At 38.6% G+C, this 72,089-nt stretch overlaps 1 long non-coding RNA gene across 1 annotated transcript; it reads right to left on the reverse strand.

Annotated features, from left to right (window-relative positions):
* Window positions 1-7,490: 7,490 nt before the first annotated feature.
* On the reverse strand, window positions 7,491-44,110 carry LOC147913330 (uncharacterized). The gene is made up of 3 exons (XR_015548872.1): window positions 44,030-44,110; window positions 35,372-35,482; window positions 7,491-8,069 (listed from the first exon to the last, which is right to left on the reverse strand). It is a non-coding gene; the product is annotated as an uncharacterized LOC147913330 (long non-coding RNA).
* Between the last annotated feature and the right edge of the window lie 27,979 nt (window positions 44,111-72,089).

Below are 72,089 nucleotides of genomic sequence, written 5' to 3' on the forward strand. Positions count from 1 at the left end.
ATATCTTATAGTTTTCATTGTATAGGTCTTTCACCTCCTTGGTTAGATTTATTCCTAGATATTTTATTCTTTTTGTTGCAATTGTAAATGGGATTATCTTTTTGAGTTCTCTTTCTGTTAGTTCATTATTAGCATCCAGAAATGCACCTGATTTTTGTAAGTTGATTTTGTACTCTGCAACTGCTGTAGTTGATTATTTCTAATAGTTTTCCAATGGATTCTTTAGGGTTTTCTACATATAAAATCATGTCATCTGCAAATAGTGAGAGTTTCACTTCTTCGTTGCCTATTTGGATTCCTTTTTTTCCTTTTTCTTGCCTATTGCTCTGGGCAAAACCTCCAGTACTATGTTGAATAAGAGTGGCAAGAGTGGGCACCTTGTCTTGTTCCTGTTCTCAGAGGAGTGGCTTTCAGTCTTTCCCTGTTGAGTATGATGTTGGCTGTGGGTTTGTCATATACGACCTTTATTATGATGAGGTACTTTCCTTCTATACCCATTTTGTTGGGAGTTTTTATCATAAATCGATGTTGGATCTTGTCAAATGCCTTCTCTGCATCTATTGAGATGATCATGTGCTATTTATCCCTTGTTTTGTTAATGTGGTGTATCACGTTGATTGATTTGCGGATGTTGAACCATCCCTGCATCCCTGGTATAAATCCCACTTGGTATGATCTTTTTAACATATTGCTGTATTTGGTTTGCCAATATTTTGTTGAGGATTTTTGCATCTATGTTCATTAGCAATATTGGCCTGTAGTTTCCCTTCTTTGCGTTGTCCTTGTCTGGCTTTGGTATCAGGGTGATGGTGGCGTCATAGAATGTGTTAGGAAGTATTCCATATTCCTCTATTTTTTGGAATAGTTTGAGAAGGACAGGTATTAAATCTTCTTATAATGTTTGGTAAAGTTCTCCGGAGAAACCATCTGGTCCTAGACTTTTATTTTTTGGGAGGTTTTTGTCTTTGCCCATTTTTAAATTGGATTGTTTGTTTTTTTGTTGTTGAGCTGTAGAAGTACTTTATATATTCTGGATATTAACCTTTTATCAGATATATGACTTGCAAATATTTTCTTCCATTCCTTGGGTTAGTCTTTTCACTCTGTTGATAGTGTCTTTTCAGGCACAAAAGTTTTAAATTTTGATGAAACCCAATTTATCTATTTTTTTCTTTTGTTGTCTATGTTTTTGGTATCATACCCAACAAATCTCAATGTTTCATTTTATAAATGCCTACCCTAATAGACTATGTTACATAAGACAGAAAGCTCTATTTTGCTCACCGTCCTTTCCCTGCATCTACACTGGGCCTAGTGACTTGTAGGTGTTCCAATATATATATTTGTAATCTGATGAACACATATCTTCTGATGTTTCTAATTTGTGACATAGTATGGTACCCTATTAAGTTATACAATTATGAAAAATACTGATTAATAAATGTGATTTCTGTGTGATATTTAATTACCTTCAGCATGAAAATTCACACTAAATTAAGGTGCATAAATTTAAATCAAAACCACATGTAAAGTTTCAAGAAGTATTGGGGAAAAAATTAAATACAACAGAAACTATATCAGTGGCTAATTTTTAAAGCATATTATATTTTCCCAACCTTTACGGATCAAAAATGAAATGACTAAAAACCCATCTTCCAGGTTTTAGTCAGTCCATTTCAGATCTGATGTAACTTTATATTTCTTCATTCTTCATTGGCAGTTTTTCAAAAGTGGTATAGACCATCTTCTTAGGTCAAATGAGTGGTACAGCCCCCTTGTGCAAGTTTAAGTGACAGCCAAGATAAAATGCTAAAGAGAGCTTCCTTTCCTTTCTGATTTTTTAAACTTCAGGGAGAAAATTAACAAGTATTAATCTGCCTCTTAGATCAAGCAAACTTACAAGGGATTCACTTTTTTACTAGTGTGCTTCTGGGAATTAAAAGTGAATGCGGCTTGTATTGTCAGCTTCAGAACAGCAGGGGGAGCTCATGAGGTTTTTAAGGCAGCTATTCCCAGCCGCCCTCCCCCTCCAAAAGACAAGGTTGCGTTAAGTATAAAACAAACAGCACCAATGAGAAACTCAAACAATGAGGAAAAGAATCAAAAAAATAATAAAATGTCTTCTAATGAGAGATGAAAATGGCCAAATCATAATAAAGAACCGATAGAAACTAACACTTAATCCAGACCTACAAGCCCAACTCGCAGACTGTTATTACCCTCACAACCCAATGTGTCCCTGGGTGCCCAAGACCCCATCACTGCTCTGGACCCTTAACCACCTTTCTCATGTGTCAAAATGAAGCCACTAGGCAGCTGGCTTATAAACTATTGTGCTTAAATTTTCTAAACATGTTTTTAAAATATTCAGTGAAATTCTCTTTGGGGAACAGCTTAAATAGTGTAAAAAAATGGGTTGTAAACGACAGAATAGTGAAAGAATATATAAAATATAGCCCTTATTCATTGGAAAGAGTGAGGGGAACCACGAACTATGTAGTGAGTTTTAGGGTAGATAAGAAGTCATTCCCTGTGAGGACAGGAGTGGTGTGACAAATATGAACAGAAGAGTATTTCCTATTCGGGAGAAATCACAACAAGTGACAATGGTACTACTTGCCACATTGTCCTTTGAGCCTTAGCCTGGGAGACCGGAATCAATGTTTAGCATTAACAAGCCATCAACAGCTCTCATTCTGAGGCCTGACAGCAAACTAAGCTGTGAAGCCCTAGATAAGTCCACAGAGGCCTAGACAGGCCATCACACGGCTCGCCAGGCCAGGGTGGGATGTGATGTCTTACCTTTGCTCGTATTCTATCGACAAATATGTCTGAATCACAGCTGCGCATCTTAGAACACATCTTGAAGTAGTTGTCACCTCTTACAGAGGCCTAATTTTGGCATTGGGAAAATGGGCAGATTTTAGTGAGTGGCCCAAATGTCTTAAAACTCCATGAAGTTCAGAGTCTTGTCTTGGTTTTTGATCAGTGTTTCCCAAAGAGTGCGGATCTCTCCTCGTGTTGTTTTGGTATGAATATCAAATCTTTTAAGTAAAATATTCTGAGTTGTAATTGTATTAGAAGGATGAAAGATCCAATTTTGAAAGGAACTAGGATAAATAAATGTTAGAAATATACTGCTAGCTCAGTTTTATGCCACTGGGTTTTCTATGACTTGACACCATTTCAAGGGCTTACAGAAAAGCAAATTGCTTATAATAAAGTGGATGTTTTCTATACGGTCAACTAATATTTGGCAAGGGAGCCAAGAATACTCAATGGAGAAAAGACAGTCTCTTCAACAAATGGTGCTGGGAAAATTGGATATTCACATGTAAAAGAACAAAACTGGACCCCTATCTTATATCACTCACAAAAATTAACTCTAAATGGAGTAAGACCTGAAACCATGAAATTCCTAGAAGAAAACATAGGAATAAAGCTCCTTGACATGGGTCTTCGTAATGATTTTTTGGATCTGACACCTAAAGTACAAGCAAAAAAGTTAAAAATAAACAAGTGGGACTACATGAAACTAAAAAGCTTCTGCACAGCAAAAGAAACAATCAACAAAGTGAAAAAACAATCTACGGAATGGGAAAAAATATTTGCAAACCATATATCTGATATGGGGTTAATATCCAAAATATATAAAGAACTCATACAACTCAATTGCAAAAAAACAAATAATTCAATTAAAAAATGGGCAAAAGACCTGAATAGACATTTTTCTAAAGAAGATATACAAACGGTCAACAGGTACAGGAAAAGATGCTGAACATCACTAGTGATTAGGGAAATGCAAATCAAAACCATGATGAGATATCACCTCTTGCTTGTTAGGATGGCCATCATCAAAAAGACAAGAGATAAATGCTAGCAAGGACATGGAGATAAGAGAACCCTTGTGCACTGTTGGTGGAATTGTAAATTGGTGCAGCCACTATGGAAAACAGTACGGAGGTTCCTCAAAAAATTAAAAATTGAACTCCATATGATCCATCATTCCACTTCTGGGAATATAGCTAAAGGAAACAAAAACACTAACTTGAAAAGATATCTGCACCCCCATGTTCACTGAAGCATTATTTACAATAGCCAAGACATGGAAACAACCTAAGTGTCCGTTGATGGAGGAATGGATAAAGAAGTTGTGGTATAGACAGATAGATAGATAGATAGATAGATAGATAGATAGATAGACAGACAGACAGATAGATGTATATATACAAATACAATGGAATGTTATTGGCGTGCGTGTGTGTGTGTATATACACACACACACAACGGAATATTATTCAGCCATAAAAAATGAGGAAATCCTGCCGTTTGTGACAACATGGATGGACCTTGAGGGCATTATGCTAAGTGAAATAAGTTAGATAGAGAAAGACAAATACTGCATGATCTCACTTATATTTGAAATCTAAAAAAAACACCAAACTTATAAAAAAAGAGATTAGATTTGTGGTTACCAGAGGCAGAGGGTGGGGGAGGGGGGATTGGAGGAAGGAGGTCAAAAGCTACAAACTTCCAGTTGTAAGATAAATAAGTAGTAGGGATGTAGTGTACAGCATGATGACTAGAGTTCACACTGCTCTAAGATAGACAGGAAAGTTGTTAAGAGAGTAAATCCTAAGAATTCTCACCACCAGGAAAAAGAATTTTTTTCTTTTTCTGCTTTTTCTTTCTACTTCATCTATGTGAGATGACAGATGCTAACTAAACTTACTGCGGTGATCACTTCACAATACATGTAAGCAAACCATCATGCTGTACACCTTAAACTTACACAGTCATGTATGTCAATTAAATCTCAAGAAAACTGGAAAAAATAAAGTGGATGCTTTCAATAAACGCCATCAAATGAATGCATGCATGAATTATGCTTAATTACGAATTATGACAATTTCACTTTCTTTAAAAGATTATCAACTTTTCTCCAAAACTAGATCATAATTTATTCTTGGATAATAGTGCACATTTAGAAAGGAAGTGAAACTAGAGGAAAGAAGGTCAGTGCAACAGCAGGACCTTAAAAACCTCTGTAGACAATAAGGCTTCTTACCTCTTTAAAGGATGTACATATTTTCCGCCATGAGGCGTCTGAAGTTCATTTCATCTAAATCTTCTAATTCTTTTTCTACTGTCTGATAGTGTTTAGAAATTAAGATTTTTAATTATATTAAATAACTTTTGGATGAAAAAAGAAAAGAATAGAGGATGCTTTGGTTGTTTTCTAAATACTAACTTAATTCAACTGTAATAAGAGGAAACTCAGAACTAGATTCCAATTTTTATTTACATATAATATTAAAATTCACCAGAAACCTCAAATTATAGTTATCTTGAGGAGTCATAGAACAACAACACAAAAAGTCCCTTGGTGATAGAAATTCACTTAATAGCAACATATACAAGGACGTAATAAAACAAGTAGAAAATTCACAAGAAGAAACAGCAGCCCTTACACTTACAAGTTTAATAAGTCCCACACTTACCAGGTAGAGAGTTCTCTCCTCCGATCATATAGCTCAGTAACTGATAAAATACTGATAAAGATGGCCTCTGCCAGGCTCTTCTCATGTGCTAAAAGTTCTTACGACCCACTATACCAACCAGCAGTTGAATAACAAACCCAATGGTTATCCCAGTCATTCATTCCCTCACTGTTGATTACCCTATACATAGGTAAGAAGCCCACACAGTCATGTGCCGCTTAACAACGTTTCAGTCAATGGTCAATGACGGACCACATAGACGACGGTGGTCCCATAAGATTAGTACCATAGAGCCTAGGTGTGTAGAGGCTATACCATCTAGGTTTGTGTAAGTACACTCTATGATGTTCGCACAACTACGAAATTGCCTGTCGCATTTCTCAGAGCAAATCCCCATTGTTAAGTGATGCATGACTATACAGAGTGATCCTCTACTAGTCAGGCACGATTTTCGCTGAAGGACACGCTTACCCTTCCCTTGGCACTATGGAAATGAGATTCAGAAAAGGACCTGTAAGTTCAAATGAAGTCACTGGCCTCTAGAAGGAGCTCAGATCTTTCCTCATCACGCTCCCCTTGGTCTACCACAGGGATGAGTCAGGACATTGCCTTTTACTCTTCCGCACAAGGCCAGGGACATTTTATTGTTTACTATACAAGTGGATGAGATATTCCTTCTGTTGATTTAAAAGGTCTTGATGTAAGTTTTGTCTAAATGGGTGTTCACTGACTATGACAAATGTTGAGGTGTTGGGGTATGACTAAGGAATGATATGAGAAATAAGAGTACCCTAATCCTGCTTTAGACCACCCGTTTTCAAGGGATTCTGAGGGAGATATAGACAAAGATGATGCAACACAGTGAATAAATACTTATGACAAGCAGACGATTCCACCCTCACCACTAAAGCAGAGTTTGAGTGAGCCAGACTGAACTTGAAGAATTTCCTTTCACCAAGTGTGATCAGTGTAAACAGTAGACCCAAAGCTATGTTGTGAGAAAAGTCCAATCTGCTTTCCCCAGAGCTCATACCCAAGTCTCAGATCTGTATTCCAATGTAAGAAGCCAGGGCACCTGGGGCCATTTCCAAAGAACCAGAGAAAAGAGGGAATGATACTGAAGGAGCGTATAAGAGGCTGGACTTCAGGATAGCTGTACACAGTTGTACACATTGGCACTGCAAAAAAGGCACCAGGAAAAAGGGTTGTGTGGTGGCTGAACACCAGCCTGCACCCTAAGTGCTGTGTCCTGACTTGGGGCTGCATCCACCCAGGAGGTGGGGGTGCCCTTTCTAACTCCACACACAGGTGACATCAGGCCAGCAGCTCTGTTGGACAGGCCTCCTCCGCAGCTTCAATGAAACAGCCATCCACTTTATCAAGTGTATTTACATTCATCAAAGACTGCCCTCTCCATGCGCTTACAACAGACTTCAGTGATAAACTGTCATTGAAGATACAAGATCTTGGCATTTCTCTTATCTGTATCTTCCAGTTCTAGTTCCTTAACATTTTTCCGAGAATTTCTCATCTGCTCCCAGCCCTACACTTAAATATGTCTGGATGGTGCTCTTTATCATCAGACGCAGGTTTAGCTACTCATCCTATTTGCCAATATAACAGGTTTATAGAATCTCAAGCTAATAATGCTCATCTCCTAGGAACTCGTTTGATATCCATTTGTTGGTTTATATCTATGCCTGATTGTTTTCTCTCCGATTTATGCCTTCTGGTTGAGGAAGCGACCATGAAGTTAAGAGTAGCTACAGGAAGGCTTCCCACAGTCTTAGGAGTTAGGAAGAGACTTGGCATACTTTTCCATACAATGTAATGCTCTTATTTTTGCAAATAGTAAAAGATGTTATTATTTCATAACATTTTAATCATTACATATTTATTACCTAATTATTACTTTATCCTTACTTAAATGTATGATCAATGAGAACATGTGAAAATACATAAAAGTATAAAAAAGAAAAATCCCAAATTTTATAAAAATCAACTGTTAACCTTTTCATGTACAGTCTTCACTCTCCGCTCTGCGTGTGTATGCGTGTGTGTGTAGAATATATTTACAAAATCGGGATTATACTTTCATTCTAGCAGGTAAATTATGGAGACAAAGAGAATGGAAGTAAAAGTTTCCGAAAACCTACAGTTATCTTGAGTTATCTTGGGAAGGCTCAGAAGGGAATGTGATCAGGGAGGGAGACTAAGAGGGCTTCGGTTGCATCTGCAAATTTTTTTTGACGAAAAGAGCTAAAGCAAATATGGCAAAATACTAACATCTGTTGAATCTGGGTAGTAGGTAAACAAATGTTTGCTGAATCACTCTCTACATTTTTCTGTAAATTTGAAATATTTTATAACTTCCAAAATATGGAAAAGCTAGAATGCAGTTATGACTTAGCGTGTGACGTGTTGGTAGCAGTTTTACCATTTCTGGGGGTCTCTGTTTGCTGTAGTCGTCTGGGAGTGTAGACTCTTCCGGTTTTTCATAAATGGCTCTTCACAAGTTCAGAAACATCCAATAAAGATTTCTCATCAAAAAGACTGGGTAACTCTCTCCTGAAAAGAAAGGCACAATCATTTCAAAAACCCTTTCTCCTTCTTTAGTAACATAAAATTTTGACGGTCCCAGTGTCCCCAATGTGTCATAGAGTGCCCAGCATAACTGTGAGAGAACAATAATTATTAGACACAAACTGGTAATACAAGCATTTGAAGTTATAGTTTCTCTTTGCCATTAACATCCCAAACTGATGGATCTTTTGGAGGATGAAGGTTTTTAAAAAATGGTTCAGAGATGACACAGTCTGATGTAAATTCATGACTTTTGGTGCCTGCTGCCTGAAGGTTTGCTTGAGCTGGAATGTTGACACACGTAATATCGCTGTGGTCAGAGATTTCACCTTCCTGTGCATTACACACATCAGCATGATCTTCCAGAGCTTTCTGAGCTAAGGGGTTTCATTGACAAGGTGTCTTGACTTCATTTGGGGCCAAGACTATTTGCCTTTTTAGGATTCATATGATGGAACCAAATACTTGGAGGGCTTTGATAGTTGAGCCTAGGTAATTTGTCCTTCTGGAAAACTGATGAAATGCACCAAAATATATGAAAATCCACTCCTAAAATTTTATCACATAAAAGGAAATACATAATGAGATTTTAAAACTTAATTGTGTAGTAGATTTCCATGTTGGTAGCAGAGCCTACTTTTTCAAACTTTCATATGGTACTACAATTTTCATTAACATCTCCCTTAAGTACTCACTGTTACTAAAAAGTAACAATTGTAAGACTTCCCATAATATAGCAACGTTTTATTTGATGGTCCAGAAGAAGGAAGGAGAAAACAAATACAATCTTCTTGAAAATCCAAAAGACTTGACAGTCAGAAATCAGGGAAAACTGTTGACGGATACCGAACAATCAATCTAAACAAAGTCTCTGTATTTTCAATAAAAACAAGAGCAAGCAATTTGGTTCCCATTAAATAAAGGCTATTATATTCAGCCAACACAGGGTCTTACTCCCCTCCACCCCTCCATTCCAAGAGTTGACGCCTGGGCAGGGGAGGGAATGACCAGTGAGGGGGCAGTGGTGATACAGTGTGAGGAGGCCTCGGCAGCACCAGGTTAAGACCCAGCCCAGATGTGCGGAGCACAGAGACATGAGACTTAGAGGGGACTCTTGGCGCTGGGCCCACAGCCTAAACTGAATGTGCAGCCTGAAAATGAGGACCTGGCAGCAACCTCCTAGCCAGCTTAGAAAGAAAAGAAAAGAAAAAAGCAACGCAACCCAACACCCCCGCCTTGAAAGCCAGCGTCTCTTCTGAAAGGCCGTGGAACAAACAGCCTGAGGCCACGGTGTGGGTGGGCAGTCGCCAGGGCCTAGTGCTGTCCCTGACGGCCACCTAGCAGGGTTAAAGGGGAGGTGGCCCAGCTCCTCTAGGATCGGGGAGACTTGACACAGGCACACCCAAGTGCACTGGATAAAGAGGCCACGAAAACATAGTACCCCTGGTACCCCTTAATGAGGTATTTTTGCGCTTGAGTGAACGAAGGGCTGTTTCAGGAGGTTAGTGATGAAAACCCTTCCAGACTTTTGTATGGAGAAACGGCAGGCACTTTCCATCCTTTTTTAGAGGGAATGCTAAAAAGAAGGGCTTTCGGAGTCTTCCTGAGAGATGTGGATTTTAAGGGCCACCTCAGGTCATACAGAACTAACCACGCAAAAACAATAAGAAAATGAGCCTGACAGCAAGTATCTGAGGACTTTATCAAAAAGAATTAGAAATCGACAAATTCACTGGGAGCAGCAAAAGATCAAATCTGTAAGGTGGCATTGTGTGGCCGGGATTAAATTATTTATTCATTGTTAATTTATTTATTTATGTATGTGCAAATGACCTTGCTGCTGCAGGTGCTAAGGGGCCTCTGAAAAGGCCGGGTTTTTAGATCAGGCCTAGAATATTGGTCCATTTAACTCATTCTTTCCTTAAGGCGATCAGCACTGACTTTTATCCAAGGAGCTAGAGGAGGAAAACCATATGTGTGCAGGGAAGGATGCGAGACTTGAGCAGTCCTACAGACCCAAGTAGCTCAGCTTCATTCAAGATTCTGGGGAAGGCTCCATGCAGTTTAATGTCCAAGAAATTAGCAAATGAATGCTTATGTCAATATGTGAAAAATCCCTGGTTAAACAGATAAAAAGCCTCTGGGGAAACCCGGGAAAATGCAGGCTCTTTTTCTTTCCCTTTTTAGTTAATTTAATTTTTAAAAGAGGGCACAACACTTCTGGAGTTCTATGGAAACCCACAAAAGTTACAGAAAACAAAAAAGGTCTAATGGATGCTTGATCTTGTACATGTTTGAAATAGTCTCAGTGTGACTACCGGGAGCAATAAGGAGATTTTATCAGCCACTCTCTGTGTCACGCTCATTATTCAATAGTGTCCTGCCCAAATTGAAAAGCAGGGAATCCATTTTTACCTCTCACACATGCCCAAGGCGTGAAAACAATTACTCCGGACGTACAACAGCATAGTTTGTAGGAGACACCCGAGGGTGAAATCAACAGTGATATTATTTTCTCTACATTTAGACAAATAATGATTAAGGAAAATGGTCATCCTGTGTTCCCGCTGACCCAGCACAGTGGGGACACTGTGTCGGACGTGACCTTTGGAGGAAAAGAACACAAGAACTCAGTGTGGGGGATTCAGACCAGAAGCCGCACATATTGAAGCCAGCAACCTCATGCCAGTGAGTTCTCCTTAAGGAGAAAGACCCACTTACTTTGGAAAAGAGATATATGACAGCCAGAGGGTCCCCGGAGGGGAATCTTTCTACTAAACTGGTAAGGGCTAGCTTGCTACGCCAATGATTTGACTTGGGAAACACTGCATTTCATAATATATAGCTGCCTGTCAAGGTGAATTAGAAACCTCTCTTGAACTACAAAGAGGTAGGCTTTCCCAAAAAAGGACGGAAGGAAAAAAAGATAAACCAAAGGAAATGTCTTCAAATATAATAGCAAGATTTTATTTTACATATTCAGTTGTTCTTGGTCTCTAAAATATAATAGATTAACACCAAAGTACTAAATAAACTAATGAGTTCTAAAGGAAAAATATAGAGGACTTTTCCATATTGCTGAACATCATTAATTTATTCTCCACTATTCTGAAAGTTGTAGGTGTTCTGACACTAAATACCAAACTGCCTAAAGAATATAAACTTCAAAATAATTTCTGCCCTCATAAATTTTCTTGAACTTACCTAAGAGGAAAGGGGCAGCCAGTATAAAACAGTAACAGTTATAAGCCAAAGCCTCATAAAATTATGAATTCTTAGATGTGTTTTCAACTTCTGAATCTGGAATTCATTTTCCTATGTTCAAGTTGTGTTTTGTTCGTGGTACACTACAATGTAATACATGGCTGCCTCGAATAGGAATTTTTAAAGCATTTTATACCTAGTTAGGTTTTCATTTGTAATATAGAGAGCGATGCATTTGAAGTGATAAAGCTGCACATTTAAATTTTTCCCCATAATGAATAGGTGAGCCTTCTTTCCATGATTTCAAATTAATGAGTATTTTATTTTAATAACACAGAGAGAATAAAAGGAGTAAAAGTAAAGATCTATTCCAATGTATTTTATAAAAACAACTACCTAGGAAAAGAATACACTATTATTCCAGTACAAGAAGATAGAACATGTCATTAAAAAAAAATTGACATTCATGCCTTAATTTGTGCTCTGTAAGCAATTTACCAACAAGCGGCAACTCTGCAAAGTCAGAGTTGAAGTACTTCAATCTCAAAATGTTTTTTGGAGGGGATAAGAGGAAAATCTCCATCAATTTCTTATTCTCTTTTAATCCATGAAGTTTGATTTATTGGAAACTACCAGGGTAGAAATTAGCAGGTATCATCGAAATAGACTTTTTAGAATCGGCACCATAGGACTGTTCCGGGAATAGATTGTGCTCAGAAAGGAGTTCGCTAAAAAAAAAAAAAAAAAAAAATCACAAAATTTTTAAGTACCAATTTTCCAATTAATTTTCACTAGCAATACCCATTTCACTAATGCTGTTTTGCAAGCTCGAAATGTCAAAATAATCATTTAAAAATAAATATAGCTCAAGCACTGAATTTCATCATTAAAATATTTTGCCTTTTCATTGAGTGTTGGGAGATCTTTTTGTTGATAACTCCTCATGTAGAACACCAGCAGATGCTCTGGTTTGGTGAGTGCATCATAGGATACTGCTCCTTAGCATCGGATGATTCAGAGTTGGCAAAGAAATCCAAAAGTTGTCCTTTATAAACCCTGATATCATACAGAACAACTAAAGCAAAAATGTGTCAATATTTTACTGTGTTCACCCTTTCCAAGTCAAGCACAGGTATACATTCTCTCTTTTTATAATAACAGCAGTAAGCAACAGCAACAACATGCACCTGTGCCCTATAATGTTCCAGGCATTGTACTAAGCAGTTACCATAGGTGATTTCATTTCAGACTCAAAAAAACCCATAAGGTAGGTATTATTATTTCCATTTTCCAAAACAGGAAACTGGTCATCAACAAGGTTAAGTAACTTTGTCCCAGGTCAGATAATAGTAAATGGCAGGGCTGGATTTGATCTTGTGCCCGTCTGATTCTAGAGCCTGAGCTCTTGGATACTATGTTTCTGCCTCTTTTGCTTTTGCCTTTCGCCTTTAAATGATTAAAAATTATTAGAATCCAAATCGCAAAATAGATTCTCATGTTCTCAGCCCTGTGTTCATCATTAAACAGGCCATGAGGGTGTACTTTCTGTAGTGTCACTTGATTTTTCCCGGAAGACTGACAGCCTTCTGAGGGTGCAGGTGGTTGCTGTCTTCCCTTTCCCCAGAACCTCTGGCTCTTCTCTGATGTCACCAGCCCTCCTGTGCCTTATCTCACTCCTGCCATCATGCTCATCAGCACCATTCTCTTTTCTCTGCATTTTCCGCTTTATTATCTCCTCTGTCATCTAGTACTTAATAGTGCCTGATAATAATAACACTTACATACAGCACTTCTATGTGCTAGGCACTGATCTAAACACTTTACCTATATTAACTACTTATATCCTCATAACAACAGTGCTGGGCAGGTAGAACCATTAATCCCCATTTACAGATGTGGAACTAAGACACAGAGAGGTCAAGTAACTTACCGAAGATCCATACAACTAGGAAATGGTGCAGTTTACGATCTAGCCAATTCACTATATTGTGTAATAGCACCTTGAACTATTTACTTATGTCTTTATTGTCTCACTCCTACTTCTATCAAGTAAGAGGAGAGGAATTTCTGCCTTACTCACCATTGGATCTGCAGCACTTAAAACAGCGCCTAGCATACAGCAGGTGCTTAATAAATGTATGCTGACTGACTGATGCCTTCTTTCTCATCTTTCAGCTTTCAAGGGCATTTGTCTGACCCTATGGATACTGCCAGATAACCCAAGCACCTCTTTACTTTCACATGATGTACTGGTCATTCACAGAGTATCAGCCATAATCTTTGGGTCTTTTGCTCTTTTCAAGTTTTGGGGGTGTGTGTAGGCAGAGAATTGGGCTGTCTGCTATGAAAATCAAGTGCATCATAGCCTCAAAGCCTACAGATCCCTGAGATGGAAGAACCCTCAGAGACACACTTCTCTGCAGTGCTCAGTGCCCTAGGAAGTTGATCTCCCCCTACAAACTGCATTCCTTCAGCTCCTGTGACCTCTGGCTTCCAGCTGGGTTTGCCAGTGAAAGACAACAGCAGGAGGGGAAGGCTGGGAGGAAGTTCTACCCCTGCTGTTTCTCTGCCTGGGTGCCACGATTTTGCCAGTGGCTGCTGCCTCTATGATGACCAGCTCCTACTGGGTGGTCCCCCTTCCAGCTGTTGATGATTCCTCTTCCACTGTTCCAGTGGGTTCCTCAAACAGCACTGCCTGCCTTTGCTACTTCAGGCCTGATGGTAAGGCCTTCCCGCTATTGCTTAGTTCTTGAGTGCCTCAACATCCCTTATAGGTTCCCTCAACCTTGCTCACATCTCTGAAAATAGTGCCTTCATTAAATACTCTTCAAAATCCCAGCTGACAGTTCCTTCTTCTTCTTCCGGCTGGGATGGTAATTCAGAGACCACCTGGTCCACCATCCCATCTAATGCAGCATCCCCAGACTCTATTTGCCCAATTCCAGCATTCCAAGGAGTCTTCTCCATTTATAGGTTGCTCTGTTTATTAAAATGTTATTCCTTTTTCAGAGCAGGAAAGATCTGCCTCCCATGAAATCCTATCTCTGTTTTCTGAGGCACACAGAATAAGCCTCCTCTTTCCTCTACCTGACAGCCCTGTAAATACTTCAACACAGCTGTCATGGCCTCCCCCAAATCTTCTCCTCCCCAGGCTAAATGCATTCAATTTATTTTCCACTCTATATCTCTCCATGCCCCCATCTAAGTGCCTGAAAACAAGGGAGTCAAGAAATCGGAGAACAAATTTATAATAATTGAAAGGTGGAGTGGTAGATAAAGGAACCAGGGAGGAATCAGAATCTGCCTACTTCTGACCTTCTCCCTAGAGCTGATTTGTCAACTTCTCATCATACATTTTTTATTTTTATTACCACTTAAACTTATATATCACTTCATCCATTCTTTTTCTTGTTAATTTTATTATTGTGGTAAAATATTCATAAATTTGAAATTTACCATCTTAACCACTGTTAAATGTGAAATTCAGTGTCATTAAGTACATTCACATTGTTGTGCAACCATCACCACTATCCACTTCCAGAATTTTTTACATCAACCCAAAGAGAAACTCTGTACCCATTAAATAACAATTCCCCATTCCTTCTTCCTCCAGCCCCCAGTAATCTCTATTCTATTTTCTATCTCTATGACTTGCCTATTCTAGGTATCTCATATAAGTGAAATAATATAATATTTGTCCTTTTGTATCTAGCTTATTTCACCCAGAATAATGTTTTCAAGGTTCATCTACGTTACAGCATGTATCAGAATTTCTTTTTATGGCTGAATAATATTGTACTGTATATATACGCCACATTCTGTTTATTCATTCATCTGTTGACGGATACTTGGGTTGTTTCTACCTTTTGGCTATTCGGAAGAATGCTGCTATGAACACTGGTGTATAAATATCTGTTTGAGTCCCTGCTTTTAATTCTTTTGGATATATACCCAGGAGTGGAATTTCTGGATATGTTAACTCTATGTTTAACTTTTTGAGGACCTACCAAATTGTTTTCCACAATGGCTGCACCATTTTACATTCCCTCCAGCAATGCGTGAGGGTTGCAATTTGTCCATGTCCCTACCAACACTTGTTATTTTTTGGTTTTTTGACAATAGGCTATTGGAAACAGCTTTTTTAAAAAAACAGCTTTATTGAGGTAGGTGATATACAATAAACACCACATATTTAAAGTGTATAATTTGATAAGTTTTAACTTATGTATACACCCGTGAAGCTATCATCACAATCAAGATTATTACCATATCTATTACCCCCAAAGTTTCCTCAGGCCCCTTCATAAGCCCTCCCTCCTACCCCTACCCTTCCCAGGCCACTGCATCCATTCTTTAACCCCCCATGTATTTTGGTTCCCTTTACCTATCCTGCCTATTTGCTTTCATCTGTGAGGCTGAGCTCTTGGATCAGAAGATGGGAGCCAAACTGATTAGCAGATATATTCAACAGCTTTTACACATACCAAGTCCCCCCCACCCAGCAAGCCAGCCATAAGTACCAAGAACAGAATTGCTTTGAACTTGCAGTCTCTGCTTACACCACCCTCTTTTCTGAACAGATACAGAGAAATCAGATTTAAATTGTAGTTACCTTTGAGGTGAGAATTATTATTCCAATTTTATAGACAAAGAAACTGAGGCTTGAAGAGGTTAGACAACATGCTCGTAATCCCTCAACTCAACACTAAAAGCACAAGCCATAAAAGAATAAGTGAGAAGTTGAATCACTGATAAATTTATATCAAAATTTAAAACTTTTGCATTTTAAAAGACATCATTAAGAAAATAAAAACACAACTCACAGACTGGGAGAAAATACGTACAAGTCATATATCCGATAAACGACTTGTATAAGCATATATAGAAAGCATTTACAACGACCAGCATACAAAGAGCACCTGACAATTGACTAAATTTTTTAAATGGGCAAAAGATTTGAATGGACATTGCTCCAAAGAAGATATACCCACGTCTAATAAGCACATGAAAATATGGTCAAAATCATTAGTCATTAGAGAAATGCAAATTAAAACCACAATGAGATACCAGTAGGCACCTACTAAGATGACTAAAATCAAAAAGATAGAGGGTCTGGCCCAGTGGCCTAGTGGTTAAGTTCAAGCACTCCAGTTCAGCGGCCTGGGGTTCGTGGGTTCGGATCCCGGGAGTAGACCTAATGCACCGCTTATCAAGCCATGCTGTGGTGGTGTCCCATATAAAGTGCAAGAAGAGGGGCACGGATGTTAGTCTTCCTCAGCAAGAGGAGGATTGGCAACAGACGTTGCCTCAGGGCTAATCTTCCTCACACACACACACACACAAAAGATAGACAGTAACAAGTGTTAGTGAGGAAATGGAGAAAGTGAAACCCTCATGCTTTGTTAGCGGGAATGTAAAATAGTACAACCACTTTGGAATACAGTTTGTCAGTTTCTTAAAAAGTTAAACAAAACTTGCAATACAATCCAGCCAGCCCACTCCTAGGAATCTATCAGAGAAATTAAAATGCAGGTCCACACAAAGACATGTTTACAAACGTTCATAGCACCATTATTCACCATAGTCAAAAACTGGAAACATTCTAAACGTCCACCAACTGATGAAGGAATAAACAAAATGTGGTATATCCATACAATGGAATACTACTTGGCAATTAAAAGGAATGAATTCCTGATACTTGCTACAACATAGATGAATCTTGAAAACACTATGCTAAGTGAAAGAAGCTAAACACAAACTACATGATGCCATTTATAGAAAATGTCTAGAAAGAAAGAAGATGGAAATGTTCTAAAACTGGATAGTGGTGATGGTTCTATGACTATAAATTTACTAAAATCATTGAGTCGTATACTTACAATGGGTGAATTTTATAGTATGTAAATTATACCACAATAAACCTGTTTTTAAAAATCACACAACTGGTAAATGGAAATACAGATATCAAGGAAAGTTATCTTGAAAGATCTACGAATAGTAAACCTATGTAAAGAGGTAGGAAGTAGAACATAACTTGGTGCTGGATTTCCTCAACCTCTCTAAAAATTAACAAAAGCTATTTGGGGGGGTTACATTAAGCAATCATACTTTAAGTGATTCTTTCATAAGAAGCCATTATTTTTACAGCCTTTTACTGAGTTTTGGATTTCTCACAGTTTTTCTTCAGTCTATTATATTCCCTAAGGTTCTGTTAAATGTACGGGGTAGATAGCTTTTTGTGATTTTATTTTAAACTTTGTTTTATTTGAATTCCTATAACTGAAAGCATTCTAGTAAAGAGCAAATGGTTACTATGAATGTGCTCATATAATATAAGAACAATCTCTGAGCTTCTCTGAAGATGTCCAAATGACTGCCTATTGAGCTAATTGCATCAATCATGTAGTCACAGATATTATTTCTGTAAAACAGTGTTCACTATTTATGATCAATTAAGGCCTCACAGATACAGATAGAATAGTCCATCTAAATTCTCTGTGGCAGAGACTTAGTTATCTACCACATTATCCATCTGCCTTTCCTCCCTCTCTCCCTTCCTAGCTGGGCATCTTGCTACTCAGAATAAAAGACTACATTTCCCAGCTACCCTTGCAACTGTGTTTATCCAAATGCCTACATTCTGGGCATCTGTTATGAGCAGAGGTATTGTGAGAGATTTCTGAGAATGGTACCTAAAGTGAACAGACTCAGCTGAAAGGAACCCCCTCTTTGCCCTTCTGCCTTCTCCCCTTGTTCAGGCCTCCCACCAAAACACGAAGGCCAGAGCTTCAATAGTCATTAGAACCATGAGGTGACCTTTAAAGGATAAAAATCATGCTTTAGAATGGCAGAGCAGCCCGAGTCCCTGCCATATCAGCTCTGGGCTGCCTGCCTCCATTCTTTTCTTATGGGATGGAAAAACATTTCTATCTTATTTAACACACAGGAGCCAAGTTTCTTTTACTTACGCAGAACCTCATCCTTACACACCATTTAACAGAAAAAGAATCTAATGGAATCATTTCTCTAAGGAATGAGAAGAGAGAGGAGAACAAGAAAGTAAAGTTCTAATGCTGTCAGCAACATGTCTGTGAGGCCTCAGCAGAGGGGAGACAGTGATACTCTGTAGCCATGGTAACGATCACTACAGCTGCTATATTGGAAGTCATCTCAGTAATGGGATTTACAGAACTATACTTAATGAATACTGCCCAGTGAGGCAGCAAATGGTAAATACACAGACATATCAAATGTTCATTTCTGAAATGTGATTTATCTTTTACAACATGAAGATTGGAGAATTATCATGAGGTGAAAGCTAAGTCCATCCAGGAGTTCCTGCTGACCTAATCAGAACATTCCCTCAAAACACAAAATTCTCACACTATTTACAGTTTCTTAATATTCTTAAAAATACAGTACTTGTTGACCATAAATAAGGTGAATATATTATCTAGTGTCTTCTGTGACTTTATTCTCTAAATTATGTGCATTCAGAATTAGACTCACCAGGCGTTGAGTCCTACCTGTGCTAGGCACTCTCCAGTGTTATTTACTGAACACAATATAGTGGCTATCTTAGTGCTCTGTGCAGATAAACGCTTAATAAATATTTTAGATGAGACAAATTCGATGATTTTTATACCCATGATAGTGGTAAGGTGATAGTAATACAGGACAGATAACATGCATGCCAATGCCTTCAGTGAAGAACTGTGACAAAATATGGGCTTTATTGACTGGTGGAATAAAGTGTGGGTTGGTAGTTTGGGCTCTGGTGCATATGTATTACCAACTTCGGCTTAGAAATAATAAATGGTCTAGAAAAATACTTAAGATTCACATTAAAATCAATTCTTGAAATTAATCTTTTCTCCAGAGGCCTCAGGAAGTCATCTTTGTGAGTCTCAGATTCCTTGCCTGTACCAGAAAGAAGATGGACAACACGACCTCTAAGCTTCCTTTTGGTGCTAGCTTTCTAAGAATATGGATTTTCTCCTGGGAGTAACACAAAATAAAAATATAAATAAAAATAATGCATGCATACTGAGTAAATACACTGTCTTCAGATTTGCTGAAAGGGAACTTTTCTGGGAATAAAGCAACATACCTCCTGATGTAGCAACTATAAATGATTTGGATACTGAGACAAATGAACTTTCGTGTAAGATTTCAAGTTACTAGTTATTTTAAACCTTTAAAGTTTACAAAGTACTACGTTAAAACTAAAAATACATGGTACTGTCAAAATCAAAAGGGCCTTGGTACATAACTAGTTGTCCATTCCCCTTAATAGACCAATTGATACAGATACCCTTGGATATCTGCCCTGCCTGAGAGAAGCACATTCCAAGCTTATCCTAAGGGGTCGCTAAATGCAACCCTGTGGGAAATAAAGTGCTCACAAAGTCCTTCTACTTTTGGCTTGTTTAGACTTCTTCCCTACAGTTTAAAGCTCATTACGTGATCATTCTGGTCAGTACGCCTAACCTGCCCTAACTGAAACAACCCAGAAGGGTTTGGAAATTAGAAAGTGTGGCTGGGACGCTCCTGGGCTGACAAGCCAAAGCAGAGCTGTTTACTTTGAAGTTCTGAGAACCTAAAGTCCTCTCACAAGATCGTTTTAAGTTCCTGTAATCCTAACTCTCTCTGAACTTCACTCAGTTCATCAACAAGAAAAAAACTGGGCACATATAACAGAAGTTGCATAGTAAGAAGTGACTCACACCAAATAGGCTGCGACCTCCTATTAAGTAACACTGCTCCTCATGTGTTTAATCATCCCATATTAATCTGTATACCAATATATCCTTATCGCTAAAATCATACAGATTCTGGAACAGGCAAACTATGGGAACAAAGAAAGATCAGTGGTTGCCTGGGGTTGGGGTAGGGGACTGACTATAAAGGGTGAGGACAATGTGCTAGGTCTTAATTGTGATGGTGGTATCCATTTATCAGAATCCACTGAACTGTATATCTAAAAGGGGTGAATTTTATTATGTGCAAATTACACCTCAATTTACCTGAGTTAAAAGGTAAAAATAAAATCATATATCAAAAGACACAAGCTAGATAATTATATTTAATGCAATTCTCTGGGCATTTTAAATACACACACACACACAAATCCTGGCTAGAATCAGTATCTTGACTCCTAACATAGGTATTAGACCAGAAGGATATTAGATGATGCCACATAACGTTTAGAAAAAGTGCTACCATGAAGTGTCACTTAGAGAAAAAAATATTTTATCATCAACTGTATGGAATATATTCAGTAGTGGGTAACATAAGGAATTAGGTCAGAACACTAGATCATAATTATCTGTGACTCTAAGATGGAATTAGATAGCCTAGTCTCCAAAACTCTAGTACTTATTACCCTGAAATTCTGTCACATACGAGTGTCAGGATGCATTCATAATATGCCTATTTATTTCCTTAGGCACTCTGATAAGTGCCTCAATAGCATTTTCTTAATTTTATTCTGATCAATTATTCAAATAATTTTTTCCTGTATAGGTATATATCAAAACATTTCAATGGCCTTAATAGATTTTCTACCAGGCTTTTCTACATCAGAACTGCTAAATGTACAAATATGAACTCACTGGCGGGTTAAATTTATTAATGCATGTCAATATACAGGTAATATAACATGTTCTAAAAGAATTATCACTAGATTGTAGCATTTCATTCCTTACACTGAAAAGAAAATTTTTATTGCTGAAGGAAAGCACAAGACCCAACACTCTAAAATTCTTTTCCTAGATAACTTAACTGACCAAATATGACTAAACCTGAGAAAACAAAAGAGCAAGTGGGACTAGTAATTAATCTAGTCAGCCAATAAAACTATTTTCTAAAAAGGCCTTCTGAGAGGTCTATTTAAACATGAGAGATTAAATACATGAGTTTATTTCCACTCTCTCCTAAAACCCTTCTAAAATGGCAGTAAAGGAATAAATATGGTATAAACTCACAAGGACAAAGAGCACAGTAGTGAAGACAACATCATATAAGAGAAAGTCAACAGAATTTTGAGGCTGGAAAGCAGAGGAACGAATGGTAACTGAGGAGCAGAGCTGAACCTCAGCGCCAGAACAGGGGTATGCAGACAAGAAGGAAGTGAATTCGATGTACAGATCCCTGGACAGGATCAGAATCTGGATGCATCAGGGATCTTGGAGGACAAGGATAAGGAGAAGGGCTGGGAAAAGGAGGTAGAAAGCTTTACTAAAGATCTGTTACATCCCATGCAACCAGGTGACAATTCCTCCCCCTCCCCGCCGACAAGAGAAGAAAAAATTAATCTTGAGAGAAATTGAACCAGTGAGGTTCTAGATTTGGAGACATCAGGGAAACTGCGCCCAGGGTCAGGTGTCATACCAAAATCAAGAATGAAGTAGAAGTCTACCCACTCGATAGTTTAATTCCTGAACACTTTATCCCATTTGGCCCCCAGAATACTGGTAGCCAGGATTATATTCCCATGGCAGAAGATGATAATATTCTCTATTAAGAAAGTGACACTCGCAAGAGAAAAGACACAAAAATTGACTTTCAGGGGTCACCCAATGAAATGACTGGACCCTCAACAATCACTATCTTTCCATCAGCACACAGTGAGCATTCAGTTGACTTGAATGCCTTACTTTTAAATATAAATGAACAATGAAAGACCCCTAAACATTTAGGAACGTCTCTAACATGACAGATAGAGAAAATAAAAAATAAAATGGCAAAAAACAGGAAAGAAGGGAGATTACAGAGAAAATGCAAGGAGCGGAAGAAAACTTAAAACAACCTCCTATAATTAATATCCTTTAAAAAGAAGATTCATTTACCATTGTTGAGGCCCAGAGGAGGCTGCCCCAAAACATCCCACAATGGCATATTGATTATTTTGAATTAAAGTTATTTGTTTTGACTTAAAGTTTTGACCCTCCTCTCTCTGTTCCCCCTGAAAGCAGGAAACAAATCTTCCATGTGAAAGGTACCCTCCCCACACCAGGAGACAGACATAACCTTATCACCAGAGCTAGGGAATTCAGGGCCAAGAAGCCTGTATAAACAAATCTTGTTACTTTTACTAATTTACTACCTCAAGCCTAAACTCTGCTTAAATTCCTCACTCATTACATACCCCAAACCTAAGTTTCTTTGTCCTGTCATTTCCTCACAAATTTATTGTTTCTTTGTGTAAAAAGATGTATAAACTACCTGCTTTGTTCACTCCAAGAGCATCATTAATATGATGTCCTGTGCACACGTATTAAATTGGTTTTTTCTCCTGTTAAGTTGGTCTTGTGCCAATTTTATTATTAGTTCAGCTGTAAGAACTTAAGAGGGTTAAAGGGGGGAATTCCCCCCTCCCTGACCTCATTCATTCAACAAAGACTTACTGAGCACCTGATATACATAAGTATTGTTCTCATTTCTGAGGATGCTAATATTTTAAAAAGATACAAAAAATCCTGCCTTCATGTAGCTTATATTCTAGTTATAATGTATCCATGAAACTAGAACAGAATGCTACATGAAGAATAATCACATAATAAAGAAAGAGCTCTAATAAATTAAAAACTATTATAGCCATCTCCATTCCTACTACTGTACTTTAGTTCAGGTCCAGGAATTTTTACAACAGCTTGGTAAGAGGTTTCCTTGCGTCAGATTTTACTACCACCACCAATCCATCTTTCTCATAGCTGCTAGAGTGATTTTTATTCAACCAATACATCTTGATTATGTCACTCCTCTTCCTAAAATCTTTTAATGGTACTTAAGTGCCTTCAGGATAAAATCCAAACTACTTAGTAAGTCATTAAGGCTCTCTGTGATCTGATCCCTGCTTCTCTCTTCAGCAACATTACCTACACGCACCCCATGTTACATCCATATTGAATTACGGCTTATAATTCTTTGAACAAGCAATGCTTCCTCTTACGCATCTAGAAAGGTAGTTTTCAAAAAATTTTCATTTCAACCAACAATAGGAAATATCGTTTACACCATAACCTAGTACAATGCCCCTCTCTCCCTACCGCCCTCTCCACTCGCTTTCTCCCTCTTCCACCCCCCTCTCCTTCTTCCTTCTCCCTGCTTCCTTCCCTCCACCTCCCCCTCCCTCTCTCTTTCTCATGTGCACACACATAACGCACACAATGGGGAAAAAGTTTCATGAAAAAATGCCTACTCATACTATGTGAGGTGCATGCTAACATTTTCTACTCTATTTTGTCATTTTTAAAATGCTGGTCATGATGTATTAAATTGATTTTATGACCTATTAATGGGTCCCAACCCACCATTTGAAAAACACTGCTTTAGGCCTTTGCATATATTAATGTCTCTGCATAGAACACCATTGCCCTTTTCTTCTCCTGGCTAATTCTTACCTGTCCTTCAGGACCTAGTTTAGAGTGCCCCCTCTCTCCCTGCTCCCTGGATTAGGTAGCCCCTTGTGTTTCCATGGCACCTCATGTACACCTGCCACTCTCTATTATCGTTGTCTCTTCATTGGTTTGTTTGCCCTACTTGACTGTGAGCTTCTGGAGGGCAGTGATAGAGTTTTCCACCACTGCCTGGGAAACAGCGCCCAGCACACAGAAGACCCTCAGGGAATACTGGTTTATGAATTCATCCATTCCATTTTTCAGTTGGGTAACTTGAGATGTCCAAGATCACAGAGCTCCCAATCTGAACTTTTTTCCTATTTGAATGAAGCAAGCTCTCTCTTGAGGAAACTCTTACATATTTCTGTAACAGAGCCAGCCAGAAGCTTCTAGCTTTAGGCAAGAGCACTTTGCTTCCCATTATGGTTTAGAGCAGCAGTTTTCAAACTTTTTGGTCCAAGAACCCCTTTACAGTCTTAGTGAGGATCCCAAAGAGCTGTGATTTATGTAAGATTATATAGATATATAATTATTTATATACAATTATTTACTGAGAAGTCCAACATGCATACATTCATTATAATTATCAATATTAAAACTGAGAAAATTTTAAAACACAAGAATACACAGCATGCTTTCCAGTAGCCATCAGAGCAATGATGTCATCACACATCATGTAGCCTTTGGAAACTCCACTCTACACTTGTCAGAATGAGAGTGAAAAAGGCAAATAACATCTTAGTATTACTATGAAAATAGTTTTGACCCCACAGGCCCCTGAAACAGTCTCAAAGACTCCCAAAGGTCCTCAGACCATACCTTGAGAATCACTAACTTCGAGTACCCAAGCCATACATATTGTTGCTTAAGGGGGCTCAATAAATAACACCTCTTCTTTTATCACTAGAGTTTGGAACTAACTGAGAGATAAAGGAGTGTCACATGGGTCAGTTTTATTATGGATAGAACTCTTGGATAATATGGCTTAACTGCATAGCAACAATGCTCTTTCTAAAATTGCACCCAAAATTTACCACCTAATCACAGAGAGTGCTAAAAACTGCAGCTCTCCCCTCATAAGGGCCGACTCCTATAAAACTTTTGGCATGGAGGCACAGTCCAAAATGTATGTACCTTGTGGGCAGTGGCTCTCCCACAACACAAATCTGAAAAGTCACTCTATTTCTGGGGAGGAGAAAATAAGGAGGCAGAAAGAAGCCCACAATGTTACATGAGTGGAGCTCCCTCAACAAGGAAAGAAACATCAGGAACGGGAAATAAATACTACCCCATAACACTGAGCATCAACTCTGTTATATTGCAAAAAATGTCATATTTTAGCAGAGTACCAATTTTACAAAATTTCCCTATTACTAAAAAAATTCTTCTATTTTTATTATTCTATTTTTATTATTCTATGTGAACTTCTTTGTAACATTTAATGAATGAAACATTGACAGGTGATTTACATCACAGAAATGGGTACCATATTTTAATACAGTAACATTTGCATCTACTAATGTCTCTGCCTGGAACACTGCTCACCTTTTCTTCTCCCAGCTAATTCTTACCTTCACCTGAAAGTGCTTCCCTAACATTTTAAATTAATTTTTTAAAAATCTCAAATACTTGTACTCTATGTTAGGAATAATGTGCCTTTTTAAAATAACTCTAAGTTGAGGAATGTCTACTTATACTCCTCCTATTCAACAAAGACGAATTCTGGAATGGGGATGGAAATGGTGGTCCATGCCTTAGAAAATTACCTTGACCAAAGATCAGAACTAGATTGTTTTCCATAGTTAGGAGTATATTCTCCCAGGTTTTCTGTTCCTCAAATACTACATAAAAGATTAAGCAGCATTATACATAAACAATATCCTTTGAGAATATAAATTCATAACATAAAGATCTAAATTAAAGTCTCTGATGAGTACTGTTGAGTCTTTCTTGACAAATATGAATAATTTTGTTGAATGGATACAATAATTTTGTTTAATGGATATCTTCCACATATGAGTGAAGTCATGTGGTAATTCTCTTTCTCCATCTGACATTTCACTTAGCATAATATCCTCAAGGTCCATCCATGTTGTTGCAATGGCAAGATTTTGTCCTTTTTTATGGCTGAGTAGTATTCCATTGTATATATATATACAACATCTTCTTTATCCATTCCTCTATTGATGGGCACTTAGGTTGCTTCCAAGTCTTGGCTATTGTCAATAATACTGCAATGATCATAGGGATACATATATCTTTTCAAATTAGTGTTTTCATGTTCATTGGATAAATACCCAGAAGTGGAATAGTGTCACATCCATCAGAATGGCTATTATTAAAAAGACAAGAAATAACAAATGCTGGATATGATGTAGAGAAAAAGAAACTCTCGTATGCTGCTGGTGGGAATGTAAATTGGTGCAGCCACTATGGAAAGCAGTATGGAGATTTCTCAAAGAATTAAGGATAGACTTACCAATAAACGCCTCTTAAAGGGAAGAGATGTTGATGACAGAATTACAGCATAGTTTGAATGTCAATGCCAGAGAAAAAGGGAAAGATGGGAAAAGAGAGTGTTACCATTAAGCAAGGTATAAAAAAGTAAATTTTCCCTTGTACTTTAGAGAAACATAACTCTTTTGGCAACCAGAAAGAATTTAAGATGTTGTGATCCAAAGGCAACAGTTCCAATGTTTTTAGACTCTTCTGAAAAACAACTTAGGATAGATAGCTAAAAAAGTTGTTTTATTTTTTATAAAAATAACGTTACAGTGATTTTTAAATGAAGCAATGGATGAAAATGTAAGATTAAAACTCTTTTTAAAATAATGGTTTATGAATAAATCAAGGCATAACCTCATTTCAATTTGGAATAAATGTTCCAAATTATTATTATTATTAATTATTAAGGTACAAAACAAGAAATTTAACTCTAGGTTCCATATGACTTTTACATTTTTCTATGCCAAATAAAGAAAGGGTCTTTTTCTCCTTTTTTTGAGAAGGTGATCTTTATGAAATGAAATGTGCTCTAAAGGTTACATCCATTCTTTCCTGTCTTCTACCACCTGGAGTTTCACCAAATGTGACTCACGCAGTTATTTTCTTCTGCCCAGTCCCCAATATCTTAGTATGTTTGCTTAAGTTTCAAGCTACTGCTAAGTTTTTAGATTTCTCTCAGTGCTCAGACTCATTGGAAGTAGAAGATTCTTAGCAGCAATATTAACTAAGTAAAACCCCATTGTTTATTAACTATGTGTATAATTTTCTACTCAAATACAAATTTCAAAGTTAAGTGTCTTCACCAAATAAACCGAGAAACCCTTGACAGTTGAGAGATGCAAGCAAGCCTCGTGTTGCCAAAGAAAATAAGAAAGACCTGACAAACTACAGGCTAAGCATTAGGCAGACACATAGATAGAATCAATGTGCTTTTTCTCATGCAAAGAAAAAAATTAGATGCAAACTTTACATTTAAAACTGCATTGTTCTCCTTTAATCTGGCCACCATCCGAGTGGTGATCTGGATGTTAGAGAAGAGATGAATGGGAGACATTGGCAGGGATTGAAGCTTGGGGATGAATGTGGAAATGTAGAATGGATGTTTCTTTTTTCTGGCTTTGAGTTGACTGTTGTTTCTGTCTGTTTTTTAGAACTGATCCGAGAGGACAGGGAAGTCAGTGTGGGCGGCTCTAAGGAGCCTCCCTCTCTACAGCTGCGGCTCAGAGGATTACGGCGCTTCATCCACAAGGCAACATTGCACAAGTAGCCTTTGAACAAAAGTCATGGATACTATTAATGATATGGTAATCCTTAATCGAGCTACCTCCCAGTAGTGATTATACTGACATGGGAAGAATATCTAAGTCGTGGAGGCAGCCCACAACAACACTGTGTCATTGTTCACCCCAGGCTTGACCAGGACTAACTTTTACCAGCATCTCTAACGTCACCTTTCCCTCTGGAGCCTCCCCCCAACCCCTGGCCCCAGCTCCCACTCCCACCCTATCATGGTAAAAAAGTGGCAAAGAAAACCCTGATCCTAAATCTTTTTTTAGATTTGTTTTTGCAAGTTCCCACACACATTTAGTGTCGTCTCAAAATCCATGCTGTCAACTGTCTCTAGGAACCATTTCCATCTGAGAACAAGACCACACAAAGGTTAGTTCGGTAGGTCTCAGTGAAGATGTTTTAATTGTCTGACAATAGATTCTTCCGTCATTTGACTTGCAAATACTGTCCTCTTGCTCTCCGATAACATGTTCAGAATTAGAGAATTTGTCAATAAATTTCCAAAATCTCCTTAATTATGACACTGAGATACCAGTGGTTACCCCATCTGACACGACTCAAATACTCTCCGGTAGAGAAAATCTTACTGCTCACTCTTCCGTGGGACTCCCCTAAGGGTCACAACTAACTTACTCATAGAAAATTCCCCCTAATACATGGAAAGTGACTTCTATGAATAAGAAATATATTTATGACTTTTATCTAATTATATGTGTGAGATAAACATGTTTACCTTAACACTTCAAATGACTTGTGGTGAACGTACCAAATCATTAATAGTATAAATGATAAAGACTATACTCTAACCACCATCCTGACCTAATTATTCCTTTTCCACAGATTATTAATATTTTAAAGTAATGCCATTTCTCTGCCATCCAAAACAAATCTAAACAAAACCAATAGCTACTATAATTTTATGGATACTCTCCCATATTCATGAGACCACATAGATAAATCTTCCTAAACCACATAATAAGCCATGCTCAGCACACAATGAAGTTGTGATATGAAAAAATCTGATTTTTATACCAAATATCTCTGGAAAAGATCATTGTTCTAAATCAATTTTTCTTTAGTCTTTGCATAGAAAATTCTTTTGGAAATTACACATAATTTTAGAACTGCTATATTTACTGAATATGAGATATATACAGTTAGCCAATATATGGCTATGAAGGACAAACAACAAATTGTATACATATGATATTTTTAAAGGATATTTTCTATTCAATATAAAGCCATAAATAATATAAAAGTTCATAGTGAACATTGTGACAATATATGAAAAATTTTAGAACCATGAAACTAATGTGCCCACTTATTCCATGTTAAAATGAATAATCAATTGGTTTTTTTGTGTGTGTGGCATGAGTTTTCAACTGGTTGTTTTTGAAGCTGTATTTGGGGGAAGATGGTGAGAGCATCTCTATCTCTTGGATATTTACAATAAGAATATATTGTTTTTCTAATTTAAAAAACAATAACAACAAGTGGTCAGAAAACTTAGATTGCGTGGAGTGTCTGAATCTCTTGTCCTCTTGAAGTGGTTATATTTGTGAACTTCTTTACATAAAGGCGCCACTGCGGCTACTTCACAGTCACAGCAAACTGGAGAGTGAAAGTCTGGGATTCTGGTTTATGTCAAAATTGTCTACACAAATTAATACATCGTGTCAAATAAAAGCATAGAAGATATCACCTCATCTCATTTACCTATTTCCCTCCTCCATTCCTGACGGAAATCAGAGCTGAACACCATCACACCTAAAAACTATTCAGTATAATTTTCATTACCTGGAAAGTATAATGAGAAAAGTATTGGCCTTAGAGCCAAGAGTGCCAGCCCTGCATCTTAACAAACTAGCTGTTAGGAACCTCTCTGAGTCTGTTTTTAAATCTATAAAATGGAGACAACAATATCTGCCTTTGCCACCTCATAGACCTATATTAAAGGAAATTATCATTATTAAAATAAAATTGTAAATCCAGAAATGATAGGGAACTGCCACACCACAGAAATATTTCGCTCTGGGTTCAGTGCCTGGAGTTCAAAGTTGCACATCAATTTGCTAAAAGAGAATAAAGTAAATACTTCAAGTTCATATTTAATCTAGATTAGCTATTTATTTATATTCTTCCCGCTTTACCAGATAATTGTCTAGTCTCCTGTAAACATTGGGTAAAATGATTTATAATTACTTTTGCTCAATTTGTTAATTCAATTAAACTTGTGAGGAAAATTTAAGTTTTCTATCACATTTTACAGATAAAGAAACTAAGACACAGAGACTTTAAGAACTGATTTAGTTGGGATCAGACAATGACTAAAACAATTCCTTCCTTCCATTATGCTGTCCACTCTAAATAAAAGGATTTTCTATCTAACTCAGGGCTGTCCAACAGGAATACACTGCAAGCCACAGAAGTAATTTAAAATTTTCTACTAGTATATTTTTAAAAGTTTATTAAAAAAAGGTAAAATAAATTTTAATAATTTTATGTAATCTAATATATCCAAAACATTATCATTTCAACATGTAATCAATATAGAAATCATTAATGAGATAGTTTAACAGTCTTTTTTCAATACTAAGTCTTAGAAATCCGGTATTTTACACTTATGTAACATTTCAATTCAGACCTAAAAAATAATCAGTGGCCAGAAAATATGATGTCCTTGGAATCTATGCATTTTTTAATTTCATGTGCTCAACAGCCACATGTAACCTTCCTGGTTAGCACAGATGTAACTGCTCCTACTTACTGATCAGAGAGGCAGGGTAATATTAGGTGTGTGGGTTCTGGAGTCAGCCAGTCTGGGTCTGAATCCTGGCTCCACCACGGCTAACTGGTAAGAATGGCAACTTACACTCTGGGCCGAGGTTTTTATATGTAAAATATTTAACAGCGTTGTTGTAAGAATCAAATGAGTTAATATTTAGTGCCTGACAAGTAGTAGGTAAATGATAGCTACTATTAGTGCTTTTGTCAGAGAATACATACAGGAGAACTAACACCTACTTGCACCCTTCCCGCAATCAAATCTGAAAGAAACCAGACACGTTAGGTCTGTAACAAGGTTTGTTGTGTGTTGAATCGTGTCCCTCAAGAAGATGTTGATGTCCTTACCCCCTAGTACCTCAGAATGGGACTTTATTTGAAAATAGGGTAGTTGGACATATAATTAGTTAAGATGAGGTCATACCAGAGTAGGGTTGGCTAATGTGACCGGTGTCTGTATAAGAAGAGGGAAATCTGGACACAGAGACAGAGACATACAGGGAGAACCTCACGTGACAACAGAGGCAGAGATTGCAGTGATGCGGCTGCAAGCCAAGGAACACCAAGGATGCCAGTCACCACCAGAAGCCAGGAAAAGACAAGGTAGGATTCTACCCAGAGTCTCAGAGAGAGCATGGCCCTGCTGACACTTTGATTTCAGACTTCTAGCTTTCAGAACTGTGAGAGAATAACTTTCTGTTGTTTTAAGCCACCTAGTTTATGGTACTTTGTTATGGCAGTCCCAGGAAACTAATACAAGGTTCTTAATCCAAAAGGAAGCACTCTGTAGTACAAACAGCCAAGGTTCTGGATGACTGACTTCTGGATGATTTGATTGCAAAATCTCCTGTTATCAATGGAGGCTTTTATAAAGTCTGGACATTCCCATCTTCCAAAGGACTCTTAGGCTGGTCCTTAACTCTACACATATGCTTTGGAAGGAGAATTCTATCCTTGGAGATGGTATCTTAGCGGGACAGCTGCGTGTAAAATGAATGAGCTAAGTCACAAACCTACAGAAACAATTCCATTGGTTCCTTGGGAATTAAACTGGTGTGAGCAAGTCACAAAGTCTACCATTTGTTTTTAATGGACTTGGTCATTTTTTTGCCACATTTTCCCAAAACATCCTATGATGATCAAATTTTAATGATATTAATTTTAATTGGGTTAAGAAGTTTGAGTATTTCTGTATATCCTTAAAAACTGGGGCACTAGGGGCTGGCCTGGTGGCATAGCAGTTAAGTGCGTGTGCTCCGCTATGGCGGCCCGAGGGTTCACAGGTTCAGATCCCAAGCACGGACCTATACACCACTCATCAAACCATGCTATGGTGGCGTCCCATATAAAGTAGAGGAAGATGGGCATGGATGTTAGCCCAGGGCCAATCTTCCTTGGCAAAAAAAAAGATGAGGATTGGCATCAGATGTTAGCTCAGGACTGATCTTCCTCACAAAAAAAAAAAACTGGTGCACTAAAGGTGGAGCATACAAAGAAGTAAAATAAAAATAATTTTGGGGGTTGGGGGGAGGGGGAATTGGAAGAAAGTGGTCAAAAGGGACAAACTTCCAGTTATAAGATAAATGAGTACTAGGGATGTAGTGTACAACATGATGACTATAGTTCACACTGCTGTGTGATAGATAGGAAAGTTGTTAAGAGAGTTGATCCTAAGAGCTCTCATCAAAAGGAGAAATTTTTTTATTATATCTACATGAGATGATGGATGTTATCTAAACCTACTGTGGTAATCATTTCACAATACATGTAAAGCGAACCATCACACCGTATACCTTAAACTCATCCAATGATGTATGTCAAATATTTCTCAATAAAACTAGAAAAAAATAATCTAAGCAATATGGCTTTTTATATTTTTAATACCCTTGGCACTGTTAACTGTTCTATATACTGCCTTCTACAGTTCTTTATTCTCCTAAATTATTGATAGCTGTGTTCCTTTTCTCCATATATATATATATTACATACATTAAAAAATGAAGTTCTCAATCACATATGCAGATTTTGTGACAGAATTAGCAAAGAAATAATTTCTCTAAAAGAAATATTTGTTTTCCCAATTCAGGAATGCTTGGCTGATTGAAAACACAGAAAATACTCAATAAATGTTTATTGTTTTGATTTTAATATGATGATTCTAAAATACTTTTATTTCAATCTTATGTTTTGCTAATTCTTCATATTTTCCAGAAAAACATGTTTCTACTACAGCATCATTAAGTATATTAAATGACCCTTTCAAATCTCCATTAATATTTATAAGAATGTCAACTGTTTCAAGTAGAACTTTAGACCTAGAGAGGACTTTAGAGACATTGTGATCTGAACTTCTCATTTCACAGATGAGAAAACCAGAGCAAGGGAACGTTAAAAACTTGACCAAGGTTATTAAATGAAAATCCAAACTATACCTCCTGTCACCCAAGTCTCCTGAAACCTAGTTCAGAGGCCTTTACCCCACGCAACCAAGTGGTAATTATGATCATCCTGTCTGGCAGATGAGGTGAACAGTTAACAATCAATCAGTGAATTTAACCAGAATTTAGAAAAACAGTCTTACCATTAAATGAAATAATGCATGTAAAGCTCTTAGCATGATGTGGGGCATGATATAAACACTTGTTAAACAGACTTACTCTTGTTGTATAATTCAGAGACACAACATGGAATAGTGCAAAGCCTGTGGACTTTCAAATTAGATGGACCTGGGTTCAATTAGCAGTGTCCACTCACTGGCTTATGTATTCTGGGCAAATCACTTAATCTTTCTATACATCCATTTTCTTACATGCAAATGGGAATAATGATGAGATATGGTCTGTCAATATCAGATAAGTAGAGGCATTTTGTTAATATTAACAATGAAGTTACAGTCTGTTATTTGGTATCTTAAATCAAGAATACAAAGAATTAAGAGAGCTGTCTCCTGTCATTAACACTTATCCACCTAAAACTGAAGGGAATAGGCCAGCTCGCATCAACTCTATCTTTAGTAACCCCCACCTCACTCTTTCGCCACCTTGCACCATTCCTTTGGCATCGACACTTCAGCCTAAGTGCCCTTACGCTGCTGCTTTCTGGGTGTTCAGGAATCTCCTCCTGCAGCACCCTGCTTGGGTCTCTCTCTTATTGTTAAAAACTCTCACCCTTCCTTCATTTCATTCTCTCAGGCACCTGATCTTGACTTTCTAAGATAAAGACTACTTAGCGGATTAATTTATCTAACTAGGGTAGCGTTCCCAAATTATGTTCCAGGGAACACTAGCCTCTAAGATGCTCCATGAAAGAAGATCAAATAAGTTTGGGAAATGCTACAGACTAAACCCCACTGAAGCAGATGCCCCCCTTTAGATAAGGCCTACCCATCTCTCCTCAGCACTCCTGGTTCCCTTTTACACTGAGGGCTTTCTACTACAAGCACCTATGACTTGGCCTGAGGACATTCTCTGATGGGGAGCACGCTCTGCCAGCCTCTGTGCAGAGCCAGGCTATTTATGCTGCCAAGAATAGCACTCAACCAATGGTAGGTGTGAGTTGATGGATATACCCACTCCGGCTTCCTTGTCCTCAGCTAGCACAGCTGAGGTAGTTTCTATACAGTTTCCCAGAGGTCCTCAGCAGGAAGGAGCCCCAGATGCCCATGCCAATCACCTGCTCATTAATGCATCCTAGATTGGCTTTCTTCCCTTCCCTGTCTCACTGCCCTGCTATCTTACCAGTCTATCCTGGGTCATCTCTGAAATAAACTACTTGTCTTAGGATCTGTTTCTGCTTTCTTGGAGATTCACAACACACACACTAGCAATATTAAAAGCTATGCGAAGTCTGTCAGAAAAGGAATTCATTTAACTTTATTTAATTAGAAACTTGAATAAGTTTCCCACACTTGTTTGGCCATGGGAATGTTTTTAAGGGTGAGAGCTTTGACCATTCTGTGAAGCTAGTGTTCCTCCGACACACTTTGGGAAATGAACTAATAAGCATTAGACTCACAAAGTATTACCCCTCCCAGAGATATTAATATCTTAACAGCTGCTTCCATGGATCAGTATCTTCTGTCTCAAAGAACTGGATCCTTTAAGGTGAGAATTTCAGGCTCTATGGTAAGTGTGATGGAAAATAATGTTGGAGGGGTGTGTCTTGTTATGCCCTTCAAATCAAATCAGGTTGGTAACCATCTTCTCTGCTATCAAGAGAGAACAAGAAATGATGGGTGGGTTTCATGGTTAAAGAGTATAATCATGAGATCTGGAGGACAGTGCAGGAGATGTATGGGATGAAGACAGTTATTTCCTGAAATTGCTCTGGAGAAAAGAAGTATCTTTACAAAGAAGGAGCCCACCTTTCAGTGGTCTCAGCCAAAAACATCAGATGCCTGGGACTGCAATATCCCTTAAGGTATTTCAGGAATAAAATGGTCAATACTGATCAGAATTTTAAATACTTAAGCTTTGAACTACTCTGTAAAATCTATAAAAAGATTTTAGAAAAGAGTAAAACCTTGGGTTCCGTGACAGAGAAATTTAGATTGGGAATATTTTAGAAAGCATTCTTGCTCTGCCTTTAACACATCCATTGGCAACAGCCATGAACTCTACTGTCTAAGATAGACCCCACTGGAAGGAAGCGGTAAGAAGTCTTGTAAATGGACGTTATTTGGAAGTAAGTGAGGGGGTAAAAGGTCAATGTGTGGGAGTGTGTTTAGTGTGATTTGGGAAAGTTCACCTCCAGGACCTGACTTTTGCAACTTACAGAAATTCTCTTCCCAACTCTGCAAACACAGTTTACACTCCTCTCCCTTTGTCATCTCAGCCACACTATCCCTTCTCATGTCCATTTTTCAGATGTTGCAATATTAAATATTTTTAAATGAATCACCACGGATCGATGTTAAAAGATTCTTTTTTGTTAATATTGCTATTTCAAAAATCTTTGTCACTTATAAAATATTAATAAATGAGATACAAAGCAATAAAGAGAAAATTTTAATTACTCCTAATATTTTCAGGGGTCCATTCTCTGTATCAAAAACTGCAAGAACAGAAAACTACTAAGAAATGAGAAAATGTGAAAAAGGAGTACCAAGAATCAAACATGGCCATGAACTGGGGGTATCTGACATTTCCATCTTCATCAAGAGGGATTCTGTCAAGTAGCAACTCAAACTCTTCATCAGTAATCTCGACACCAAACCTGAAACAAACAGCAGTTAGCATCAGTCACCCCCCAGGTTCACATTTGGGTCACCCGTACCCACAATACCCCAAGCATATGGCTGCCATTAACGCTTTGTTACTGCTGCAGTCCTCAAGATCAAGAGCACCACGTGAATATCAGAGGTTAATCAGGGTTTTGATCGCTTCAGCTTTCTCCAAGAAAGAGATTCTACCACAGAATCCCTGCATTGGTGGAGCACAGAAATAGAAATACCGACACGTTGAATTGTGTGCGATTGTCTTCTATAAAAAGTTATTCATTACACTAAAACACTGGTATTGCTTAAACAAGTTAACTCTGAAAGGCCTTTCAACTGGACTGCTTAGAATGAAAGAAAAGGTAGAGAAAAAAAGTGCTTTTCGAAAACAGCTTCCTAATGCTCTTGCAAAGCATTTCATAATGGCTTTAAAGACATTTTGCATACAAATATTTTAAAAGGGGCAGTGTTCATTCATCAGCAAGAAAGTGTTTTCATCTCTCAAGAACAATCAAAACATAATCCTTGAATTACTGGCATAAATAAGGATGACCTAAGCAATAATAATGAACAAGGCATTCATTCATCATTTTGCAAAGCTGATAAGACCCAGCTGACTTTTGGAAAAGAGGGGAATATATTTTCTTTCCACAACACAATGATAGAATAACGTGAAAAAGTATTTTTTTTTTCCATTTTCATTATTACTTCCTTGATAATTATAAAGCAAAACATACACATCAGCAAGAATAACGCAACAAACAAAAATGGATTTTTCATAGGCTGCAAAGAATTAAGTTATCACATATTTGTATTTCGGAAAGTATTTGAATTTGAATAGCATCTCAAGGACTTTGCAGTTGGGTGTCCTTTTTTCACTTGCATAAAATTAGGAAAAAAAGGGTAGAATCAGTTTTTCAATGAAACACATAACACTTCTTATCTTATTCCCTGTTATCCTCTTTTCTTTTTCATTTTTTAGCAATGAAGTTACCAGTACTAATGAATAAATCTTTGGCATTTTGCCTGAGAAATTAAGATTAATTCTCAGGTTTTATTTGGACTTAAAATCTTACACTCTTGTACTTAAAAAAAGAAAATAAACAGATTTTTTCATAGGTATACAGGAAAAAATACCAGACTAAAAGTCAAGAGAACTGGATCTAGTCTATATCCACCATTATTCAGCTATGTAATCATGGCAAAATCACTTAACTTTCATATTTCAGTTTTCTCAACTCCCAAAAAATCTATAGGTTCTCTGTATCTTACTTAGTGGTCATAGGATAATGAGATAATAAAAATAAAAGTGCCTTGAAAAACAGGAAGTATCATATAAATATTGTGTATTATTATTGATATAGAATACGGGTTAAAAAAAATCCTCAAAAAATACTAGAATAGATTGCTTAAACCTAACAGTGACACAAGTAGCCCTTTTTCTCAAAAGGCCTTCTTTCTGAGTGGCAGTATGATACAGTGGAGAAAGCATGGGCTTCAGATTAACTAGACCAACATTTGAATTCCAGCTATGCCACTTGGAAGCTCTATGTGGCCTCAGGCAATATACTTAATTCCCTGAGCCTCTGTTTCTGTATCTACTAAACAGAAAGGTTACTTTGAAAATTGACTAAGTTAATACACATAATATGCACACTCTCTTTAATGGGAAATGTATTTTCTTGACAGTTAAAACTACCTTCATTTTATTGATGGATAAAATGAGGCTTTCCCTAACCACTTAACTTCAAACCCATCTCAGAGTCCTAGTCACTACCAAATACATTGTTTTTATTATTATTTTCTTTTATCACTGTCTGAAATTATCTTATTGATTTATTGATTACTTGGTTATTGTCTGTCTTTTGTCTCTACTTCTCATGTAAGCTACACGAAAATAGGTACCTTCTCTGTCTCGTTTACTACTGTATCCCTAGAACCTATAACAATGACTGAAAGGTGCTCAAGAAATAGTTAATAAATGAACAAATTAATAACTCATGTCTCCTGTAAGGGTATATGTACTTATAAAAGGAGAAACTTTTAAAAGCTACCACTCTATTATCCATTCTAATAGAGATTTGTGGATGACCCATAACAGTGAAAAAATAAAGTCAGACATGTTTGCTGTGTAATACATTTTACACTTCTAATTAAGTATGGATATCTTATATTCACAAATTTAACCAAACTTCTAACAAAATAATAGAACTACATTTATTCATTCTTCTAGTTATTCCACACATATTTAGGGACCACCTACTATGTGTAGGCATTATACTAAATGCTTAGAATACAGTAATAAAACATATCTTACTGTATAGCAAGGAAGACAGACAGTAAACAAGAAATTTCAATAAAATGTGATGAATATTATGATAGAAGACATACAGGACATTAAGGGGCTATTAACAACATGACCTAATTCAGACTAAGGGTGAGGAAAGGATCCCTAAGGAAGGGATGAGCTCAGAGGTAGCTACGTAAAGCAGAGAAAGAGAAAGAAAGAGCATTCTAGGTACAGAACAAGGCACATTCTGGAAATGAAACAACCTCAATCTTACTAAAGCTTAGAGTTAAAGTGGGAGAAGAGAAAGAGACCAGGTTTGACAGAAAGATGAATGCCAGGCAGAACAAGCAGCCACTTTTAAGAAGTGTGGGCTTTATTCAAAAGGCAAAGGAAGCCATTTGTGATGATGTTTTTGATGTGTCAACTTGGCTAGGCTAACAATCCCCAGTTATTTAATCAAACACTAATCGAGGTGTTGCTGTGAAAGTATTTTGCAAATGTGGTTCAAGTTCATAACCAGTTGACTTTAATTAAGGGAGATTATCCCAGATAATCTGGGTGGGCTTGATTCAATCAGTTAAAAGGCCTTAAAAACAGAACCAAGTCTTCTCTGAAGAAGAAATTCTGCCTATGGACAACAGCTTCAGCCAGTGCCTGCGAATTCCAGCCTGCCCTTCCTGACGGCTTGCCCTATGGAGACTGGACTTGCCAAGCCAGCCTCAACCAGTGTAAACCAACAAACACCTTACAATAAATCTCTTAGTATATATCACCTACTGGTTCTGCTTCTCTGGCTGAACCCTGACTAATATACCATTAAAGGATTTAAAGCATGTAGTAACAATCAAATTTGTGTTTTTAAAAGCACTCTGTCTGAATTGGGAGGGATTTGAGAGGGAGCAATACTTGAGTCAAACAGACACTTCAGAAGGAGGCTACTGAAACAATCCAGGTTAGAGAGGACAGTGGTTTGATCAAGATAGTAAAAGTATGCATGAGAGAAACATGGATTGGGGATATTTTGGAAGTAAAAGATAGAAGACTTGATTTTTTGGTTGGATGTAGGAAGTGAGGGAGAAGAAGTCAAGGATAATCCCCAGGTTTCTGTCTTGGATGACTGGGTAGCTTGGGGTGTCATTAACTGAGATGAAGGAACACTGGCAGAGGAACAGGTTGTGATGGTGCAAGTGAAGATCATGAGTTCAGTTTTAGACATGTTGAGTTTGCACCGTGATACATCCAACAGGAGGTGTCCAATAAGCAGTTAGAGATATGAATCTAAAGCTTAGGAGAGCCCTTGGCTGTAGATATAAATTTGGGAGTCACTGCTATATCAGGGCATCTGAGACTATAGAATTAGATGACATTATAAAGGAAAATACGTAAAGTGAGTTGAGAAGAGAACATAGAACAGAGACCTTATTCAAGGAATGAACAGAGGAACAGGTGCAAAGAATGGCAAAAAGGAAGCCAAGAGAAATGGTAATGGAAGCCAAGAACACAGAAGGCTTCAAGAAGGACGCAGTGCTCAGTCATTTCAAAAGCAGTCAAGAGGTCAAGCAAACTATGAATTTTTATTGAATTTGGACATACGGAGCTGAGAGCAGTTCCAGTAGAGTGATGGAGTCCAAAACCATATTGTAGGGGACTGAGAAGTGAGTGGAACTTGAGGGAATAGAGACAGAGAACAGACATCTCCTTCAAGAAGTTCAGATAAGAAGGGGAAAGGAAAGAGAAGACAAATAGGAAGGAGAAGTGGAGTCAAGGGAGTTTTTTTTTTAAAAAGATGGGCAATATGAGCGCTGTTAAATGCTGATGGGCAGTATAAAGGCAGAGGTTAAAAAGAGAGAAAAAGGAGAGGAAATTATCAATGGATCCTGTGAAAGAAAGATCGAGAACACAGGTAGACTGGAGAAAGACAACCTCTTTCACAGAAACAGGGGGAAATGAGGAAACAATGAGTTTATAGGCTTTTAAACATCAAGAGTTTCCCTTTTTCTAATCTGACTGTGAAGTAGGATGCAAGGTAATTCACTGAGAGTGGGGCCGGGGAAGAAGGTAAGTGCGAGGGCATCTATTTTGAAAAAATTGGAAAAGGTCTGAAACAAGCAAGTGCAGAATGGGATATAAAGCTGACAAAGAGAACACAGTAGGGATGGACAGAGAGTGTTGAGAGCCCAGGTGAGGTTAGTGACAACGAATTGATAGTGATATAAATCTACTCAGTAGTATGATTTTCCCCAGCAACCTGGGGGCAGGTGAAGACAAGATAGACAATTGGGTTCATCTAGGTTTGGGAATCTGCTAGATAGATGTGAATGAAAGACAACAAAGCAAGAGAGTTTATAATATTGACAAGAAAATGACTAACGTGGGAGAATAGAATCTAAGCTGTGTTCCAGCTTAGAGAGGGAAGTGGGAACGGGTGTGTAGTGATAGACTAGAGAAAAGCAGGGAGTCAATGGACTAGAACAGACAGGAGATACAAGTCAGGAATAGGCTGAAAGCCTGATTTCAAAGGTGTGGTTATTTTGGATGATGACACACACTGCTGGGAGAGGCAGGTAGACATAAGAGTAAAAACTAATATTTACTGAGAATTTATATGTTCTTAGCACTGTGCTAAGCTTTTTACATGCATTGTCCCCATATGATCCCTACAACTATTAATTAAGTAGTATTATCATCCCAACACTGTCCTGATAGTGTCAGTGAGATCTCTGAGATGCCTACAGAGGGTAGAAGAGAAATGGTCTGGAAATGGCACTGACGAATGAGGACAATGAACAACTTCCTCTTGAAAGGGCTTCCCGGGATGCAGTGTCCTTGGTGGAGAGCCAGATTTTGGTTAAAACTAGACTGCGACACTTAGAAGAGGCTGAGAATGTAGCAGAGCTTATTCCTCATTCTGACAGCCACAGTGGAAGGATTTCAGGAAGAGGAGAGGAGTAAGAGTTTGGAATAGGGAACGAGAAGCCCAGATGAATATTATGATAAGAGAACACTGAGAGGGTATACAGGTTAGACAACTGAAGAGTTTACATCATGCGTAGAGTGACAAGGAAAATGGGGGTGAGACCACATGGATTTAGACTCTAGAAGAAACCTTCGGGCCGGCCCCGTGGCTTAGCAGTTAAGTGCTCGCGCTCCGCTGCTGGCGGCCCGGGTTTGGATCCCGGGCACGCACTGACGCACCGCTTCTCTGGCCACGCTGAGGCCACGTCCCACATACAGCAACTAGAAGGCTGTGCAGCTATGACATACAACTATCTACTGGGGCTTTGGGGGGAAAAAATAAATAAATAAAATGATTTAAAAAAAAAGAAACCTTCAAACACAACCATCCAGCCTCTATTTTTGGCTCATCACTCATTCTGTCTCTACAGGCAATGGGTAAGTAGCTTAAATTCACAGACTATAATAGCCAATATTTATTGACTGCTTAGTATATGTCAGACATATCACATGTATTAATTTATTTAATCCTCACAACAACACTATGAGGTATGTGCTATTACCATCTCCAGTGTACAGTGAAAGCTTACATAGCTAGCATCTGGCAGGGCTTGAATTAGAGCCCTGCTCACTGACTCACTGACTCCCAAAGCTTAACATTTTGGTATTTTGACTGCTTGATCAGGACTGTCATTTCTCTCCCTACAATTCTTTCCTATATTGCACACTTTCTCTAGCAGAAAAAGGTCTCTCCACAATCCTTCCAGAGAAACTTAAATGTTAATGTATGATAAGATGATGACAATGTCAGTACATCCAAGGCTAACCTTTAACACTATGCTCTATAACTGGATTTTGAACTAAGAACAGTTCATCTTGGACTTTACCCAAAAGAGCTTACATTCTTAAGTACCCAAAAGACGGCCCTTACTTAGAAGGTAGTCTTAAGGCATATAGCCCCAAGATAGTATTTTAGCACAAATCTAGTGTGTTAAAAAAGTTGTCTGTTACACAATAACTTTATTCTGTCCTTGGGATGGAAACTAGCCTCTGATATTTCTCCCTAAGGACAAAAAATAAGTTACTGCCAGGCTTATTAAATTCCATGACAGACAATATCTGGTTTTTTTTTTTAGCTCCATAGATTTTTCTGTGTGTAACAACCAAACAAGCAAAGTAGCTTTCATACATATAAAATAAGCAGAAATCTCACTACAGAAATTTCTCTTTTCTGTTATTTAACAATTTTAAAATATTAAACCATAGTATTTATGTATAGAATGCAAGAAGCAATAAAAAATAAAAACCCAGCAAAGAAACAAACCACACTTGGATTCTAACTATCTTAATACTGATTTAGCAATCAGACTTTGCTTTCAGTGGGTGGCGTTTCCAAGAAACCTAAAAGACTTAAATAGCAAAGATGTGGTATGAGTCCTCACATTTAATGAGGGTCTTTTATTTACTCCAACAGGTAACTGCAATGGGAAGGCTTAAAATTTAAGTGTTTATATGTCAATTATTTTTGAGCTCTTCACTAAGGACTTTGTAGTTTTTAACTAAATGACGTCCTTCAGAAACAAAATAATACAATCCATATTAGTTAAATATATTTTGGAAGAGAGATAATACTATGTCTGCTATCATAAATTTGAGTTTGTTTCATTGTATTTTAGCATTATTTCTTCAGCCGAATCCCTGGAGACAGGACCATATATTTTCCTGACCAATCTATGTTTAATTGGATACTTACATTATTTGAGTGTGTGATTAAATCATATGTAATATTCAAAAAGTATTTAAGGATGATACTCTTTTCTTTAAAGAAGTATTTGGGGTTCGTTTTTAAGACTTTCTTTAATTTCTTACATGAAGCTTTTTTTCAACTAGACCACTTTATCTTTAAAATATAGACAAGGATATACAGTGCAGGAAAAAGTGTTTTTCATCACCTCTGTTCCCTTCATTATTGTCAAAATCTTTAATACCATGTTCTCTCAGAAAACATCTGGGTACTATTAAAAAATAAATTCTCAGGCTCTGGAAAAAGTATCTTCAGCCTTTATTTCAAAATGGAGAAATAATTTAAGCTAATGTTTCAGGAATATACTTTTCTAACATTATTAGATGTTAAAACAAAAGCATGCTAGCGAAAAAACACCTGATCAAACCCAGGTGATGGAAAATCCATTAACCAGATCATGTATGCCAGATCTCCTAGCATACAACAAACCTGCAACGTGTTCTAAGTATGTCTTGTCTTTTCTCCATCCTGTGCTCCCAAGTCAGGCTTCAATTACCCTAGGAGATCCATGGGCTTAGGCTTGAAGAGTGCCAGAGGGACCAGGTAGAGCTGAGCCTGCGATGTGAGAATAGCTAGTGTGATCCTGGCATTAGGAACTACAAGTGGTCCAGGGTCACTCCAAACCCCTAGAGGACCTTCTAGCTGCCTTTGGGGCCACATCACCTTGGGATACATATATATATATATCTGGGGTTTTGTTGTTTTGATTTTTTTTTAATCAGACTACCCCCAAAAAGAGAAGGATATTTCATATTACAGGGTAGTCCTTTACTTATGTTAACCAAAATGAACACAAGTGAAGGCCTCTGAATAATGGGTTTGTTTTTTTTTTTAAAGAAATCTCTTAGTATGGGTAACAAAGTGGGAAGTCCTGGATGTGAGTCCTCGGTTCTGCCACTTACTAGACATGAGACTTCAGCAAGTCTATTAATCACAGATTGTTCCTTTATTTGCAAAATGCACAAGATAATCACACAACCTACCAACCCACAGAATTATTTATAGGGTCAATTTAGTTAATAAACACATAAAACTACTCGATAAATTCTAAAGCAGTCTCCGGATGTCAGACATTCATAATACTAACAATAAAATTGGGTAGAGTTTGCATTCAACACTAGAACTGAAAAAAGTGGGTGGCTAGTTTTCTGAAACTCCCTTTGCATTCCCTGTTCCTCTGAACATAGTTAAACTCGGTTTCTGCAGAAAATGATTTGAGGTACCGGGAAACAAAGCAATTAGAAGATGAATAATAGCCCAGGCAGGATACGGCTGAAGATTTGCGCACAAGGCTGAAGAGGAAATGTTTGATCCTGAGCAGGTGTTCTCCCTAGATTGTCTAACCTGAGGTTGATTGACGTTGGGAAACACGGCTTGTTCCCAGGTGGGTAAGCCTTGGGGCCGCTGGGCTTTCGGGATTGTGAAGGTCACATGAGATCCTGTGAGAGGAGGTCAGGGAGATTTTCCAAGCATTCAGGGCCTGGGTGGATATCCTACCTTGAAGATGTCTCGTCACCGCACACAAGCCCACTTCCTGCACCAGGGGCAGGACCTCCAGTCCATGCGTGACCACCCCGGGGACTGGAAACCGCAGCGGAGCGCCCAGAGGCCTCTGGGAGAGCCCGCTGTGGGAGCAGCAGCGGGGCGTGCCGGGAAGGGGCGGGGCATGCCGGGAGGGCACGGGGCATGCTGGGAAGTTTCCATGCTGACACTGAGAGAAGGAGGGCACGTGGTACTCTGGAGTTTTTCGAGAGAGATGGCACAAGAGCAGTGCCTGTGTTATTTCAGAAGTGAAATTGCCCTAGTGGTGTGCGTTTCAGAGCTGTTCTTACAAGACAAGACAGTTTGGATTGTTTACAACCAGCATCTCTTCTAGTGCCTCAGTTCCGTCTAGGTGGCCCAAAGGCGACTGTTTCCTGTGGCCTCCTCCCACTGTCCCAAGTATTAACAAGCCCCACCTGTACTGATGTCCTCATCCTGGCTCTCTAAGTCTTCTCTGCCTGGGCTCTGATTTTTTACAATACTGCAGGGACAAATCTCAAGTTTTACTTTTTGACCTGAAATGAATTAATACAGGCCTTCAGAATTTTCCAAAATTACACTTTAAATCCCAGTGTAAGTTTTTTCATCTTGGACAAATCCATTTCATGCTTGCATTAATTTGGGGCAGAGCCCCAGCCCTACGTGAGTAGATTATCGAGGAAAACCTATTAAAAATTCTGACCTGACCGAAACATGCAAACAAATTGGAATACAGCTTCTGTGTCATTTTGAACACAACAAAGGATTTACACTTTTTCTTCTCTCTCTCTCTCTGGGATGACTGTGGCTGAGATTTGACAATGCACTAGATAGATTCTTGGTCTGATTTCACATTGGAGGTTTTCCTAAATGATAAGTAGAAGAATATCCTAACACCCAGGTGAAATTACTATCATTACTCTATTTTTCATATGTAACCTAATCTAGTTAGTTCAAAATTTAGGGCAATTAGATCCATCTGTGCAGATTGACTATTGCAATCCAGTTAGCTTCTAAATTCTGTTTTCTAAAAATCTGACTTAAAATATTCTGTTAAGTGTGTTTTAATATATTTGTAAAATTTTCTTGCTCTCCCTTTCCTCACAGTGCTTTGTGATTCTCTTGTGGGAAGGACTGTCTTTAAATTAAAAGCAATTGGAGTTGCTATATGAGATTTAGAAAATATAGCAGAAGAGCTAAAGGGAATAAGTCAAGTTAATCAGAATAAAATATTCAATCATTGAAAAAATATGAATCACATCAATAGGTAGGTTATGTTATTATTATGGATTATGTTTAATATTCTATTTTAGAGCAAATACAGTCTAATATAGAACACACATAATTATCACCCGTTAAAAGTCACTTGTGTCATTGTAAACTAACATTTTTAAATGAAATTAAAACTTTTACTTTGGGATCGCCATTTCATAGATGAAGATTTAGATATAAGTATAGATATAGGTAAAGATATAGATATAGACACAACTCTGTATAAATAACTTCAGTGTTATGTTTTACTGCAAATAAGAAAATTTTCTTTTTTCAACTTTATATGTATTATGTTTCTTCTTTGCAACATAGCTTATTTCTATACTTAATATTGATTTTTTTCCTAATATGCAATGGAAATGATGAGTTTTATAAAAAAAATGTTTTGAATAACACGAAAACATGTAGTATAAAACATAACCCCCTTCCACAATAATTGCTCCCTTCCTCTCCCAGAAATAACTACCTTTGATTGCTTGATGCTTCATCCTCTAGATTTTTTTTCCATACATATACTAACATATATTATTATTTTAAAATAAAGTTATATTTGAAAAATTCTGTCATTTTATTTTTTTCACTAAGTCAGTATTAGATATCAGTGCTAATATCTGTATACTTAATTCTTTTTAAAAGCCTATATGGTGTTGCACTGTTTGGATGTACCATAATTTAAAAAACCAACCCCTTACTAATGTATATATTGGTTGTGTCTAACTTCTTCTTACAATTTAGCTTCTTGTACTCTGTCTTTCTTCCTTTTCATTGCATTCTACCTCAATCTGGTGTTTTCTTGTGACCCAGGGCCACTTTATTCCTTTTTCATTTAGCCTGTTTTTCTGAAATGTTTTTCTGACTTTTAAGTCTTGTCCTTTCCTTTTGAATCTTCTTTGTCTTATCCATTCCTTTTGAATCTTCTATTTTCATTCTCCTATTTTTTCTCCATTAAGGACAAAGGTCTTCTTACGCAAAATCTCTCCTCTCTGGTACCAGTGTGCTCTCCTCACTCTTTCCAACCCCAGCGGTGAAGAGGAAGAGGCACTGAGTATCAGGTTTCTGATAAGGAACAAGAGGCTGCTACTGGCAGGGAGCCTTGTCAAGATCTCCCTCATTCTGAGCACTCCATTCCCACGTGAACAACAATGAATGGAGATTTCACCCGCCTACCCCACATTGTTCAAGTTGTCCTTTGCCCTTTCTGTCAAATCTTGGCACCCAGGAGACAGCAGAACATGTTCTGAATTCAACCCTGGGGAGCCACGGATCAATATCACTTGACTCTTCTTACCCATTAGTTGTTCTCTTTCTGTGCCTGACTGGAGTGATGCCTAAGCTATTCTTTGTCATGGCCCCTTCTCAGTTGGCCCAGCTAACCCCTTTAGGGTGGGATGGCTTTCTCCATCCTCTAGGCCGAGTGCCATGAGCAGAGGAGTAGAGCACGGACAAAGTCCCAGGCTGAGTCTTAGGACGTAGGTTCTCTCACTGCTTCAGCTGCAGGCTCAGAGGCTGTGGAGAAATTTAGTATATTTTACCTCTTTGTGATCTTAGTTATGAAATACCAAGAAGAATATTAACTGTCCAGTTAACTCACAGAATACTATAAGAATGGAAATCTATAAGACGCTTTGAAAATAAACTTCCAAAGAAACAGAGTTTATTATTTTATACGTCTCTTCTCCTTTTTCAGTACATATGTTTTAACTGACTTCCTTTGTTTATATTGGTAATCATTTCTGGTTTTTTCTGCCATTTGTACCTATTCTTCCCATGAATTAGTTCGTATTTGTGGAACACAGACAGTATATTTATATTTCTCTCCAATGAGACTTTCTTTCAGCAGACTTTTTTTTTGAGGGAGGTGGGGTGGATTCAGAGAGGGAGAAAGACATGGCTGTTGTCATTTTTTAACATCCAAATTTTTTTATGTTGTTCAAATTTCTTTTACATCTGAAACCTTCTCTGGAATGTTTTTATGATATTAAGGCCTTGATTTTAAGTGGCAACGTCAAATAAGCATAAAAATTTTATAATGAGACTAACTTCCTATCTAATAGTAAGCTAAGTACTTAGAAAATTAGAGTAATTCTTCCAAGCCATAGATAAGTTGCTCAGGAAAAACAAACCCCTAAACCAACTCAGTGTTTGATTGACTCTAGGCCAATGTCTTCATCTCTCTTATTTGAACCCTCTGACTTTAAAATTGGTGGAACTTGGAGGCCAAATGCCAGTTACCTTCTAATAATCAGGTAGCAGATTGTGGGATGGCTAGAACAAATCTGAACATGACACTGAACTCCTCAGGAGAAAGACGTTTTAATATTTTTTTTTTAAAGATTTTATTTATTTATTTATTTTCCTCCCAAAGCCCCAGTAGATAGTTGTATGTCGTAGCTGCACATCCTTCTAGTTGCTGTATGTGGGATGCGGCCTCAGCATGGCCGGAGAAGCGGTGCGTCGCTGCGCACCCGGGATCCAAACCGGTCCACCAGCAGCGGAGCGCACGCACTTAACCACTAAGCCACCGGGCCGGCCCTAATATTTTTAAAGTTTAAAAATAAGAAATGTTTTAGGCACTTAAATGGGACAAAATTTCATAAAATTGCAGATTTCATCCCCTGTGGTAATTTATGGTAAAAGAAAAGGCAGAGAAATTCTATTTTAACTGTCATGAAATACTTTTTCAATTAAAAAAAAAAAGAGGGGCTGGGTCGGTGTAATAGCTGTTAAGTTGATGCGTTCCACTTTGGCAGCCCAGGGTTCACCAGTTCGGATCCTGGGCGCGGACCTACTTGTCGCTCATCAAGCCGTGCTGGGGCAGCGTCCAGTTGCAGAAGAGCTACAACTCCACAACTACGATACACAGCTATGTACTGGGGCTTTGGAGAGAAAAAAGAAAAAAAAGGAAGATTGGCAACAGATGTTAGCGCGGGGCCAATCTTCCTAACAACAACAAAAAAAGCCTTGGCGTATGTATAAGAGTTCTTTTCTTCATTAATTGCAAACGGCCCATTTCCAAGCACACATTACTATCGCTTTCTCTCTCACTTACTTCTTCCTTTCCCAATGCATTTTAATACCATACCAATGCATTCCAAAACTAATGTTGTTTTGGCCTTTGATTCTTAAAGAAGGGGAAAATGCAAATTTGTCTTTTTATTAATAAGTGCATAATTTCTAATAGATTATACACAATCTTGTAACTCATCTCAGTCTGAATAATCAAGATCGTTTGGATTTTCAAATGCAACACCTAACTGTAACAAAAGAAAGCCCAAAGACTCAGAATTCAGGACATGATATTGCTGATTAAAGCAATTATAATTTAATGATCCCATTGGGTATTTCATCTTTGCTGTACAAATAACCGAGACTCAAGCCATCAACTAGAAGGAAAGGCCTTGGTAGAATGTGTGACTAGTAATGTGAACTGCCAATGTCCCAAACTTACAGCTTAAGTAAACTAAAGGAACTTCACATCTGCCAAGTTGGAAAATAACAGTGTATTAAAGATTTCAGAAGGGAGTTGAACCTAAATAGTGTTCATCACTAGGATAAGGTTCTAAATAACTACATGGCTTTAATGAGGACAGCTGACATAAATGGTACCAACAAAAGTATTGATTACATGTAAAATTATAGATCAAGCCTTTGCATAATTAAGGTTTGAGGATGTCACTCTCTAATATTCTTTAATGAAAAGAGGATCTTATGAAATGTTGGCAGAGGCATGTGTTAAGTCCAATGGCCTGCTAACCGGTTAGATTATCTGAGGTAGTTATGCTTCTGGGTTTGTATTTATGTTGATCCAATTTGGTTTGGTTACCTTCGAGCCTCTATAAAGTTACCCAGTCTATATAGGGGATTAGGAAATGGAAGCATAAATTAAGTCCCCAACCTAATTGCTTTCTTCCATCCCCTCTCCCTGTAGACAGCCCTGCTGTCTCCAAGACCTGTCAAAATCTATATTCAATATATCCAAAATCAAATGAGTCCAGAACATGTACAGAGCATTAATGAAGAGCATGAGTTTCGGAGTTAGACAAAACTTCCCTGGAATCCCAGCTCAGCCACCTACTAGCTGTGCAATGTTGGTCAAGATATTAATTCCTCTGAACCTCACTTTCCTCATCTGAATATCTGAATAATGAGGAAAACAATATCTACTTCAGGGCCGGCCCGGTGGCTTAGCGGTTAAGTGCGCGTGCTCCGCTGCTGGCGACCCGGGTTCGGATCTCAGGCGCTCACCGACACACCGCTTCTCCGGCCATGCTGAGGCCGCGTCCCACATACAGCAACTAGAAGGATGTGCAGCTGTGACATACAACTATCTACTGGGGCTTCGGGGGAAAAAAAATATCTACTTCACAGAGTTGCCATGACAATTAATTATTTTATCCCAATGCCTGAAATGTAACAGCCAAAAGAATGTACCAGTATTATTACTGTTAAGTTTCCTGAATGGTCTTTATATGTCTGCTATGTCAATAAAAAATAGAATAAAGAAGGACTTTGTTGATGATGACATATAGGATACTGTGTAATATTACTATTAATACTACACTACTTCATTTTAGGAAAAGGCTTTGTAAGTGGATACATCGCCCAAATTCATCAGTTGTCAGTTGGATAACATTTGTAGAATTTCTGGATGGCAGAAAAATAGCCATAAAAATAGTTGGAGTTCACAGCACTATTTAAAAATGTATTCTTTTCAGTTTCACCAAAATTAAGACTTCTACTCTTCAAAAGATATCATTAAGAAATGAAAAAGCAAGCCATAAACATACATGTCTGAAAAAGGACTTATATTAAAAATGTATAAAGAAATCTTACAACTCAATAATAAGACAGATAATCCACTTAAAAATGGGCAAAAGATTTGACCAGATTCACAAAACGGGAAACAGAATGGCCAATAAATTCTTGAAAAGATGTGCACCATCCTAAGTCATCAGGAAAATGCAAATTGAAACCACAGAGTAACTACTCTACATACCCATTAAAATGGCTAAAATTAGAAAGACTGACAATACCAAGTGTTGGAGAGGTTGTGAAGCGACTGGATTTTCATATATTGCTGGCGGGAATGTAAAATATCACACCCATTTTGGAAAACGGTTTGTCAGTTTCTTACAAAGTAAACCAATGCTTACCATCCAATGCAACAATTCTACTCCTAGGTATTTACGCAAAAGTAAGGAAAACATATGTCTACACAAAGACCTGTATACACAAAGGCGAGCAGCCTTGTCCATAATAACCCCAAACTGGAGACAACGCAGATGTTCATCAACAGGTGAATGGATAGACAAATTGTGGCATCTGAAGAGAGTGGAATACTACCCAGCACCAACAAACTACTGACGCGCTATGGATAAATCTCAAAAACAATCGTGTGTGTGTGTGTGTGTGTGTGTGTGTGTGTGTGTGTGTATATATATATATATATATGAAGTTCTGAAAATAGGAAATCAGCCAGGAGGCAGAGGGAAACTCACTCTAAGGGAACTTTCTGGAGTGATGGAAATGTCCTTTATCTTGACCGTGGTGGTGGTTACCCAGATGTATATGTTTGTCAAAACTCATTGAACTATATACTTCAAATGGGTGCATTTTATTGTATATATGTATATCTGTGTAGTAAAGAATTTAAGTCTAACCAAAAAAGGGTCTGGCCTTTGCCCTCAGCTTCTAGAGGTAACCTCTAAGCCTTTGGAATGCCGTGTGTGATAGGAGTATCTTTGTTTACCTGGGGGCCTTGGCTTAGGCTGGTGGACTGATAGTGTGATACAGAGTTGGAGCTGGCCACACCAGAGAGTATTTAGGGTGACCACACCAGAAAGACCAACAATGTGCTGTAGGGTGGGGGCTTTGGGTCACACAGCATCAGCCTGACCAGAGGGGCTGGAGACTGGAGACTGTGATTAGCCAAAGGGGCAACCCATCATGCCTACGTAATGGAACCTCAATAAGAACTCTGAACCACAAGGCTCAGGTGAGCTTCCCCAGTTGGCAATATTCTGTGTGTTACACACAGATCCCAGGAAAATAATGCATCCAAGTCTCCGTGGGGAGAGGACAGTGAAAGCTCTGTATTTAGTATTTTTTCTGGATTCTGCCCTATGCACTTCTTCCCTTGGCTAATTTTAACCTGTATCCTTTCCCCATAATAAACCATAACTGTGAGTATAACAGCTTTCAGTGTGCTCTGGGAATCCTGCTAGCAAATTATGGAAACTGAGGGCGGTTTGTGGAACCCCCTGAATGTGCAATTGGTGTCAGAAGTGAAGGTTGTCTTGTGGGGAACTGTGTTCCTGCTGACTTTGCAGTTTCCTAAACTTCCCAAGTGTTAGCTCAAACTTTAGCAATATCATATCTCAATAAAGATGACTATTTAAAAACGTTGTCCTTTTCCCTCATCTGCATGTATGTACATTTATGTATATGTTTGTGTGTGAGTGTGTGTATATACACACACATACTCCCAATGGAACACTGTGCCTTTAATTCTGGGAAAGAAAAGCTATTAAAAAGGCAATTTTGGAAGCACCTTAATATTTTGTGCTCCAAATTTTAAAGGTATAAATAGATCTTTATAAACTCAGAAAAAATACGAAAGAATGGGCATCAACTAATTATCAGAAGTTATCTAGGCAAAGTGGGAAGAGATAAGTAAAACAGGGGTTGCCATTTATTATTTTCTATAAATATTATTTAACTGGTATAGTTTACATTAGGATAGTTTACATTAAGGATCATTTTTGCCTTTTTATGCTATTCAGGATTTTTCAAATTAACAAATGAAGAAGTTTATTCTGGGCAAATTTAGAAATATATACAAATATATATTAGAAATCTAGAAATATAAAAATTTGACACAGAACTTTATAGTCAAAGGAAACATAAAACATTTAATTTCATTTATAAATATACTCTTGTTGCAGAGAAGAGTAATAGAGTGATCAAAGCTTTGAAGCATAAAACATTTTATATTAGTGTAGAATTCTGTAAAGGCAATAAAATGGAAAATAAGATTCCAAGGAGAAGGAGGAGTGATGGAAAGTATCCAACTGTAAAAGATAGGCTTGTTTTGGAATTTTTTAAAATAGATGACAGTGGCTATCAAATCCCTATGATATTTTGTATTCAGTTAGGTTCATTTAAAAGAGTGATATAACAACTTTATTTTAAAATTTCAGTATTTACAGTATGCCAGAAGTTACGTCTCTTGCATTATTTAAACTTTTGTTGAATAATTTAATGCATAAATTTAAAAGTTTGTGGAGAGTACATACATTTTCAAAATTATTTTAGGGATACATAAGTAAAAGGTTTGAAGTCCACTCACATTAGCTATAAACAACATTTGGCAATCAGTGGGGGAAAAAAAAAAAAAATGCAACATTCAATCTAAGCCAAGGACACTCTGCCACCTGGTGGCTTAGAAACTCTTGTGGGCACTAGGCAGAAATAAAAACTTCTCTTCCAACCAGGCATGATAATGAATTGATTCATAATATATAGAATCAGGGAGGTGCATTATTTGACTACAAAACATATGGATACAGAGAAGGAAATAAAATGGTTGATTCTGAATATTATCATTGCAAGTCCAGGAAATTATCATTGTAGTTATTTATTGGGTAAGAAAATCTCTAAAATCTCTCACCTAAGAGCAGCTAATTCAGAAATTCTTAAAATGATAGTTTATACAGTTTTCTTTTGTGAACTTAAGTCAAAGCAACTTTTATCTGTTATTTTATTGTGGAAAAATATAAAATTTTTTTTATCTATTTATGTGCACTGTAGAAAAGTGAACTCACCAAAGATTCTATTATGTACAGAATTTATTGAAAAAGCATATGTGTAAATTCTTATTACCTGGGCCGGCCCTGTGGCTTGGTGGTTAAGTGCGCGCGCTGCGATGCTGGTGGCCCGGGTTCGGATCCCGGGTGCGCATCAAGGCACCGCTTCTCCGTTCATCCTGGGGCCGAGTCCCACATACAGCAACTAGAGGGATGTGCAGCTGCGACATACAACTATCCGCTGGGGCTTTGGGGGGAAAAAAAATAAAATAAATAAAATCTTTAAATTCTTATTACCTGCTTTCAATGGCTGTTCAAAATTCATGTTGACTAATGATGTTTTCTTTTAATTTGTCAATATTTCTGTAAAAAAATAAGCAAAAAACAAAGAAATATGGATCTTGTCATAGTAAATCTAGTAGCTATATTTCTAACTTTCTGAAACGCATTCAACAGCTCCTCAAAATTATAAGATAATAGAATTTTTAAAATGGTCTCATTTCTAGGGTGTGGGATTTGAACTTACATGTGCGTTCTTCTACTGTATTCTCTAAATAAATTGGAATAGGCAGAGGAAAACTATATTTTTAAGATGCAGCTTCACAATCTTCAGAGTTATTGATAACATACAAACCAAACTACAGGTGACTTCAGAACTCTTCATCACTTTACTAGAAGTGTCAACTGAAGTATATTTCTATTGTCTCTCTGTCCAAAAACATTCCCAATTTAATAGATACCATAAACAATGGCTTATGGAATTTAATAGATACCGTAAACAATGGCTTACGGCTTAAGGGAATTTTGTAATTCCCTTAAGAGGAGAAAGTAATCAATAAAGAAACAAAGATAAAAACAAAAGTGGAACATCCACCTTGATTAAATGCTTACTTGAAAGTAGTCAAAAGTGAGAGAAAATCAGATGGAAACAAATTTACCAGTTTGACGTCAACTCGAGTTGAAGTGGAGGAGGGGCTGATTCTTCTCTTGTTACAAAATCTATAAAAAAAAAAAGGTAACATAAAATTATCATTTCATGTCTCAGGATGAAAAGAGGATATGGAGGCAGGAATCCAGCATCAGCTTTTTTCTCTGTTCCACTCATTTAAAACTTTGCTCTTCCTTTGGTTCCTTGCTTTACCGTGATTAATTTTCCCATTGTTTGGATTTCTTAAAGAAAACAAGAATTTTCTTCTAGAAGCTGGAGGGGTTCTTTTGTTTGTTGTTGTTTTGGGCTTGCATTATGGGTGATCTTTAAAAGAAAAAGCCCAATTTATTTAAATATATTATGTTAATAAAATGATATATTGATGTATGCGTATACAGTATGTGTGTGTGTTTGTGTGTGTGTGTAACAACTTGAATCCAAAACATGGCTAATGTCGATATTAACCATTTTATAATATCAGCTACAAGACAGCAAGGCTACCCAAGGAAGGTATCATGTCTTTTTTTCCTTTTATCCTTACTTAGACTGTCACCACAGCTTGAATTTAGTAGGTACTCAACAAATAAACCACTTAAATAAAATGAATAAACAAGATTATGCCCAAACAGGCTGAGGAAGTTATTAGATTCCAATTTGGTTGCTCCTGGTTAATGTTTATATTATCCAACAAAATTCTAAATATAACTTCTTCTGAGTTGTCTTGTTTTTTAGCTATCTATTCTGCTTAGTATTTGGTTTAATCAACTGAAAATGATAGTTTAGAGTTTTGCAAAAATAAACCTACATTTTAATGGTGCTATATTAGGCTAACTCAGAGCCCACAAACTAGTAGCCTAGGGGTGGCATCTGGCCTGCAGATGTGCTTAATATCAACGTTTTAAATAAGAAGTTTTCAGGGGCTGGCCCGGTGGAGCAGCGGTTAAGTGCACACACTCCGCTTCGGCGGCCCTGGGTTCACAGGTTCGGATGCCGGGTGGGCACCAATGCACTGCTTGTCAAGCCCTGCCGTTGCGGCGTCCCATATAGAGTAGAGGAAGATGGGCACAGGTGTTAGCCCAGGGCCAATCTTCCTTAGCAAAAAGAGGAGGATTGGCATTGGATGTTAGCTCAGGGCCGATCTTCCTCACAAAAAAAAAAGAAAGAAAGAAATTTTCATACAAAATCTGGGTTTCTAATGCCTCTATAAAAATCAGAAGATGTCAATATCTATAATCCTCCATGACAACAACTGGCTAGGGCTGAATGGCCACTGGTCTCTTTAGAAGAAGCAAGTTTGCCACAATCTCCACTACTCTTTATTGTTTCCCTAAAACTGAGGCCAACTGTCCGGTGCCACTTACCATCTACTTAGTAGATAGTAAAACATGAAGTTACAGGTTATGTTGCTACAAAAGGGGAAAGATACTGAAAAATTATCAGTGCATCTTCTCTTTTGTCCTTCTGAGTACAAACCTTGAACACTTAGGGCATCTATCTGCCTTGCAGAAAGCAGGGGATTTGTTCCATGTGGCGGATGCTACTTCTTACTTAATCAATAACCCTTTACCTCCCCCTTCTTCCGTGGTGGCAGACATTCCACAACTGATGCTGTGGAAATGCCTGACACCCTCCTTCCCAGTCTTCCTTTCCGCTGTGGGTGTCCACGGGACACGGTTATGGATAGTATCAAATACAAAGAAATCTGTTGGGATGGCTCCCGGAAAGATTTTTTCTCCCCGATAAAAAGGAGAGAGACATGAGGAGATATCTCTCCACTCTGAATGCCCCTTTCTCTTGCCTTTGAAGGAGGCTGGCTGATGAAGTGATGCCCAGAGCAGCTGCAGCTATCCTGTGACCTTGAGGTGATGAGCCCGAAGATGAGAAGTCAAGATGCTGAGGATGGGGGAGCACAAGGGGCTGGGCTCTTGATGGCGTGGGAGTTGTCAAACCAACTCTGGAGCCCTTAACCCCCAGCGTTTTTGTCTCATAAGATTATTAAATGTCTTCATTGTTTAAGGCACATTTAGTTGGGTATTGTTACTTGTAGCCAAAATCATGCTAACGTCTACATTACAGAGGAATGCCTAAAGAAAGCCTGAAGTAATATTCAATTACTGATACATAAAAACAGAATTTTACTGAGATAAGAATTATTCAAACTCTTTTATCTGCCCCTCGAGTATATCAGCCCAGAGGCCCAATGCTCATCGGGTTCCCTCACACAGTAAAGAAGATGGCACATCTGTCAGCAACAGTCAGACCATGCTGTGTCTGTCTTTTATTTTATTTTATTTATTATTTTTTGTATGTGTGAGGAGATCAGCCCTGTGCTGACATCTGCCAATCCTCCTCTTTTTTGCTGAGGAAGACTGGCCCTGGGTTAACATCTGTGCCCATCTTCCTCCACTTTATGTGGGACACCACCACAGCATGGCCTGACAAGCGGTGCGTTGGTGCACGTCTGGGATCCGAACCGGTGAACCCCGGGCTGCCGCAGCGGAGTGCGCGCACTTAACTGCTTGCGCCAGCAGGCTGGCCCCTGTGTCTGTCTTTTGATATATGATATCCGGGGGGAGGAAGTCAGATAAGTGCAGGTAACAGTGAGGGCAGAGGGAGAAGTGGCACCCCCTCCACACCCACTCATCCAGACTCTGGGAGGGCGCCACCTCCTGGGTGTCCCATTCCAACGTGGCGCAGCCACATCAGGATAAACTTAGCTGTGCTTTGTGGTCAGGTGGAAGGTTTCACCCAAGGTTTAGCTTTCCTGAGCTGCTCTTGGGTCTCACGTGCTGACAGGCCCCAGAAGTAACTGAGAACCTGGCTGGGAAGCTAACCAGAGGCAGCTGTCATGGCAAGGGCAACTGGCACTGCAGGGAAGGCTGCAGAAAGACTACCCGATAGGGTTCAACGGGCATGTCAGCCAAACCCAGAAAGGCAACAGGGCCATCAGAAGCTGGGCTGTGGTCAGCTCAGCCAGGGAGAACCACCTGGAGCATTGCCCCAATAGAAGACCCCTGGCCCTCCACACTCAACTTCAGCCCAAGAGGTCTGCAGGGTATCCCTCACCAGATGGGTAAAGTGCATTGCCCAGAGGCCAGGGGAGCCAGAGAACAGCAGATGCACACCAAGTGGACCTGAGAATATAGGCTAAAGGTCACACAAGCTGCACCCCTTCCCGTCTCTCTCCTCTCTTACTGAAAAAAGCAGAGGAAAGGACAGGCCCTCTGGGAGACTGATCTTTATCACCCAAGTCAGGCTGAACACCTCTCCTAAAGGGACAGCTTAAACTACCAGGTAGACTAAGGTTGAAATGAGATTGGACGCTGGGTTGATGTTTTGCCATTAACCTGTGAGTAGGGGTGGTGGAGAGGTGGGGTGAGGATGGGAGTAGAGGGAAGGCTAGCTTCATTACAGACAAAAATAAAATGCATACACTTTATCAGCACATTTAAGTTGTAATGTGAGCTAAATTTATACCTGGCTACAAACAGCATTTCATTAAAAAGGCCTGGGAAAGTGACAGCAGTTGGCCCTGGAGGAGGCGAACTGGGAAACTGGGAGTCTGGGGTGGAGGCTTACTTTCCTTTGAACGCCTTTTGCAGTCTGAATCTTACCATGTGTATATATTACTTTTTCAATTAAAAAGTATGAGTGGTTAGTAACAACAAAAAAAACAAACAACCCGATCAAAAAATGGGCAGAGGATATGAACAAATATTTTTCCAAAGAAGATACACAGATGGCCAGCAGACACATGAAAAGATGTTGAACATCATTAATTATTAGGGAAATGCAAATCAAAACTACAATGAGATATCACCTCACACTGGTCAGAATGGCTATAACTGACAAGACAAAAAACAGCAAATGTTGGAGAATGTGGAGAAAAGGGAGCCCTCATACGCTGCCGGTGGGAATGCAAACTGGTGCAGCCACTATGGAAAACAGGATGGAGATTCCTCAAAAAATTAAAAATAGAAATACCATACGATCCAGCTGTCCCACTACTGGGTATTTAGCCAAAGAACTCGAAATCAACAATCCTAAGAGATGTATGCACCCTTATGTTCATTGCAGCATTACTCACAATAGCCAAGACATGGAAGCCCCCAAGTGCCCATCGACTGATGATTGGATAAAGAAGATGTGGTATATATATACAATGGAATACTACTCAGCCATAAAAAAAGACAAAATCGTCCCATTTGCAACAACACGGATGGACCTTCAGGGTATTATGTTAAGCGAAATAAGCCAGAGAGAGAAACAAAAACGGTATGATTTCACTTCCATGCGGAAGATAAGCAAACACATGGACGAAGAGAACAGATTTGTGATCACCAGAGGGGAAGGGCCTTGGGGGGTGCGGAAAAGGGATAAAGGGACACCTATAAATGGTGGCAGATAAAATTTAGACTCTTGGTGGTTAGCACAATGCTGTCTATACAGAAACTGATAATAACATACCTCTGAAATTTCACAATGTTATAAACCATTATGACCTCAATAAAATAATTGTTTAAAAAAATGAGTGGTTGGTAAAAAATGAAAATAAATGGTATGAAAACTGTAAATAAATAGAAGATTTATAGATAAAAAACTAATAATTCTTTCTGATAGAAACATTTTCTGAAAGCCAGAGTGGGCCATAACTTGAAAACCATCTCTAGCAGGTAAAACTAAACTAGGATAAAGGAGAGCACCATAAACCCTCCAGAGTCACCAAGGCGCAGGGAGGGACTCCTGCTCCCCAAGCCCTGAGCTGGACAACCGCTAGCGGGAGTCAGTCAATCTAATGTAACAGGTTAGTGTGAGAGAGAGGCAGTGGGGCCGAGTGGTTACACAAATGGACTCGGACACCAGACTGCTTTGGTTTGAATCTGGGCTACCATTTACTGGCTGATGACTTTGGGCAAGTTACTTAATTTCTTCTTTGCCTCAGTTTCCTCATATGTCAGGGACATATTGAGAATAATAAAACGAATATATTCATCATATAGTTGCCATAAGGATTAAATGTAAAGCATTCAAAATTGTTCTTGGCACACAGTAAGCACTCAGCCATTATTGTTATTTCTGGAATTGGCTGAGGGGGAAAAAAGATGCCAAGACTTCTACCCTCTAAGCTCAGAGAACCACCATCTCTGGGGGTCAGCCACTAACCCAAAGGTCAACAGAACGGCATCAACAACGTCCTCCTCCCCCAACCCTGGCCTCAGTCAATATGACAGAGGACTTGGATAAGGAAACAGTGCAGTGTTCACGCAGAGAGGCTATCCCCATTGCCTCATCTCATCTGGCACTCAGGGAGGCAGCAGTTGGTGAGTGGCCAAGAAAATGGCACGTAAAGCTGTGGAGGTCCAGAAGCAGGGGATCCCGACACCTCATTTCCTAGTTAGAATCCTGACATCTCATTTCCTCGTTAGACAGCTGCTTGGCCATGGAACTTGCAGGAAAGGGAGGAGATGACACGATGGGACAGTTATGGGAAAGGGGGCAGGACATGCAGCTCCTGGCTCTGAGAAGTGGACGATGGATCCTGCTCATGCCTCCAGGCCCCATATCTGGGAGCTATGGAAAGTAGATAAAATTGGGGACATGATCACCTGTGCCGTAGAAGAATATGTTAAATTAATCGGAAAAATTAAAGTAAAATTTGTAAGCCCAATATAAAGGTGCCAAGCCAAAAATGCATTCAGTCTTTAAGGAGCTTACAATTCAGATATGATTATAATAGAGCATGTAATGGGTTTTTCAAGAGAGTTACAGGAACACAGAGGAGGGCATCTAAATCAGATGTGAGGATCCAAGAAGGCTTCCTGGAGGAGATGACACTTAAACTGAATTTAAAGGATGAGTATGAACTAACTAGAAAAAAGGGTAATGGGGAGAGTATTTCAAGAAAGCATACGAAGAGAAGTGGAAATGAGAAATCGCACAATGCATCTTAGATCTTACACGTGGTTTGGGGTGGCCGAGACGGAGAGTGGATGTGGGAAGTGATAGGAGGTGAGGCTAGAGAGGTAGACTAATGCCTGATAATGCAAGACCTGGCATGCTAAACCAAAAGGTATTAACCTTATTCTTAAATCAGTGGGGGAGTGATAGATGTTAAACAGGAAAGTGACAAGATCATTTGCAGTTTAGAAGGGTCATACATTCAGCAGTGTGTGTGGGTCTGGGGTGGAGGTGAGCAGACTGGAGGCAGGAAGGCCAACTAGAAGGGTACGGCAGCAATCCAGGCAAGATGAAACAAACAATGCCTCATCAAAGGCAGAGAGGAGGGAGAAGATCAGAGAGATCATCAGGAAGTAGACTCTATACTTGGTGACTCGTTAAATGTGAGAGGAGGAAGAATGGGAAGTCTAGGAGGCTTTTAGTTATCTGGTTTGGACAGACGCCAAGATTCAGGAGATCTAGGAGGTGAAGCAGATTTTGAACATGGTAAATTTGAGGTGAAGCTTATGATGGATACACGGGTCTGAAGCTCGAGAAAAAGAGGTCTGAGCTGGACGTGTAGGTATGAGAGTCATCACCACAGAGGTGATAGTGAAGCTATGGGAGCTCATGAAAGTGCTTAGCATATAAAGGAGAATAGCAACGGGAAAATATGGGCATGTAAGGAGTGAGAAAATAGAACCCACCAAGGAATCTGGAAAGGAGCAGCCAGAGAGGGGAGAAGAAAACCAGAAGAATGTGATGCTATAGAATAAAGCCAAGAATAGACAGAGGTTTAAGAAAGAGTGAGTGGTCAGTAGAGTTAAATGTTCCAGAAAAGTCAAATAAACCAAGGACTGGAGAATGTGCATTTTATCTGGCAACATGGAGGTCACTGGAGACCTCAGTGAGAATAACTTCAAGGGGTAGGAGTGCCGAAGCCAGTGGATTGGGTAGTGCATGGCAGAGTAAGCAGAGCAAGCTACTCTTCAAAGAGACTTTGCCAGGAAAGCAGAAGGTAGAAAGATGCCAGAAAAGAATGTAAGTTTGAGGGAGAGTTATTTGAGACATAGGACCTTATCTGATGCAATAAAAAGCCATGTTTGAGAAAAAACATAGATTTAAGAGAAGAAGAGAAATGAACTGAGAATCAAGAAAGTTGAGTTCTGGTCCAGGTTCCACCGACCACTAACTGTGAGATTCGGGGGAAAGGCACTTCACCTTTCTGTGCCTCAGTTTCCTCTTCTGTCAAATGAGAGAGCTGGCCTAGATCAAATGTCATTCAGCCAGAATATTTTCTGAGTCTGCATCTACTCAAAAGAAGAGAACTGAATTATTTATTCTGAGAGGTGTAAATACTGGTGCTTTATTTAAAACTCTTTGAAGCTGTCACTTCACTTAAACCATTATTTTGCCTGCCCAGAACTCTGGCACATAAGAAAATGAAGCACGGTGTAATTGCAAAAGTAAATTATGTTGAAGTAAATTGACTTCCAGTTTAAACATGAGAGAGAGAAAGTAAAGGCTGGTAAAACCTCCTGACTCCTTTGGGCTCATCAGAAATATCTAATAATTAATTTCTCTTTCAGGGACATTTGTAAAAGATTCTCAGTCATTCACCTCCAAACCTCTTACTCATCCACTTTAGCTTGGTTGGTCAAATTTCCCTGAGTGGGCCTGGGTGGGTTTCCCACTCTACATGTTGTAAGTGAGAAGATTCATGGCAGCTTCTATCTCTGGAGCAAGGGCAGCTCAGACAAGAGGCAGCTGGTGTGGACCTGATGCATTATGAAATCAATCTGATGACCACAGCACTTGAGAAACACGGAACCTCTGACCATCTGTGTTACAGGGAGTAACACATAGAAAATAATTTCTGCCCAATGGAGAACATTTTGGGTGATTCTGAAGCGACAACATCTGTTGAGGGACTGCAGAAGGTGACGGACGAGGACTCGGCAACGCTAAGCCCGTCAATGGCTCGCATTACTTTGTTAAATGTCTAAATCTATAGTACCAGTTACAGGACAACATTTAACAGATGTTACAACGTACGTTTCCCTAAATTAATTTGCATAAATGTAAACATATTCCTTAGTAGTATGGATGTTCTGCATTATAGTTTGGGGTAATTTTTGTCCAAAGAATATTATTTGGTCTCTTGGAACCCTCCAGAACAAAGTATCACAATGATATAATTTTTGCCTACATTTCAGAGAATTGCAATAATTTACTTGTATATACATCCACTAAATTTCGTATCAGTAACATAAACTTATAAAGTCATAAAGTGGTGTGAAGTGCAAAGCAGTCCGCCATTTAACAAAAATTCCTGAAGTTATTTTCACGATGTTTTGGAATAATCCATGAGTGAATCACAGAAAAACATTTGGGAGTCTCTTCTCCCTCAGATCCTAACGTATAAAATGTGTTTATGTTAGAAAGACTGCCAAAATATACTGTAACCTCACACTTAGACAGAAAAGAACTCCTATCTTCCAGTCATAAACAAGACAGAAAGCACCACTCAAAACATCCCTCCCAAAGCAGATTTTAATCATTCTTTCACATAAACCAAGGGACATACCTTATATATCACTTAAGTGGCCACTCTCTGTTGAGGCTTGGCATTTCCTTTCCTGATTTTACCTATTGGAGGAAGAAAAATAATCCCTCAGCATGGGAACACACTGTCAAGCTATTCTAAATCACTTTGGGCTGGAAATCTCCAGAGTTTTCTCCTCATGATTCAAAACCAGTGCAGACATTAGGATAAGACTGAAAATCATGTTGACAAATAAATTTGGAAAAAAGAATAAAACAATAATGAAAAGCAAGCTGACAGGGGCTAGGGGGTGGGGGTGGGCACAAGGGGTGGAGGGATGCACTTATATGGTGACTGATAAACAATAATGTACAACAAAAATTTCACAATAAAAAAAATAAATAATGAAAAAAAAAAAGTTGAAGATATATGTACCCTATCACCAGGCATATATCCCAGAGGAACTCTCACAAGGATTTCATTGCAGTGTTCTAACAGCAAAAAATGAAAACCAAAAGTCTGTTAAAAGAAGAATGAATAAATAAATTGAGGGCTAGTGGTATAAGGGAAAGCATGCAACAATTAAATGAATAAATTAGACCTATCTGTAGCAATATGAATGAATCTCAAAAGCATAATGTTTAAATTGATAAAAGCAAATTTCAGGATCCTATGTGCTATCTTTTATGCAAATTTAAAAAACACCCCAGGCAATGCTAAATATTGTTTATGGATACATATCTATGTAGCAAAAATATAACAAGATAGATTTAAAGGATAAACACAGATTTCATGATTGTGGTTACTTCTTAGGAAACAGGATCAGGGAAGCATCCAGATAAGTTTCCAAGTGTAGACGTAACATTTAGACTAAAGATTCAAAGCTAATATGCTAAAATACTAACATTTGTTAAGTCTGAATGGTGGGTACTATGGTTTATGTTATTCTTTTCTGTGACTTGAATTTTTTCATAATAAAAAAAGAGAAGCAAATACTAAAAAAAAAAAAGAAAAGGAAAGCAAGCTGAGTGAGATTCTGTGTGTCCCTCCCCAAGCCCACAGGATCCGGGAGGCTGTGACATCCTCTTTGACGGATGTGCTGTAGGTTGGAGCCCAGAGCCCTGGCCTGGAAGGCAGAAGCAGGCAGCTCAGGTCCTAGCACGGTACTGACTAGCTGTTTGATGCTGCGCCCCTTTCTGGGCTTCAGTTTATTGTAAAATAAGGGAATTTTGGCTACATGATTGCTAAGAGCCCCTACTCTTAGCTCTAAATAATCACTGATACTTTTTTTTTTTCCATCAACTCAGGAAATATGTGTCTTAAACGTGTCTCTTTTAAATGACAACAGGGCACAGGGTGGACTCATAATACACGTTCGTTGAACTAATTAATTGGTTTGGGCGCTAAGAACAAGAGGGTCTTCTTTGGCAATTATTTGATTAAACTCTAACTTATGAGATCTTTCTCTTGCAGACTAGGAGGAGAGGAGGCTACATGATAGCAAGCAGCGAACTAAAACATCTCTGATACATTGCTGGTGACTCCAGCCCTGTTAGATCTGTGAGGCTCAGGAATCAAATTCTCCCATAAACCTAAAGAATCCTTTTATCCTTTAAACCTGCCAACAGGATCCTCATGCTCAGAATGGAAACTCTTGATCACCTGTGGAATGCATTTTACAGACAAAACTGATCTCTAACAAACAGAAGTGCTGTGTAACTTCTGAACAAAGAACTAACCTGGGCAGGTGATTTTTATTTCAAATACCAAATGGAATACTAGAAGACAAATTATTTTTAAACAGCTAATATTGAGCAGAAAACAAAAGCAAAGAAAGTGCTGTAAACTGTGTGAAAGAACTAAACATCTACCTCTATTACTTATTTTTATATTTGTTGATATTTTTATCAAGTTTGTCATTATTTAACCTTTAACCTTGGACGAGTTACTTTTCTATCTCTAAGTTTCTCATCTAGAAAAAGTAAAGTTTGGGGTGGGGAAAATTGGTCCAGATAAATTCTAGAGTCACTTCTAGCTCCCATGATTCTACACAAAACTTCCTTTCTGGTTATAGAGGTAATAGAGTTCATATCAAAAATTTGCTTTAACATGGATGAACCTCGAGGACATGATGCTAAGCAAAATAAGCCAGTCACAAAAGGACAAATACTGTATGATTTCTCTCATATGAAGTACCTAAAGTAGTCAAAGTCATAGAAGCAGAAAGTAGAAAAGTGATTACTAAGGGCTAGTGAGAGAGGGGAGGAAGAATTAGTGTTTAATAGGTATAGAGTTTCAGTTTAGCAAGATGAAAAAGTTCTAAAGATCTGTTGCACAACAATGTGAATATACTTAACACTACTCAACTGTACACTTAAAAACGGTTAAGATGGTAAATTTTGTCATGTGTTTTTTACCACATGTGTTAGTATAAGAAGAAAGAGGAAATTCAAAACCATCCAAAATTCAATCACCCAGAGAAAATTTCTATTAACCAAATGATGCTTGTCTGCCACATATGTTCACCATTTGTTTCTCAACAATTGATGAGTGCCTACGCGGTGGTACTATCTGCTGGGAACAAAATAATGGACACAACAGATATAGATCAGCTCTCATGGGTAAGGAAAACAGCAATTACACTGAACGGCAACATGTCCTACAATAAGGGGACATATAGAGAGCAACGGAAGCACAGAGAAGAAGCAACCAAACCAGGGTAGGGATGAGGGAACGCTTTCCAGAGGAAATGGTGGCCAATCTGAGATGTGAAGGCTGAGGAGAAGATCTCAAGGTAAAAGGAAGGCAAGAGCATCCCAGCCAGAAAGAACACGTGCAGAAGTCTAGGCGATGCTGAGCACAGTGCTGGAGACGGAAGAAGAGGACATCCAGAGATGAGGTGCTGGGGAGTGCCAGGGGCAGGATTACAAAGGCTCCGGACCCCATGCTAAGAAGCACGAACATTTTCCTGAAGGCAATAGAGTCCCTGGAGAGTGTTCAGTCTGGAATGGACAAGATTAGATTCGAATTTAGGAAGACTCTTCTGGCTTCAGTGTAGAGAAGAGATTGAAGGGGGTCGTGGCTGGTTGAGGGAGCCCATTTAGGTGGCTGTGCAGTGAACTAGGTGAGACAAGCAAGGGCATAGCCAAGGTCATGTTGTATCTATAATTTTGGACTTATGTTTTCTCACTTAATATTCCATAATTAGTATTTCCCCATTTTGTTAAAAAAATGAGTAGTCATTTTTCATGGCTTCATGGTATTTCATTGTAGGGATAATTCATGATTTAATTGTCTACTCTTCTATTTTTGTATGTGTGTGTGTGTGAGGAAGGTCAGCCCTGAGCTAACATCTGTTCCTAATCCTCCTCTTTTTGCTGAGGAAGATTGGCCCTGGGCTAACACCTGTGCCCATCTTCCTCTACTTTATACGGGACGCCGCCACAGCATGGCTTGACAAGCGGTGCCTCGGTGCACGCCCGGGATCTGAACCTGCAAACCCCGGGCCTCCGCAGCGGAGCGTGCGCACTTAACTGCTACGCCACCAGGCCGGCCCACTACTCTTCTATTTTTGAAGGTGGTTTCCAAGTTTTCGTTATTCTAAAGCAAGTGGGATGAATATTTTGGTACAAGATCCTTATCCACATTTTTAAAATACGTTCACAAATGTTAAGATTATACTCATCTCTTGCAGCAGATGACAGAAGAGATGTTAAAGAAATGATGGTGATCCAGGCGTGCCAGGCAATGTTACCAAACGGGTGTGTGTGTGTGTGAATATAAGCAGTTTTACTTTGTCCTAAAAGACACTCTGGATTGCATATCTTCCAAGGAAGGCATAATCGAACAGGTACATCCCCTACATTGCAGAGGACGGGAAAGGCTGTGGGTTTGAGCCCACGCTACATCGCTCCATCCAGGAAAAGGGTCAAGCGCTGCAGACGGCCAAAGCTAGAAATGAAGCGTGGCTCTGGGAAAATGAAGGAGTCGTTGAGGGGGAAGCGAGTCTAACAGCATTAGCACTTCCGTATCCCCCCGTGCACTGTGGTAACCTCCTCAGCCAGAGAAGGCACAGTGGTTCTTACATGAAAGCAATTTTAATAATAATACTAATAATTTTAGTAACAACACAGAGTAGTTTCATTCCTGCAGCACTTTTGTTCCCAAAGCCCACTTCTCATGGACCATCTAGGGATCAGGCTGCCCCTCGTCCATTAATGCAAGGTCTCCAGGAAGACAGAGCATCACAAAGGTGAAAAATCTCCTTTGTGTTTATCAAGGGATCCAGTAGGAGACAGTGGATTAGAAGAATGGCGATAACAATACAGAGGGTCCGTACAACCTGTGCATGGGCTCGGAGAGGACTTGGTGCATGATCCCTTCATCACGGTGATCCTGGATGTTTCTCAGGAGATCCAAATTACTAATGCCAGTTGGACTGTTTATAAGGTTGCATCTTTTCAGGAAATCATCAAAATATTCCTCCTTCAGGTGCAAGTCCAACTTTTTCAGGACTGAAAAGATATCTTCCTTTCCAACCTCTGACAGAGAAAGAGAGATCAGATTGCTGCTTTACAAAGTTTCCACGTAAACAATCCTAAGTTTGGGTTTTTCATTTATTGTTCTTGTTAAGAGACGTGGGGAGGATGGTGGAGAACAATTTGGGGAATTTACTCAGCACATTTTTTAGAGTATCTATCGTGTATATATAAGATATAACAGGGCTGTAAAGTCATAGTGACTGTCTTCTTGGGACTTACATTATAACTGGAGAATTAAAACTCCACGTTAATAGTTATTATAACTATTTATACAAGGTAACAATTACATACAAGGCGCTACAACAGTCCAGAAGAGGGAGGGCTCATCCCGGCTAGAACATCCAGGAAGAGAAAGATGGCACAGAAATTTTTAAATGAAAGGTTATTTCTTTCTAATTAGAACCTATATATTTAAGACTAATTCCATTTACAATTTTATAAAGTTACATCATTCATAAAATGATGAAAGAATAAAAACAAATGCTTAACACTTAGATAAGAATCTTATCTAATTAGACAACTTAATCTATAGATTCATTTTCAATCTTCATTTAACTCAACTGATTCATATCTTTGGAAGAACTAAAAAGCAAAGCAAATTAAGTTGATTTTGTATTTTTCTTACTGTGTCCCCACCTCACCTAGATGTATTGAGATTTCTAAAAATCACGGAAATGCTTTTCAGAGACTCCCAGTAAAAGAAGAAGAAAGCAGAGATCCCGGATAAAATGCAAACTGGATAATCAAGACAGAGAATTAGTTACATAAATGACGACTCTGTATCTTATGAATCTTGAAATTAATAAAAACAATTTAAAAGAAAATATTTTGGTAATAAGAATTCTAACCAGGCTAAACCTAGAGAACTTACTGGCTTCTTTGTTTTCAAGTTGATTAAAAATGTAATTTGAATGGTAAGTATTTACTAAATGCCACTATGTGTTGCCCAGCGGGCTTACAAAGACCAGTAAGGCAAAGGCCTTAGCTTCAAGAACTACTGTCTAGGGGGCCAGCCCGGTGGCGCAAGCGGTTAAGTGTGCGCGCTCCGCTGCGGCGGGCTGGGGTTCGCTAGTTCGGATCCCGGGCACTCACCGACGCACTGCTTGTCAGGCCATGCTGTGGCGGCATCCCATATAAAGTAGAGGAAGATAGGCATGGATGTTAGCCCAGGGCCAGTCTTCCTCAGCAAAAAGAGGGGAATTGGCAGATGTTAGCTCAGGGTCAATCTTCCTCACAAAAAAAAAAAAAACTACTGTCTAGTAGGGAAAACAGACATGTCAATACAGGTTAAATGACACAGTGCTATTTACAACCATTAAATTGATTTTAAAAACTGTTATGATTAATAAACCCAAGTATTGGCAAGTGTTATGGGCTGAACTGTGTCCTCCCCAAATTTACATGTTAATGTTCTAACCCCCAATACCTCAGAATGTGACTGTATTTGGAGACAGGATCTTTAAAGAGGTAATGAAGGTAAAATGAGCTTATTAGGGTGGGCCCTAATCCAAATGACTGTGTCTTTATAAGAAGAGGAGACACACAGAGGGAAGACCATATGAGGACACAGGGAGAAGATGGCCATCTGAGGCCAAGAGAGAGGCCTCAGAAGAAATCAACCCTGCCAACACCTTGATCTCAGACTTCTAGTGTCCAGAACTACGAGAAAATAAATTTCTCTTGTTTAAGCCACTCAGTCTGTGGTATTTTGTTATGGCAGCCCTAGCAAACTAATACAGCAAGGATATAGGCAAAGCAGACATTTTTATACAATGCTAGTGAATAAATTGGTACAACCATTTTGGAGAGGCACAAGCCCTGGTAGCTAATGATTCCATTTGAGGTATCTACCCTGGAGAAAGTCTTGTAAATGTGCCCAAGAAAAGAAATACATTGAATAGAAAGCTATTCAATATAGTATTACCTCTCATTGTGAAGAAATTAACGCCAATTAATCTTCTCTCAGTAGGAAAGTAACTAAAGAAACCATGGTTCATTCATACCATGGAATACTACACAGCAGTTAAAATGACTGAACTAATTGTATCTGCATATGTCAACATGGATAAATCTCAAAAACAATGTTCAGTGAAAAAAGAAAATTGCGAAAATATTTGTACAGTATGATATCACTTATGTGTAATTTAAAAACAAAGTTGCATGGATTGTTTATGTAAAGTACAAATACACACACAGGCATGAGAGGCTTGTAAGATAAGATTGTGGTTAAGAGCATGGACTGTGGCGCTCCCTTGCTTACCAGTTATATAACTTTTGACAGCTTAAAAAATCTCTGTGCCTCAGTTTTCTCATCTGTAAAACGGGGTTAAGAATGTGCCTACATTACTGGATTGTTGGGAAGACTGCATGAGAAAACGTACATAAAATGCTTAGCTCAGTGCCTGGATCATAGTAAACGCTTACTAGACAAAATATTAACTTAGTAAAAAAACAATGTGTTCAACCATGCAGGTAATCCAATGTGAGCAAAGTAAAATAAAATCGAGTTGTTACTTTTGGCAAAGCTTTATCTTGAAACGAAAATACTGTGATAGGCAGGGTCTAGACCTTGGTATGCGTGCCCTTGTGTATTGCCCTCCCCTTGAGTGGGGGCTGGACCGAGTGACTTGCCCCGACAAACAGAATGTGGCAACATGATGGGACATTACTTCCAAAATGAGGTTATGAAAAGACCGAAGCTTCCTCCTTGGGCACTCTCTCTCTCTCTCTGGCTCACTTGCTCTGAGGGCGTCAGCTGTTGCGTTCTGAGCTGCCCTGTGGAGTGGGCCACATGACGAGCAATGAACGTGTCTGGCCAACAGCCAGGGAGAGAACTTGGAAGCGGATCCTCCTCCAGTTGAGCCTTGATTGAGCAACTCTGGCTGACAGCTGAACTGCAACCTCCAGAGAGCCCTCGAGCCCGAGATAGCAGCCCAGCTTCGTGACCAGCAGAAACTCCGAGAAAATAAACACTTATTGCTTTCAGCTGACCAATTCTGGTGGGTAATTTGTTACACAGCCATAGGTAACTAATATACCCAACGTAAGCCAGGGTGAAAGCTAATGCTGATTGTACATATATAGTGTTAGTAAGCATGTGAATTGGCATCAATTTCTGGAGAGCAATTTTCGCAGTATTCCTAAAAATATTCACAATTTTTTTTCCCTAAGGAAATAAATACACAAAAATTGGTGTATATTATTGAAGTATAAAATATAATAGTGAATAACTGGTAACAACTTACCTGCCCAACACTGATTGGAGAATTGTGATATTGTTATCATATACTTATGATATCATAGATCATATATTGATATAATAAGAAATATATAGTTTAGTCTTCATTCCTGGATCCTGGCCAGAGCTCTGACAGCCTCGGTGCTAGGAGCATCTTTTGTTCTAATATTTGGTCTTTGACCCCAGGTCCTGACACAGAGATCCTAAATCCCTTGAAATATCCCTGGTCATATGAGTGTCTTTTGTTCTAACGAGGCAAATCTTGGTGGGCTCCTGGATAGCTTCAGGATGGGGTCTGGTCACCAGAAAGACCAAGCCTTAATGAGAACCTTGGAATATTCAGCCCCACCCCCAATCCTCCAGGGAGGGAGGAGGGGCCTAGGGCTGGAGATTGAGTTAATAATCCATCACACCCACGTGATAAGGCCTCCATAAAAATCTCTAAAGTATGGGGTTTGGAGAGCTTCTGAGTTGGTGAACACATGGAGGTGCTGGGAGGGTAGCGTGCCTAGTAAGGGTGTGGAAACTCTGAACCCCTTCCCCTACACTTTGTCATGCATTTTTCCATCTGCCTGTTCCTGAGTTGTATCTTTTTATAATAAACCAGTAATCTACTAAGTAAACTGTTTTCCTGAGGTCTGTGAGCCATTCTAGCAAATTATTAAACCCGAGGTGGGGGGGTCACGGGCACCTCTGATTTATAGCTGGTTGGTCAAAAGCACAGGTGACAACCTGAACTTGGGATTGGTGTCTGGAGTGGCGAAAGTCATTCCTGTGGGACTGAGCCCTTAACTTGTGGGATCTGATGCTAACTCCAGGTAGCAGAATTGAATTAAATTATAGGACACCCAGTTGGTGGTGTCCACAGAGAACTGGAAAATTGCTTGGGGTGAGAAAAATCCACACACATTTAGTGACAAGAAGTGACATATTGAGCTGAGAGTTGAGTGTAAAGTAGGAAAAATGGAGTTTTTTTCCTTTCAGGATTGGTTAAATAAATTATGGTATATCATTTGATAAAATCTTAAGACGACATTAAAATTCACGTTAAAGTTTTGGTTAATGATTTGTTGAAATATTCACAATAAAGTAATAACTATGTTCACGAAATAAAAATAATTGAGGGTGACAAATTTTTGTGTTACCTATTTAATTTTTAAAAGACTAGATAGAAATATAACAACACGATGATAGCGATGATCTCTGAGTGATGGAATTATTAAGTGATTTACTTTTTCTTGGTTATAATTTTCTGTAGGTTCTAATTCTTCTATAATGAATATGTATTATTTTCCCTCTGAACTATCCTTAAGTGTGAAATAACTAAATGTGGGCCTACTATGATTCTTAAAATACAGTTACCTTGACTACCTTTCTTCTGGATCACATTTTTCAAATTCTTCTCTCATGTTCCTGAGTCCCTCTCTGAACTTTCTACATCAAATAACTTTCTTCCTCTATTCTTGATATTTTTCCAACATAGTCTCCAGATATGACTGAAAAGGAAAAACAGCAGGCGAGCTGCTTCTGTTTCGGCGGCCCGGGTTTGGTTTCTGGGCACAGACCTACACCACTCGTCCGCAGCCATGCTGTGGCAGTGACCCACATACAAAATAGAGGAAGACTGGCAACAGATGTTAGCTCAGGGCAAATCTTCCTCAGCAAAAAAAAAATATATATATATATATATATAAAAATATATATATATATATAACGTATAAGAATTTCTCTTCACCCTCCTTCACTGAGCCCAGCCATGTCCAGCCACAG

The sequence above is a fragment of the Ceratotherium simum genome, chromosome 28 (genome assembly GCF_057802395.1).
Source record: "Ceratotherium simum simum isolate JZ-2026a chromosome 28, ASM5780239v1, whole genome shotgun sequence".
Lineage (NCBI taxonomy): Eukaryota > Metazoa > Chordata > Mammalia > Perissodactyla > Rhinocerotidae > Ceratotherium > Ceratotherium simum.